The 72,089-nt window shown below is 39.8% G+C and overlaps 3 protein-coding genes across 3 annotated transcripts in view; 2 read left to right on the top strand and 1 right to left on the bottom strand.

The window, feature by feature from the left end:
• Positions 1-14,357: 14,357 nt before the first annotated feature.
• On the bottom strand, positions 14,358-16,792 carry LOC113099072 (oocyte zinc finger protein XlCOF6.1-like). Its single transcript, XM_026264150.1, has 2 exons — positions 16,421-16,792; positions 14,358-15,939 (listed from the first exon to the last, which is right to left on the bottom strand). Exons 1-2 carry the CDS (start codon positions 16,467-16,469, stop codon positions 14,690-14,692), a joined length of 1,299 nt encoding a protein of 432 aa, XP_026119935.1. The 5' UTR covers positions 16,470-16,792; the 3' UTR covers positions 14,358-14,689.
• Positions 16,793-33,322: 16,530 nt separating this feature from the next.
• LOC113099066 (uncharacterized) lies at positions 33,323-37,393 on the top strand. The gene is made up of 5 exons (XM_026264143.1): positions 33,323-33,816; positions 34,088-34,420; positions 34,887-35,207; positions 35,348-35,670; positions 36,510-37,393. Exons 1-4 carry the CDS (start codon positions 33,768-33,770, stop codon positions 35,497-35,499), a joined length of 855 nt encoding a protein of 284 aa, XP_026119928.1. The 5' UTR covers positions 33,323-33,767; the 3' UTR covers positions 35,500-35,670; positions 36,510-37,393.
• Positions 37,394-70,817: 33,424 nt separating this feature from the next.
• Positions 70,818-72,089, top strand: part of LOC113099068 (CD48 antigen-like) — a 1,820-nt gene continuing 548 nt past the window's right edge. The window contains exons 1-2 of the mRNA XM_026264148.1: positions 70,818-71,169; positions 71,482-71,805. Of these exons, the coding sequence (XP_026119933.1) occupies positions 71,121-71,169; positions 71,482-71,805 (373 nt within the window). The 5' untranslated portion in view covers positions 70,818-71,120. The remainder of the gene's footprint in view (positions 71,170-71,481; positions 71,806-72,089) is intronic.

The raw sequence follows: 72,089 nt of genomic DNA on the forward strand, positions 1-72,089 counted from the left end.
CTCGGCCACCGTAGCAGGTCCTGTTGGGGTATGGGTGTATTTGTTTTGGTGCTAAAGAATGGGGTCAGGGCAGATGCAGGCTGAAGCACAATAATAATATAACCATTACTTTGTACCCACCTTCTCACTACACGCTGTTCTGTTGTCAAACACACGACGATGGTGCTGCCACTGACATTTATGTTCTGTGTGTGTGTGTGTGTGTGTGTGTGTGCTATGACTCCTGACCCCGGGGTCATACTAGGAGCTGGTAGCTGCCTCAATTGTGCCTGTTGCGGTAACCATAGTGATCCTATACAGGTACATCACGGCACCCAAATCATCTCTGACTTTAGAAACTTCACACTGGACTTTGAATTATGTGCCTCTCCAGTCTTCCTCCAGACTCCAGACCTTGATTTCCAAATGAAATGCTGAATTTACTTTCATCTGAAAAGAGGACTGTGGACCACTGAGCAACAGTCCAGTTCTTTTTCTCCTTACCCCAGGTGAAATGCTTCCGACATTATTCTCTGGTTCAGGAGTGGCTTGGTTCTAGGAGTGTGACAGCTGTAACTCTTTTCCTGAAGACGTCTGAGTGTGGTGACTCTTGATATGCTGACTCCAGCTTCAGTCCACTCCTTGTGAAACTCTCCCAAGTTCTTGAATCGGCTTTTCCTGATAATTTTCCCAAGGTTTTGGTCATCCCTGTTGATTGTGCACCTTTTCCTACCACACTTTTTCCTTCCAGTCAACTTTCTAGGAATATATTTTGATACAGCACTCTGTGAACAGCCAGCCCTTTCAGCAATGACCTTCTGTGGCTTACCCTCCTTGTGGAGGATGTTGATGATCGTCTTCTGGACAACTGTCAAATCAGTAGTCTTTCCTATAATTGTGGTTGCATGTTCTAAACTAGCCCAGGAGGTACCCTGTATTTATACTCAAAATTAATCAAGTGAATCAAGCTCAAAATAGAATATAAAAATTTTTGAGATACTGATTTTTTTATTTTCTTAAGCTGTAAGTCATAACCATCAGAATTAAAACATAAAAAATATTGAAATATTTCAGTTTGTGTACAATGAATCTAGAATATAAGAAAGTTTGCTTTTTTGAATTAAGTTGCAAAAAATAAAGACCTTTTCTATGATATAAATTTTTTTTAGATGCAATTATACTGTCGTCTATGACTGTGCTGGTGATTTTCTGGACAGAAAAAAATTGACTGCTGGACAGCTTGGTCCCCCCAGTTAAAAAATCCTATCTGCGCCCCTGCGAGTAGTGGTCCAAGAACCGAGCCTTGGTCCAAGAACTGAACCTTGAGGGACCCCACAGATAAGGGGGGTGATAGATGATGTAGAGTCACCAAGTTTTACAGAAAAAAAATCGGTCAGATAAATATGATCTTAACCATGCACTGCAGGGCAGTATCTCGGATGCCTACACAGTGCTCTAGGTGAGAAATAAGAATGGTGTGATCAATTGTGTTGAAAGCAGCAGTACGGTCTAAAAGCATAAGAATAACTGAGTCTCCATGGTCTGTAGTAAATAAAAGATCATTAAAAAAAAAGTGCAGTCTCAGTACCATGAAAATCTTTAAAACTAGATTGAAAAGTTTCTAAAATACCATTTGTATCTAAATAGGATTGTTATTGTGCAAAAACAGTTTTTCTAAGATTTTAGAAATAAAAGGAAGCTTTGATATCGGTCTATAGTTAGGTAAAATGGTAGTGTCCAGATTTTGCTTTTTAATTAGAGGTACAACAGTTGCCTCCTTGCAATACGCTTGAACAATCCCTGAAGTCAAACTGCTGTTAAAATTTTTTTGGACATTTGGCTCTATAGTGGTCCAGACCTCCTTAAAAAGCCAAGCGGGGCAATGTCCGTAGGACATACTGAGGGATTAAGCTGTATAATTTATTTAGGCAAGAAAGCGACAAGGGCTCAAATTGGTCAAACACTGTTAAACAGGTCAGCATTTCAGAGGGGTCGGATACAGGTAGGGAAATATGAGCTCTAATGGAGCTCAATGATCTTTTCTAAAAAATAGTGTAAAAAATTCTCACAGACTTCAGAAGAAACTTCTTAACAAGAGGATTGGGGTGAATTTAAAATTGAATCAATACTTTTAAAAAGGACACTTGGTTTATTTAAATTTTGGACTATTTTTTCTTTTAGAAATCTTTTAGATACAAAGGGAACTGGGGACAAGACAACCTTTCAACATAAATCAGTCTAAAAGGGTACTTGAATTTTATTATTATTATTTTTACTTGGACCATATTCATAATCCACCATTCATGTAAAAATTCTAACCCATAAACTTCAATCATGTCGGCAACAAGCATGGGTGCTGTCTGAGAAAGTTTTGGTTTTATCATATTCAAACATTATTTTGTCTCCACCAGGTTTTGATTTCAGAACTGCTTTGACCATCTGTAACATGAAGAAATACATGTGAAATAAATACAGACATTTACACATATTTAAGCAGAAAAATATAAATTTTAACACTCCTTATGTGTTGTAATTCAAGCTCAGGAAAGAGGCTATTTTTGTGCAATTAACTTTATTCTTTGTTGAAATAAATACTGTAATTTTAATGTCTCACAAAATGTAGTTTGTGCACAGGGTTGTACTTTCAAAACACGGCAAAAAAAAAAAAAAAAAAAAAAAACGTAACCTGGTTGACTGGTGCATCTATAGATATAATAAAATATTAAGGACAGAAATAAATTGTGCTTGACAGCAAATGCAACAAGACCAGCAGCCTATAAGTGCTGTGGGGTGATATGATCAGAACCATGGTAAAGAGGTCATAGTTTTGCTTTATCTTAAAGCATGGATAATGACTAATCAGTATACAAGCAAGAGGTAAAAAAATTTTGATAACATTTACATAACTTATATTTTTTGTAAGTTTTTCAGTAGTAGTAGTTTTGGGGCAAACCAATTTCACAAGGTCAAATTAAACAGTTTTCATGCTTTAACTTCTTACCAAAACAGCCTTCAAACCTTCCTGGTGAAACTGGTGATAGTTCAGTTCCCTATCAATCTCAGTGACCTTAAGATACTTCTGAGCTCCTCTGCAAATCACCTTCACTAACACGTTTACTGAAATGTGGTAGCAGAACTCGATTAAACACAGCACAACAAGCATAATCATTCTCATCTCAACCATTGAATTTATTTACACACATGCCCTTTGCCATTTCTATATTTCAAAGCATTCACTCCACTTTTACATATTTGCCCTAAACAAACAAACAAACAAAAACCAATATATATATATATATATATATATATATATATATATATATGATCGTGATCGTGAAATTTGCTTAGTAGACACGTCTCGTGCACTTTAATGTGCTTTGAATGGAAAATTATGCTCCTTTAGAACTAGAATGTGACGCTATTAATGGAGGACAGGAGGCAAATGCAAGTTAATGAAGTTTATTGAATGGAGGTGTGATGAATGGATGCTGGAGATTGACGCAGGGACCTCGACGGCAGCACAGACAGATGAGTAGGTGATTTGAGTGCGTTGGTAGAGGTGGTGGTAGATCCGTGAAAGGTGGTGATAATCCGTGAATGGTGGTGATAATCCAGAAACGACCGAACAGGAAACAGAGCAAGGGCAGGAACACTGAAGGACGAACAGACATGAACTACGAGGACCTCAAACAACGATCTGACAAACAATAGACGAAAGACAGGGCATTAAGTAGGCTGTTGGAATGAGCTGCACCTACACCCACATGAAACAATTAACATGACGTAACATGAACATAGCAGGAGACGGTGCATTCATGAACTGTGACAGTACCCCTCCTCCTAAGGACGCCTCCTGGTGTCCCCAGAATCTCTTACCTGTCGATTGTAATCATCGATAAGGGAGTGATCCAGGATGTCCCTAGCAGGCACCCAACTTCTCTCCTCCGGTCCGTAACCCTCCCAGTCCACCAAGTACTGAAATCCGCATCCCCTCTGTCTAGAGTCCAGAATGCGATTGACCGAATAAGTGGTCTCCCCATCTACGAGTCGTGGCGGCGGGGAACCGGGGTAGGCGGATTAATGGGAGAATGAAATACGGGCTTTATTTTAGACACATGAAAGGCGGGATGAATTCTCCTGTACGCAGGAGGGAGTTTAAGGTGGACTGCAACCGGGCTAATGATCTTGGTGACAGTAAACGGGCCAATAAATTTGGGAGCCAATTTATTAGATACGGAGCGGAGAGGAATATTCTTAGTAGAAAACCACACTTTTTGACCCACAACGTATACGGGAGGCTGGTAGTGATTGGCTTTGGCCATAGTGCCCGCCCTCACTTGGAGTAGAGTCTCGCGGGCTCTAGTCCAAGTGCGGTGACACCTCTGGATGAAGGCGTGAACGGAGACCGTGGTATTGTGGGCGTACTCCACCATAGACAATTGTTGGCTCCAGGAGGAAGGATTCTTGGAGACCAAACATTGCAACACCCTTTCCAAATCTTGGTTGGCTCTCTCGGTTTGACCATTGCTCGGGGGATGAAACCCTGAGGACAGACTTACAGTCGCTCACAGTAATCTACAGAATTCTCGCCAAAATTTGGACACAAATTGGGGTCCCCTGTCAGAAACCACGTCTATCGGAAGGCCATGTAAATGAAAGATGTGATCTACAACGGTCAACGCTGTCTCCTTGGCTGAGGGTAATTTGGGCAAGGGAATAAAGTGGGTCGCCTTCGAGAACCGGTCCACCACGGTCAAAACTACTGTTGCCCTGGGAGGGCGGGAGGGTTTTAATAAAATCTAGAGTGATGTGGGACCAGGGTCTCGAAGGGACCGGCAGCGGTTGAAGTAACCCATCAGGGGGCCGATTGGAAGTCTGACCAGTGGCACAAACTGAGCAAGCCAAAACAAAACTGTGAATGTCGCGAGCCATAAGTGGCCACCAGAATCGTTGCTTGACCAAAAATTTATTACGGTTAACCCCTGGATGGCAAGCCACATTCGAGCAATGTCCCCAATGGATAACGTTGGACGTAATCCCTCCGGCACAAATAAGCGATTCGGTGGGCACCCGGGCGGAGGTGTTACCCCTTCCAAGGCCGTTTTGACCTTCGATTCGATCTCCCATGTGAGTGTGGAGACCACTAATGTCTCAGGAAAAATACACTCGGGAGTGGACGGGCGTTCGGAACGGTCAAAAATACGTGACAAAGAGTCGGGTTTAATATTTTTGGAACCCGGGCGGTACGAGATAGTAAAATCAAAACGTCCGAAAAAAAGTGCCACAGTCGTAGGGACGATGCGGAGGAAGAGAAGCAACACAAGACTTACTGAACACTTCCTTCAGGTGGAGGTACTCCGCGGGCACATTAGACAAATCTACCGCCTCCTCCTGTAACACAGACATAGACACAGACGGACAGGCAGACACTAAACAAGACTCATGACATCTTTTACGCCAGGTAAGAATGGAGTTAGAGGACCAGTCTATTTTGGGGTTATGGAGGAGGAGCCAAGGGTGACAGAGGACTATGGGTGCCAGGGGAGAGTCAAGTATGTGGAAGGAAATGGTTTCAGAGTGATTGCCTGATGTGATGAGGGTGATGTCTTCAGTGATGTGAGAAATAACCGTGATGTGGTGCGGAAGGGCTCTGAGGGGAATGTGGTGTCTGTGAGCCAGTGTGCTGTCCATGAAATTACCTTCTGCCCCTGAGTCCAGTAGTGCTTGACAGTCATGGGTTTGTGCTGACCATCTTAGTCTTAACAGAAGGAGCATAGATGATGATGAGGTCTTCTCGGCGGAGATCCCACCCGATAGTAGCCTCATACGTACTACCGGGCTTGGCCAATGTAAGCGTGATGTCCGGTTCCCCCACAGTAGAAGCACAGGCCAAGGGACCTCCGCCTCTCCATCTCCTCCCGGGAAAGCCGAGTTCGCCCTACCTGCATGGGCTCGTGATCGTAGGAGGGGCTGGCCACGTCCCCGTCGCTGAACCGCACGTCAGTCGGTGTCCTGGATGTGGTACTGGGTAAGCTCCGCCTCTCCATCCACGTCAGATGTGCGTCGACCCGCAAAGCCAGTTCAATGAGCCCATTCAGAGAAGTGGGGAGATCCAGGGTGTAGATCTCCTTCTGGACACGGTCAGCCAGCACATGCAGGAACATGTCCCACTGCGCCTCCTCGTTCCAATGGCACTCCACCGCCAGGGTTCGGAACTCGATGGAATAGTCCGAGACGGATCTCTCATGCTGACGTAGCTCCACAAGCCTCCTGGCCGCCTCCCTCCCGGCAACGGGCCGATCAAATACCCGTCTCATCTCGGCGGAGAGTGCCTGAAACGAGGCGCACCATGGGTCCTGGTTCTCCCACACCGCTGTTCCCCATAATGCCGCCCTCCCAGAGAGCAGGGTTAACACGAAGGCCACTTTGGCCCTCTCATTGGCGAAGGTTCTGGGTTGGAGGGAAAAGTGCATGTCACAGCAGGTTAAGAAAGCTCTACAAAAGTTGGGCTCACCCGAGTAAGTCTCCAGAATCGGGAGACGTGGTTGCGGCTGGGAGGAGGTCTCTGATGGTGCTGGGGGAACAGGCGGTGTGAGTGGTGCAGTGGGGGCTCATACTAGCTGGAACTGTTGGGTGAGCTCGGACACCTGCATCACCAAAGCCTGAACCTCGCGACCAGTGTTGTTAAGATTCCTCTCCTGGGAGTCCATCCTCCGAACACTGGCGCTGAGAAAATCTTCAAGGGCGGAAGGTTGATTACTCGCTGCCTCCATTGTTGGTCAGATCGTTCTGTGACGCTATTAATGGAGGACAGGAGGCAAATGCAAGTAAATGAAGTTCATTGAATGGAGGTGTGATGAATGGATGCTGGAGATTGACGCAGGGACCTCGACGGCAGCACAGACAGATGAGTAGGTGATTTTAGTGCATTGGTGGTAGATCCGTGAAAGGTGGTGATAATGCGTGAATGGTGGTGATAATCCAGAAACGACCGAACAGGAAACAGAGCAAGGGCAGGAACACTGAAGGACGAACAGACATCAACCACGAGGACCTCAAACAACGATCTGACAAACAAGAGACGAAAGACAGGGCATTAAGTAGGCTGTTGGAATGAGCTGCACCTGCCACACCCACATGAAAAAATTAACATGACGTAACATGTACACAGCAGGAGACGGTGCATTCATGAACCGTGACATAGAATCATTAATGGTGGAATATCCTGTGAAGTCCACTTCGTAGGGCACTTAACTTACGAGTGAATAGAACAAACCCCTGTATTCAAAATGTGCAGAGCTGGGGTCAAGTAGGGCTCGCTGCAGCCTGCGGTGGACATCCAACTCCGCCCACCCCCAAGTGTGACGTCAGAAGTCACGCCCATCCCCGACACAACCCCTCCCACGTCCGAGTGTGACATAAACGAAAGCCTTGGCCATATCAAATACGTCCCCTTCATGTGATTTCCCCATTTCCATAGCGGGGAAACCCGGAAGTATGTTAAAGCAATTTATGGAAGTTTAGGGGATCTAAATAAAATGATATTGTCCTTCGTATTACTAATTCACGTTTTCTTATTTTTGTAAAAGATGTCTAGGCTAAAATGGCACAACTTAAATGTATAACAGCCCTTAAAATGCTTGTTTATTAAAGTAGGCTAAATATTAATTAAAACTTTTAAACCTTACCTTGTTAATTTAATGAGATACATTCACATTTATTAAGGTCATTAAGGTAATGAAAAAGACATCCATTGTTTCATTGGGTATTTTTATATTTACTATTTTACAAAAACAAAATTAGTACAAAAAAAAAAAAATATATATATATATATATATATATATATATATATATATATATATATATATATATATATATATATATATATATAAGTTTTTGAACAGTAAGATTTTTTTTGAAGTCTCTTCTGCTCACCAAGCCAGCATTTATTTGATCCAAAATACAGCAAAAACAGTAATGTGAAATATTTTTACAACTTAAAAGAACTGCTTTCTATTTGAATGTATTTTAAAATTTAGTATATTCTGTGATATTCAGTGATCAAAGCTGAATTTTCAGTGTATTAACATAATAATAATAAAATGTTTTTTGAGCATCATATCACCATATTAGAATGATTTCTGAAGGATCATGTGACTGGAGTAAGTTACCTTTGAAATCACAGGAGTAAATTTAATTTTAATAGAAATATAGAAAATTGTTAATTTAAATAGCAAAAATGTTATACAAATATTTTAAAATTAGACAGATTTTGCTGTACTTCAGACTAAATAAATGCAGGCTTGATGAGCAAAAGAGATTTCTTTAAAAACAAAAAATCTTACTGTTCAAAAACTTTTGACTGGTTGTGTTTAACGAAAGGTATGCTATACTATTATAAAGTCTGAGCAGCTGAATGAACAGATAAACAGTTCTTGACATGCAGGACACACACACACACACACACACACACATAGACTACACAGAGAGATTCCTTGCTTGAATATATCCTCCCTCCAGGTAGTTTTTGATGGCATTCTGTTGATTTTTCCTGTCCATCTGGAGAAAGACAAGCCCTTTCACCTCCCCACAGAATAACAAACGATGACTCTGTACCACGCTGGACCAGTGTCCCTTAAAACTTCCACTCTATGTCCTCTTTGCGCTCCTGGTTAAAAATAGAGAATACATACGTGTTGGGGTTATGTGTCCACAAAGCATTATTTACCTTATCATTCTACATAAACATATTTATGATTTTAAACCACAAAAATCAATATCTAAAGAAATGCTCTCACCATACCTCCAGGCACCACTGCATGGCTTATGTGGTCCTTCAAGTAAATTGTGACGTAATTTTCTTTACTGGTGAAGCTGCAGCAGGGACCCCTTAACCCGGGAGCACTGCCCTGCATCAGGCTTGGACTGAAAATGTGTAGAATACTGTAAAACATGACAAACAAACATTGTGTGATCTTTCCATTAATATAGAAGAATACAAAGATAATCTGTGACATACACAGAGATATCCAGCAAGATATAATGAAATGATGTGTTTGCCCAACCAAGTTACTGTGCACGGGTACTGTGATCAGGGTATATCATTAAAGATGTCATATGTATGTGAGTGTTTTGTGTGTGTGTGTGTGTGCGTGCATGCGTGTGTGGTGGTGGGTGGGGCAGGTAAGTACATATGTGTGAGAGGGAAGTGTGTGTCTTTGAGTGGGTGAGATGAGTGTTATGTGTGGGGGGCAGGAAATAAAAAAATATTGCACATAGATTCATAATTGATTTTATGTTGTAAGACTTGTGCCTTCTATGTGTCTATCTGTCTCTCTATCTACGTATGTATGTATATATGTATGTATTTGTGTGTGTGTACACGTATGTATGCATGCATGCATGCCACGAATACATACATACATATATACATACATACATACATACATGTGTGGATAGATAGACCCCCCCCCAACCTAAAAGCACTCATCTCACCCTCCCCCCACACACACATATAAGTATATTTGTTGCTACCTAAGCAATGACATGCCTGTGTGAAGTTGAAATTAAAAAATACTTGTTGTTTATGCGCATGCACACAAATGACACACACATTCTTAAAGTTCTCAACATTTTAAGTGTTAGTAAAGACAAAAAAAAAGTATTTTTTTTACTTACCGACACGGCAAACAGCTTCTTTTTTAGCGGTTGGCAAACAATACATATTATCTTCTTATTGATGCTTCTTCCTGTTTCAAAATGAATGAGAATGTGACGTATTTTGACATGGGTGTGGTCTGTGACGTCACACTGGGATGTGGGCCGGGTTGGCGCTATTTAATGTTAGGTTACGGTAAAAATCAAGCTGTTCCAATTTACTATAGTGAAGATGGAACGATATATTACAAAATGTGTAACCATTTTTGCAACTACTAGTCATATGTCAACAGAATTTACATTAAATGTCACCCTAAATGTATATAGATGTTGTATATATTAGTGTTCCTGTAGCTCAAGTGGTAGAGCATTGCAAGCGCAAGTTTGGGGGTTCGAATTAGTGATGGGAAGTTCGGATCATTTTACCGACTCGGACTTTTGAGTCTAGTTCAGCAAAATGAACGAATCTTTTTTCGAGTCATTTCGTTCATTTCGTTAATTTTAGCAAAATGTTATTAAAATATTAAGTGCTACCTCCCCAACACATCTAGTACTTACGCAAACGTTGATCACACTACAAACAATACAAAACTAAAATGCTATGAGATAAAGAAAAAAATAATCATTCTTTACCTGGGTCTTCAGTCTGTGATTAGCTCATCTCACCTCTTATCTGACAAGAAGTCTTCGGGTTTAAGTCATTCCTTAATCACGTGACAGCCCCATACGCAAAACTAACGCAGTCTTGAGCCGGAAAGAGAATTGATTAGTTCATCTCATGAGTCTTTCGGGTCGAGTTTGACTCGTTCCTTAATAACGTGACAGCCCCATGCGCTATTTCTGACATTTCTGTCACTGTGTTTTTGTTACTGTTTGTTGAGGATCTGTGGTTTGTTATTATTTTATAAATAAATAAAACCCTGTTATAAATAAAATTTTGATTAATTTGTCTTCTTGACTGTCTATCGGTAAATAAACACTAGGCTATATAATAATATAATAATCCAAGCTTACAATAAAAAGTATTTATAGACTAGTTCGTTCATTTTTACTCCAATTTTGAGTTTGCTGGTATAATAATTGCTTTTCCTAGGCAGACTTGACATATTGGTGTAATATATGTATAAGAAGATTGCTCAAAAAAGGACATAATGACATACATTAAAAGCAAATAACATTTTGAATTTGAATTATTAATGTTAAAGACAAATGTTAAAGACATTAAGGTTATGATAACTTCAGCTTTAACAGTTTTAACCCAGCTCAGAGTGAGGAGTTTCAGATCCTGGTGCACTGCCAGTGCAGGGGCCATGTTTTGGGAAGACTTTGACGAGAGGGTAGCAAGCTTGAGGCCTTCTGCTACCTCTTCTAAGACCTCAGATGCTATGATGGCCAACCTTGCAGAGCCACTCTTACCCCACACATCAGACCCTCTGGCCTGGTGGAGGAGATGTTCACCAGTATACACAAGCCTTTCTGAAGTCACAAAGACAAGACTTTGCATTGTGGCCACATCCGTGCCATCTGAATTTTTTTTTCTAAAACTGGGCAGATTATCTCAGATAGAAGAACTCACAGACTCAGCCCATCCAAGGTCAGGGAGCTTGTTTTTTTTTTAATAATGTAAACATGCCTTAAAGCAAGTCCTAAAAATATAGCCACAGTGTGTTATTTATTTTAAAGCTTATTTATTTTTATTTATTTAGAAAAAGACTAGCTTGTTGTGCAATATTTTTGTTGTTGTGATTTTAAAAGGTAATTTGTTATTGTTATAAGGCTCCGTAGCTTTAGTATCTCTTAATTTTCATTTATTTTTTATTCAAATGGTTTAAAATTATTTTGGGAATAGCTTGTTGTGCAATATTTAGTTTTTCTTTTTTTTATATTGTACTTTTAAAGTTCATTTGTTAAGGTTATTAGACCCTGTGGCTTTATTATCTTTTAATTTTAATTTCATTTTTAATTATTTACATTTTTATTATTTTAATTTATTTTGGAATAGTTGTCCTCTTTGTTACAAAGCTTTTCTGTAATAAACAATAAACAACTATTCAAAAGTATGTACAGTGTTTTTAATGTTTATAAAGTGTCATATGTTACAAAAGTATGGTTTACACAGACAATCTGATTTAATAACTGCACAACTAAACAAAAACAAACAAACAGACAGAAAAAAAGATCAACATTTTAAGCATAACCAACTCTTTATTTCCACATTCAGTGTTATGGAAAAGTACCACCATGACAGAAATTAAAACCAACAATTTGAAACCAGAAATGCATCACGTTACCGTAAGAGTAAATAATACTAATAATAAATAAGTACTACGCACCCATTTTGTAAGGAAAGTTGTAAATGAACTAATTACTCTTGCCAATGTTGTCACATCACAGTACAAAAGAACGAAAAACCCGAAGAACCGAAAGATGAACTATTCAATTCTGCATTCTTTTACTGTCAGTGTCTATGGTTTTAGCGTATGGGTCTGTCACGTGATTAAGGAACGACTCGACCCGAAGACTCATGAGATGAACTAATCAATTCTCTTTCCGGCTCATATTGCATTGGGTTTAACGTATTGGGCTGTCACGTGATTGAGGAACGAGTCAAAAACCCGATAGACTCGAACTATGAACTAATCAATTCTCTTTCCGGCTCATGCTGCATTGGGTTTAACGTATTGGGCTGTCACGTGATTGAGGAACGAGTCAAAAACCCGATAGACCCGAACTATGAACTAATCAATTCTCTTTCCGGCTCAGACTGCATTGGGTAAGCGTATGGGGCTGTCACGTGATCAAGGAACGAGTCAAAAACCCGATAGACCCGAACTATGAACTAATCAATTCTCTTTCCGGGTCAAGACTGCATTGACTGACAGGTGAATTACTACTACTAGAACAGAACCCATAGAATAATGCGCATGCGCGACTGAACGAATCACTCCCCGAGACGACTCGTTCTTCCCGAGTCACATTAAAGATTCGTTCAAAATGAACGAATCGTTCAAGAACGACACATCACTAGTTCGAATCCCGGGGGAACACATGTTAGGAAAAATTTGTTAGCCTGAATGCAATGTTAGTCAAGCATCTGCTAAATGCATACATTTAATTTAATTTTAATATAGATATTTATCAAACTGATATGTTTAAATTATACAAAAATAAAGCTTACTTACCATGCTGCTCTGTATGAACGAATTGCAACTGACAAAAATGGCGGCTGTCCAGACAGGAATGTCGTTTAAAATGGGCGTGGCTTGGCTGGCAGTGTAAAGTGTTAATTAAAGCTGAGCAATACTAACTACCAATAACACTAACCTCTCTGTTCTTCAGAATCTTCACGTTACATTCTGTAAGGTTCTAGATCACTCATCGTTCTTTTATAAATTCTGTCTACTTCACTTGTAGACTGGTGTAAATGTTCCAGCATTTATTGGTTAACTGTTGAGTGGATAATCCATCTATAATGCAAGGTTAAAAAGGAATAATAAATTCAGAAATAAATGTACATATGTTTAAGCAACAATGTGGCATTTTTTTCTTTCACAGGATTGGATCTTACCAACGTGATCTGATGGGAACCAAGGAGCAGCAATAAAGGGATCTGCTGTGCCTGAGGAGGGAGCTCTGCTCAATTTGTGACTTCCTGTTGTTCCATTGTACATGTGCTATTGTGTGTTTGCTCAAAGTCCTTTTAGGCAAGTCGTGCCACTCAGCCGCCATCTTGGCAACGCCTCCGGGCAGCTATTTCAGACTAACAAGACCAGGCTCCTATCTAAATGAATGGGCAGAGAGTCAGAACTGCACTTTCACTGGTCACTGAGACATTAAAACTGCATGTATAGAAACAGCAGTGAAATATGATAAAAATCGCTGAAAATGTTTGATGATTTTGCCCCAAATTAAGGTTTAAAAATGCCTTTTTCCTCACAGGTTATACCTTTACTACTTTTGTATATTTTGTAAAGTATTGTAAATATTCTTTTCCACACATGGGCGATGTAGGGGTTGAGTGCCATTTTCTTTTGCTAATTTCTCCTGTTTTTCATTATATGGGGAGTTAGGGTAGCATATTGTATTTTTATTTAGTTTTTCTTTTGTTTTGGGAAATGTAGTCTTTTCTATTAGGAGCTGACTTGTTTTTTTTTTGTGGTTGTTTTGGCCTTTGCTCACTGCTGAAGTTGAGCTTTTACTCTGTAAATACATGTATAGGATCTTTGATTGTTGATTTTAGTTTATGTTGCGGCCTTACCCTATACAGGGCCGTAACAGTTAATATATAGGCACAGCAGTAATATCAGAATCAGAATATCTGTTTAAATATAATTTATTCATCATCTAACTAAAATATTTCCATTCTGTGTGTGTAAATCATAGACTGTATAAAAACATGTGTAAAAAACAACAACCTTTAAAGTCCGTTTGTAAAAACTTAACAAATGCACATACAAAAAATAAATAAAGAATGTTTAACAAGAATGTACAGTAAGTGTTGTCATTATGCTCAAATCCAATGTACCTGAAGTTTTGGTGAGTCCTGTTCAAGCATCATACAGATATATTACAGCGAGTTTATAAAAGTCAGTCACCACAGGACGCCATAGACGAGATTTAAAATCTAATGCATGTCAATGTTGCCTTATTGTGTTGTAGTTGGCTAAATCAGTAGTCTACAATAATTCTGTTTATACATAAGCCATCTGTTAAAAACAAAGTTTAAACATAAACTGCTTTATTAATCTTATGTTCGAAGATGTATGTGTAGGCTACAGTTACAGCAAGACATCAAAACTTTGTCTATTATCCTGCCATCATATTGCATTATATGGTAGTATGCATTTGGTAAATAGACTTGAGTTGAAAGAACAGGATGATATAAGCACATAAGAACAAGAAGGATGAAGAACAAAGTCATCTAATATTTACAATTATATAATTTATATATATCAGACACATGACTCACTTAAATATGCAATAGCCTCTTTTTGTTGATCTGAATCTTACACTTGTTCACTGGGAAAACTTTCATGGTTCTTTGTCCAGACACTCATTGCAACTGGTTGGGAAAGATTGATATGGAAGGAAGCTTTTTATCCATTGGACATTTTCCTCTGGAATGACTGTGTAGAGAAGCTAATTTACTAAAGCTCTTCCCACACGAAGCGCAGTGGTACGGCTTCTCTCCAGTGTGGCTCCTCTCATGTATTTTCAGAGACGCTAACCAACTGAATCTCCTGTCACAGTGTGAACAAGTGTAAGGTTTTTCTCCAGTGTGAGTCCTCTGGTGCAGTTTCAATTCAGCGTTTGTGATATAGGTCTTCCCGCATTCAAAGCACACATAATCTTTCACGCCGCTGTGTCTTTTCTGGTGTAATTTTAAAGCACCCAGCTGAGTAAAACCCCTAAGACACAGTGAACACTTGTAAGGTTTCTCCTTTAAATGAACTTTCCTGTGGGCCTTCAGGCATACCGCCTTAACAAACGTTTTATCGCACTGATCGCAGTTATACCGTCTTTCTCCAGAATGAGAAAGGAGATGTAATCTAAGAGTGTTTGGATGTGTGAAACTCTTCCCGCACTGCTCACATGAGAAAGGTTTCTCTCCAGTGTGGATCCTCTCGTGTATTTTCCGATGTCCCGTTTGACTGAATGTCTTGTCGCAGTGTGAACACTTGTAAGGTTTTTCTCCAGTGTGAGTTTTCTGGTGCTGTTTCAGTTCAGCATCTCTAACGAAGGATTTCCCACAATCGAAGCACATATGATTCTTCACACCACTGTGCCTTATCTGGTGCGTATTTAAAGCGCCCATCTGACTAAAACTCTTTCCACACAGAGAACACACATAAGGCTTCTCCTGTGTATGAACTTTCAGGTGCCTCTTTAGGGATGCTACCCTAATAAACGTTTTACCACACTGGTCACAGTAGTAAGGCCTCTCCCCAGAATGAGAACGCAGGTGTAATTTAAAACTGTCGGCATGTGTGAAACACTTCCCGCACTGATCACACGTGTAAGGTTTTTCTCCAGTGTGGATTTTCATGTGATATTTAAAACCCCCTCTCTGTGCGAAACACTTCCCGCATTGGTCACATGTGTACGGTTTCTCTCCCGTGTGGATTCTCATGTGATGTTTCAGACTCTGTTTGTATAAGAAACGCTTGCCACACTGAGAGCAGGTGAACGTTTTTTGGCCTTTTCTTTTTGATGAGTGGCCCGAGGACTTTGTTATGGATTTGATTTTGTGTTTCTCCTCCACTTCAGGGATTTCATCAATGTCCTTGATTTTTCCCTTTAGGTCTAAAATGTAAAAGATTTGATTTTCAGAAAATTATAAAATGAGAAAATCATAAAAGATCATTTTGAAGGGAAAAAAATGCGTGAACACTGATATGACAGCATTTTGATGCTTTATTCTGTACACTGATATTCAAATTATTATTATTTTTAAACACCTCAGGGACAAAGTGCAGGGTTTTTTTTAGTAAAAAATTATTAAATATGTTTCAGCAATAACATTTAATAAATCAAGACTCAAAACTATCTAATGTTTAGTAATGATTGCAAAATGTGTGTAATATCTAGTCCAGCTTCCTGATAATGATAATCAATGATTCCCGAATCTTATTTCACTGACCATTTGTTAACAACTAAAGAAAATAAGCCATCATTCTTGTAAAGTGTCCTTTAACATTTATTTCACAGCTCTTACACCTTTTGTACCTACAACCACTAAATCTGATGAACTGCTTTAATGAAGAACCAAGAAATAAACACCAACCTCTTTGTTCTTCAGTATCTTCTTGTTTTATTCGACAGGGTTCATTCATGTTCTCTCTTCTTTCTTAAGCTCTGCCTTCTTCACTTTTAGGCTGATGTGATTTTTCCAGCATTTATTAATGAATTGTTTTTAGGAGAAGCTTCACAAGAGGGGTTATTCTTCTGTGGTAGGAAAAATGAAACATAAATAAATTAGGCTAATACATCCGTAGTTAAATTGATTCACACATTCACAAGGCTTCATTTAACATATGTAGGCTACATTGTAGCCGGCTAAATTTCTATTTTCGCCAGCAAACGGCTGGAAAAGTGCACATATACCGCTGTAGAGTGATGTTACGTTCAATACAAAACCCCGAAGCTTCATAATAAAGCGCTGTATCGGAGCTTGATTCGTTTTGCCTGAAGCACGTGATCTATGACGCCAAAGCTTCGTTCACCGCTGCGTTCGTCTGGTCTGAAAACCACGTGATTCATACATCTGAATCAAAATAAACGAATATGAATTTAATATATGAATTTATTTCATTTATATTATTTATTTTAGTGCCAGTACACTGAAACAACAATTGGTGTTTGCGCCTGTCAGTTATATTGTGCACAAAGGCACATAAGGAATAACAGATGACTTGCCATTGAATTATTAGAAAATGAATGAACACACTGAAGTCTGAAGATAATGTGGCTACAATGGACAACTCAGTTTACGTTAAACCCCGTCTCCTTGATGTGATTTGCTGTCTCAAACATTTTCATATGGAATAGCAAACTTCTGAGGAGCAATTACAAAATGTATTTGGGGAATTTAAACATTTTGCAAGCAAAAGAAAAAAACATGGAAATATAGTTTTTTTTTTTTTTTTTACAATAAAATTGGAGAGTAGCCTAAATGTTGTTGATGAAATGAGTAACACATTTATTCCATCATTAGTTGGTGAAAAAAATATATAAACATGAAGTAAATAAGAAAACAAATAGATATCCCCCTCTTTTTATCGACATACAATTTACCCCAACATCACAAGAGAAGAGAAAAGCTTCAAGATAGTGTAATCTTATTTTTGGATTTGGTAAATTTGTAATTATTGGTCACATAACAAGATGTTCTAAGCAGAACATTTGATGAGGATCCAGCATCACGCTTGAACGTCTTGGACTGCAACTTACCATGATTGAAGTTTTTTTTTTTTTTTTTTTTTTTTTTTTTATCATGGAGTTGAGAAGGTAATTAAATGAAACTCTCTGTACATGGAATGCAGTAACACGGTTTCTCTCAAGTGTGGATCCCATCATGTTTATTTAACATGATAGGAGTGGTGTTGGATAAGACACGCTTTTGGTGTGAGAAACCCAGGTTCGAATCCACTGTGAGACACCAATGTGTCCCTGAGCAAGACACTTAACCCCTAGTTGCTCGAGAGGCGTGCAACTTCTGACATATATAGCAATTGCTTTGGATAAAACCGTCAGCTAAATTAATAAATGTAAATGTATTTAGAGATGGTGCATGACTGAATCTTGTGTCTCACTGTGAACACTTGTAAGGCTTGTCTCCAGTGTAAGTTCTCTGGTGCAGTTTCAGTTCAGCATCTGTAGTAAAAGTCTTCCTACAATCAAAGGCAAAGCACATATGATTAGAAAAATACCAGGATAAGTGCTGACTGAATTTTCAAAGTAGGGCATACTATACTTTTATAGGGTTAGTTCACCCCCCCCCCCCCCCCCAAAAAAAAAAAAAAATATATATATATATATATAAAATATATATAAAAATTATATATATATATATGAATCATTAATTACTCACCCTCATGTCGGTTCAAACCCGTAAGACTGTTCATCTTCGGAACACAAATTAAGATATTTTGATGAATTCTGAGACCTCTCTCCTCCTCCCATATAGACAGCAATGTAATTACCATGATCAAGGTCCTGAAACTTAGCAAGAAGGTCGATAAAATAATCCATGTTGAATCCGGTGTTTAACCGTAATTTAACAAAGCTACAGGAATATTTTTTTTTACGCAAAGGAAAACAAAAATAACAACTTTATTAAACAATTCATCTTATCAGAGTATCCACTGAACAGCGTGTGGTATTCTTATTGCTTTCCACCAGGAGAGATATTGACCACATTTAAAATCTAGTGCACGTGCTCTAAGCTATGGCCTTCTAAGTCCAGTTTCATACAAAGTTAGCTCTAAACCTAATCAATTATAGCGACCAGAACAAGCGAATCAATGTATCTTAGAGCTGGGCGTAGCCATCATTTCAGAAGTGAGGGGGACAGAAATGATCATATAGCCTATATATATATATATATATATATATATATATATATATATATATATATATTATTTTTCTGAACTGTCTATTGATCAAAGAAACCTGGAAAAAAATTATACTCAGATTTCAAAATTTTTCAACATCATCATAATAATAAATGTTTTTTGAGCAGCAAATCAGAATATCAGAATGATTTCTGAAGGATCTTGTGACAGGAGTAATGATGCTAAAAATGTAGCTTTGAAAAAATAACCTACATTTTAAAATGTATTCAAATATAAAACAGTTATTTTAAATACTAAAAATATTTCAAAATTGTACTGTTTTGCTGTACTTTGGATCAAATAGATGCAGGCTTGGTAAAAAGAAAAGACTTCTTTAAAAAAAAAACAAGAACAGGTTTACTACAAAACCTATTAGGCAACGTTACTTTTTATCTAATTTCTAACTTTTAATTGGCTTAGAAATTATATAACTGCTGGACAATAATCAATAATAATGACTTGTTAATGTTTATGCTACAAATTTTTTTTTATCACATAATAAGGCAGGAAAGTTTCTATACTGTAATAAATGCTATGCAAATTAGAAATGCATTATATACTTTATTTATTACCTGGAGATGACTTGAAAAACACAAATAAACCAAATATTGATACAGTAGTATTTTTTATGCGTTCCTGTTTCCAAACGTTTCTGTTTTCTGTGAAAAATGTTTTTCATGCAGCAATATCTTTTTTCCATTTCCTGGTTCGACTTTCTGCGCGAGAGCGCCTCCGCCCTCCGGGATCGAGGATGAATAAAACACACACTGCAGAAGTGTTGAGCGCTCCGTGATGTTCATCTCGTCTAATTACGCCCCTGTCAGGAAAATGGACCTCGATGGCCAGAGTTTAGAGTCCCCGATCTAGTGGATGTTTATATCCGCAAATAAATACTGTAAATACAAACAGCAGATATTAACCCTTGTGGGTTGTTGGGGATGTTTTCGTCCACTAGGGGGTAAAGTTGAGTCTTATTTTGGCCACAACTTTCTCTGTGTTTGAGCTAATGGAATGATTTTTGGTGACAAATCTTATTTTGACACATATTTTGGGAAAACTCAACGGTACACTGTGGGCAAATTCACTACCCTTTTGGGATGTTCGTGGATGAAAACATCCACTAAATTAAACTACTGTAAAAATGTATCAGATAAATATTTTTTTCAATTTTTTTTTTTTGCATAAATCTATTAATCAACCTCAGTCCTGATCAAAACTACCAATTTTTTTTTTTTTTTTTTAAATCCAAGATTTTAACTTTTTAATTACCAAGTTCATAAATGATGTCAATGATTTGGGAAAAAAAACACACACAAAATTACATATTTTCAATATAAAAAGTGATTGTGGACTGGATATTTTTTTACCTTTTATAACAGTCTTGGGCATGTCAAAGATTAGTAACAACATTGGCTTTGATGCATTTTTAGTTTTTGTGCAGCATTAGATTTAAATTTTTTCTCCCTAATTAGTTGTTGGTGGCTGTTTTTGCTCCATTGACTTCCATTATAACGACATTTTTTGATTGCAAAGCCATGACACCATATAATCATGCATTCTTGATTGTTTGTGGTTTTCCCTTTTGGGAAGAGGTAAAATTTTTAATTTTTACAGTTGATCACTAGGTGGGACCATTAACCCTTTAGATAGGCCTGTGCAAAAAAAGGCTTGGTTTCTGGCTTGTATATGGAGTTATATGGAGTATAACAGCAAATTATAGTGTTTGTGTGTGTGAGAGATTCTTGATTGTTGGTGGTTTTCCCTGTTGGGAAGAGGTAACATTTGTTATTTTTTACAGTTGATCACTAGGTGGGACCATTAACCCTTTAGATAGGCCTGTGCAAAAAAAAAAAAAGCTTAGTTTCTCACACACACACACATACACACTCAATATAATATGCTGTTATACTCCATATAGCTTCATATACAAGCCAGAAACTAAGCCTTTTTTTTGCACAGGCCTATCTAAAGGGTTAATGGTCCCACCTAGTGATCAACTGTAAAATTAACTAATTTTACCTCTTCCCAAAAGGGAAAACCACAAACAATCAAGAATGCATGATTACATGGTGTCATGGCTTTGCAATCAAAAAAATGTTGTTATAATGGAAGTCAATGGGGCAAAAACAGCCACCAACAACAAATTAGGGAGAAAAAAATTAAATCTAATGCTGCACAAAAACTAAAAATGCATTATCATCATTAATCGGTAGCCGAAAATGTTTTTTTTTTTTGTGTGTGTGAGAGATGCATTATGTGCTGTGACACACTGCTCTGTTCACAATGAGTCACAATGAGAGGCACTGTGGTCATTGTTCACGTGTGGTACAGGTGGGTCATGCTGTGGGAACACTATGAGGGTGAAGAGCTGCAGATGAACCCTCTTGTGATGCTAATCTGAAGTAGTTCTTATGGGAACTTGGCCTTGAGTTCTAGAGTAAGAACAAAATGTCAACTGAGACGCGACACGAGATGAACAAATCTTGAGTTCCTGTTATGTGCAGGGAATGTGTGTAGTGTTGTTTTGTAAAACACAGTTTAATTGACAGTGACAGGAAGACTTTGAACATTAACCTCACCTGAGCTACTGTTATGTTCAACATGAATAGATTTCTGTGTCTTTGTTGTTCAGGAAACAGTGGCCAACCAGAACCCAAAGTGTTAGAAAATCTCAGGATTGTGCGAACGAGTGGGTATAGACATGAAATGAGATGAGCTTCACGTTTTGTCAGAAGGTTAACCATACATGTTAAAAAAAAAAAAAAAAACACACAAAAAAATATTTTATTTAAAAACACAAATGGACTCTGTCATTTATAATATGCATATAATAAAAATATTACTTTGATCAGTTACTTTGATCAGGTTAGGGAGTAAAATAGGTTATCTGTAAAATCAGAACGGATAGGGTTTTTTTTTTTTTAGCTGAGAGGAAATTGACAGGAAGGAGATGTAGTTTAAAGGTACAAACCACTAAGCTGAATGAGAAATGTTTCCGCACAAGGACAAAGAGGTCACAGTCTTCATCCTGTTTGTGTTTTTGAAAGAGATATTTTTTTTCTGATGCGCATATAGCTATTGTGAAGACATCTAAAAGTCTAAAGTTAATTGTTGCTGAACCCTTAGGGGCGGTGCAATTTAGTATTATTATTATTATTATTATTATTATTATTATTATTATGCAATTAAGGAATGTGACAATGTTAACGTGCCAAATACAGAATCCCATGGACCAAACATATAACATAAAGGTATGAAACATAGGCTAAGTAAAGAAGATGACAGTATATACATGTGCCAAATATAGACTCGCTTTAACAAACAAACATACACTGTATACTGATAACCAACATTACAAGTCCATTCTGATTAGCTCCTGTATTTGCATTCATGTGTCTGTGAGCATGTGTGTGCATGTGTGTGTGTGTGCGTGTGTGCGTGTGTGTGTGTGTGTGTATGTGCGTGTGTGTGCGTGTGTGTGCGTATGTGTGCGTGTGTGTGTGTGTGTGTGCGTGCGCGTGTGTGTGCGCATGCGTTCGTGTGTCATTGTGTCTACAGTTGGAGGAGGAAGCATACAAATGAAATAGAATCTTAAAAGTTTAATGACAGATATTAGTATAACTTTAAAAATGAAGAAAAAAACAACAAATGTTATTAGCAACAATATTAATAATTACCATAATAATTATTATTTAATTAAAACTGGGAAAGGGTGGTGGACACTGAAGAGGGCAAGTAATAATAATAATATTAAGTTATAAATGAATAAATATTAAATAGTTTTATTGGGGTTACCTCTGATCCTGCAGTGGCTACAACACACCATAACTGAATCCCCATCCCATGTCACACCACAGCAGGAGTGTTAGGGAAAGATGCTGCGGGGCAACAGGGTGCAAAGTCCCCCCAACCCCAATCTGTCATGATCCTGGTCTTTTCCCTTCTCTCTGTCTCCCTCTTGTGATCACTTACTCACTCTTTCACGCACACTTTCCCACTCCTCCGCTCATTATCACTTTCAGCTGTCTCCCCTTTCATTCCCTCACCTGTCCCTTTTTGCCCTTGATTGTCTCTGCTTCTTATTCTCCTCCTAGCCCTGTCTCATTGTCGGATTATTCGATGACCTATCGTGAGATACACCTGTTCCCTAGTCCTGTCCTGTCTAGTCCGTGGATGGTTTCTTGTCATTTGTTTCTGCTGTGAGTAGTTTTGTCATTGGACTGTGTATTATCCAGCTGTGCCTGTTTGCAGAGTACCTGTGCTGCACCTGCCCCTGGCCTTTCACATCGCCGGCGACCTCCTCTGTTTTTTGACTGGGTGTTGACATCCCGGGGTCCCTGCCTCAGCCCCCGTGAAGATTTGTGTTTTCTCTGAGATCCTGTCGTCGGGCCATTTCTGTTTTGGGCTGAAGGAAGTCCGTGATTTTTGTTCTCTTTGTTCTGAGAGAGACTATTTTTCTTTATTAAAGACTGTCAATTGCACCTCTCCCTGGTCTTCCATCGTTCTTACCTCGTAACAGAATAATCCGACCAGAAGATGGACCAGGCGAGTGGTAACCCCCTCCAGAGTGCGGTGGAGCTCCAGGGTGCTCTGCTGGGGAAACATGAGGAGGAGTTATCCACCACGAGACGATCCGTTGAATCTCTGACCGCCCAGCTCTCGGGTCTAACTCAGCAGTTCCTCCACTACCGTCATGAGACCACTGCAGCAGCCGGACAGCGCGACTCTTCTGAGCCACGCATAAACAACCCTCCGTGCTATTCTGGTGAGCCTTTACAATGCCGAGCCTTTCTCACCCAATGCGAGGTTGTTTTTTCTCTCCAGCCGTCCACCTACGCCAGGGATCGATCTAAGGTGGCTTATGTGATTTCTCTTCTAAATGGACGGGCTCGAGAGTGGGCGGCGGCGAACTGGGAGGCAGAGGTCGACTGTGTCTTTAAGTTTTCTCTGTTCAAGGAGGAGATGATCCGAGTATTCGACCGGTCTGCACATGGTGGTGAAGCGTCCCGTCTCCTATCCACCTTGCGCCAGGGGAGGAGGTCAGTCACAGACTTTTCAATTGAGTTTCGTACTCTGGCCACAACTAGTGGATGGAACGGCCCGGCACTAATCTCCCGCTTTCTCGAGGGCCTCAACTCAGAGATTAAGGACGAGGTCGTTGTCCGAGAGGTTCCTGACAATTTCGACTCCCTAGTCGAGCTGGCTCTTCGCATTGAAAGACGTTTCGAGATGCGACGGAGGGCTCGCGGATTGGAGGCTTCTTTACTCCCCTCTTCCTCAGTTACTCGTCCGCCACTGCCCTCTGCTGCTGATCCTGAGCCGATGCAGCTAGGGGGGCTTCGCATAACTGCACGGGAACGCCAGCGCAGGATTATGGATCGTCTATGTATGTACTGCGCTGCCGCTGATCATTTTGTCTCCAGGTGCCCAGTAAAAGCCAGCGCTCGTCAGTAGGCGGAGGGTTGCTGGCGAGCGCTACATCATGGGTCTCTCCATCTAAGTCCTGCACTTCCCTTCCCGTTCACCTCCGCTGGCGGGGATCGTCTGTTTCCTGCTCAGCATTACTAGATTCGGGGGCGGAGGGGAACTTCATTGACGAGACTTGGGCTTTAAGACAAGGTATTCCCCTTTTAGATTTGCAAGACTCCACCCCCCTGTTTGCCCTAGATGGTAGTCCTCTTCCTAGGGTACAGAGAAGGACTTCACCATTGACTCTTACTGTTTCAGGAAATCATAGAGAGACTATTTCTTTTTTTATTTTTCATTCCCCTTTCTCTCCCGTGGTTTTAGGCCACCCGTGGTTAGTTCTTCATAACCCCCAGATTAACTGGGCAGAAGGCACTATTCTGTCTTGGAAATTGTCCTGTCATGTCAATTGTCTGTCTTCTGCTGTGCCCCCTGTCTTGCCCGTAACTGTTTTTCAGGAGGAGCCAGGTGATTTGTCTGGGGTTCCGGAGGAGTATCACGATTTGCGGGAGGTCTTCAGTCGTTCCCGGGCCGCTTCTCTCCCCCCTCATCGCCCGTATGACTGCAGCATAGATCTTCTCCCAGGTACTACGCCCCCCCGTGGTAGACTATACTCATTATCCGCCCCCGAGAGGGAGGCGCTCGAGAAATACCTTTCTGAATCACTGAATGCGGGTACCATCGTTCCTTCCTCGTCTCCAGCGGGAGCCGGTTTCTTCTTTGTTAAGAAGAAAGATGGCTCCCTGCGCCCCTGCATAGACTATCGGGGTTTAAATGATATCACTGTCAAGAATCGTTATCCATTGCCCCTGATGTCCTCCGCCTTCGAGATCTTGCAGGGAGCTAAGATATTCACTAAGCTCGACTTACGTAACGCCTATCACTTAGTACGTATTAAGGAGGGGGATGAATGGAAGACCGCGTTTAATACGCCCCTCGGACACTTTGAATACCGGGTTCTTCCCTTCGGGTTGGTCAACGCTCCCGCGGTCTTTCAAGCCTTAGTCAATGATGTCCTACGAGACATGCTCAATGTTTTTGTATTCGTCTACCTTGATGACATTCTGATTTTTTCGCCGTCTCTCCAGGTGCACGTCCAGCATGTTCGTCGTGTTCTTCAGCGCCTATTAGAGAATCGACTTTACGTTAAGGCCGAGAAGTGTTCTTTCCACGCCCCCTCAGTTACGTTTCTGGGCTCGATCATCTCGGCAGAAGGGATTAGTATGGACCCTGCTAAGGTCCAGGCTGTTACCGACTGGCCTGTGCCCGATTCCCGTCTCGCACTACAACGTTTTCTCGGGTTTGCTAATTTTTATCGTCGTTTTATACGTAACTTTAGTCAAGTAGCCGCACCCCTTACTGCTCTGACCTCAGTCAAGTCCCAGTTTAGATGGTCCGCTTCTGCGCAGGCTGCGTTCGACACGCTTAGATCGCTTTTTACTACCGCACCTATCCTTCTCACCCCTGACTTCTCTAAACAATTCATAGTCGAGGTCGATGCCTCGGAAGTAGGGATCGGGGCGGTGCTATCCCAGCGCTCCTCCGCTGACGACAAGATACACCCCTGCGCCTTTTTCTCCCACCGTCTTTCTCCTGCTGAGCGCAATTACGACGTAGGCAACCGCGAACTGCTCGCCATCCGTCTAGCATTGGGCGAATGGCGACAGTGGCTAGAAGGAGCTCCCGTCCCTTTTATCGTCTGGACAGATCACCGTAACCTAGAATATATCCGCAAGGCCAAGAGACTAAATGCTCGTCAGGCCCGCTGGGCGTTATTCTTTACCCGTTTTGATTTCACTATCTCGTACCGTCCGGGTACCAAGAACGTCAAACCTGATGCACTATCCCGTCTTTTTGACTCCTCTGCTTCTTCTGAGCCTGAGGAGATTATTCCCCCGGGTCATGTTGTTGGCACGGCCGTCTGGGGAATAGAGAAGCTGGTTAAGCGCTCCCTCTCTCGTGTCATAGTTCCGCGCAACTGCCCTAAGGGGCTGCTTTTCGTCCCTGTGTCAGCGCGTCGGGCAGTCCTTCAATGGGGACACACCTCTAAATTGACAGCCCATCCCGGCGTCCGGGGCACCATCGCTTTTATCCGTCAGCGCTTTTGGTGGCCGTCTTTAGAACGGGACACGCGACGATTTATTGCCTCCTGCGATACGTGCGCCCAGACTAAGACTGACAGTTCCCCTCCGGCCGGTCTACTTCGTCCGTTACCGGTTCCGACTCGACCGTGGTCTCACTTAGCACTCGACTTTATCACCGGTCTTCCTCTCTCTGGGGGGAACACCGTTATTCTTACCGTGGTAGATCGTTTTTCTAAGTCGGCCCATTTTATTCCCCTCGCTAAACTCCCTTCTGCCAAGGAGACCGCCCAGATCATGGTGGACCATGTTTTTAAGCTACATGGGTTACCCACTGATATTGTGTCTGATAGAGGCCCCCAATTTTCTTCTCAATTTTGGAAAGAATTTTGTCGTCTGATTGGGGCATCCGTTAGCCTCTCGTCCGGGTTTCATCCCCAGACGAACGGCCAAGCAGAGCGGACTAATCAAATCGTCGCCCGCATGCTCCGCAGTCTCACCCATCAGAATCCCGCGTCATGGTCACAGCAACTCTCTTGGGCCGAATACGCCCATAATTCACTCCCCTCCTCTGCTACGGGACTTTCACCCTTTCATTGCTGTCTCGGTTATCAACCTCCGATATTCGCGTCTCAAGACTCTGAGTCTAATGTTCCGTCCGTGCAAGCTTTTATTGGCCGATGCAAACGCACCTGGAGGAGAGTGCGATCTGCTCTCTGTCGAGCTAGAAGACGCATGACCGTTACGGCCAATAGGCGCAGAGTTAAGAGCCCTCGCTACGTTTGCGGCCAGAGAGTGTGGTTGTCCACTTCAAATTTACCTCTCCGGTCCGAATCACGCAAATTGTCTCCCCGCTTTATTGGACCATTTCGCATTGTAAGAATCATTAACCCTGTCGCAGTTAAACTTCACCTCCCGCCTAATCTACGTCGAGTCCACCCCGTGTTTCACGTCTCTTGCATTAAACCAGTCATCCGTCCCCCTTCTCGCCCGGTGCGCGTCCCTTGTCTTGTCGATGATACCCCCGTCTACAGGGTTCGCCGCATCCTCGACATGCGCCGTCGGGGACGCGGTCGACAATATCTGGTCGACTGGGAGGGGTATGGTCCTGAGGAGAGAAGTTGGGTTCCCTCCCGGGACGTCCTGGATCCTTCACTCATCGATGATTTCCTCCGGACCCGCCAGTTGTCCCCAGGAGCGCCAGGAGGCGCTCGTTGAGAGAGGGGGTACTGTCATGATCCTGGTCTTTTCCCTTCTCTCTGTCTCCCTCTTGTGATCACTTACTCACTCTTTCACGCACACTTTCCCACTCCTCCGCTCATTATCACTTTCAGCTGTCTCCCCTTTCATTCCCTCACCTGTCCCTTTTTGCCCTTGATTGTCTCTGCTTCTTATTCTCCTCCTAGCCCTGTCTCATTGTCGGATTATTCGATGACCTATCGTGAGATACACCTGTTCCCTAGTCCTGTCCTGTCTAGTCCGTGGATGGTTTCTTGTCATTTGTTTCTGCTGTGAGTAGTTTTGTCATTGGACTGTGTATTATCCAGCTGTGCCTGTTTGCAGAGTACCTGTGCTGCACCTGCCCCTGGCCTTTCACATCGCCGGCGACCTCCTCTGTTTTTTGACTGGGTGTTGACATCCCGGGGTCCCTGCCTCAGCCCCCGTGAAGATTTGTGTTTTCTCTGAGATCCTGTCGTCGGGCCATTTCTGTTTTGGGCTGAAGGAAGTCCGTGATTTTTGTTCTCTTTGTTCTGAGAGAGACTATTTTTCTTTATTAAAGACTGTCAATTGCACCTCTCCCTGGTCTTCCATCGTTCTTACCTCGTAACACAATCCCTGGCCACTACCTACATGCCCCATTTACCTTATATGTCTGTTTATTTATTTATAGTTTTATATTGTATATGTCTCAGTTAGTTTTTGATGCTGAATAACATCTGACAAACAATACAGAGGAGTTGAAGGCTGCTATCAAAGAAACCTGGGCTTCAGTATTGTCTCAGCAGAGCCACAGGCTGATCGCCTCCATCCCACTCCGCATTGAAGCAATGATTTGTGCAAAACGAATCCCAATCCCATAATTAAACCTACTTTGGAGATCTTGAACATTTCTGTTTTGTAAATCTTTTCTTGATTGATCTTTGAGAAAAAGTAAGATACTGATTTTTTTTTTCCTAAGCTGTAAGTCGTAACCATCAGAATAAAATAAAAATAAAATAAAATGGAAAACAGAAAATAGAACAGACTTTAATTTAGTTAATCAGAGCAGGGATAGTCAGCAGGGATTTTTTTTGTTTGCTTGTTTGTTTTGCTGAGAGGAGAATGGCAGGAAGGAGTAAAATTGGGCGAGGAGCTGCAGACCACAAGCTGAACAAAATGAACACAATCGTGCAAAAAAATCTGCACTTCACAGTTTCTGTTCAAAGTCTTCATCCTGTTTGTGTGAGTGAAAGAGCTGAACTTCCTCTAATGTTCATATAGATACTGTAAAGACAATCCACGCTTAGTTTACTGTCCATCTTGAGCTCCTCACTGAAGTAAAAGGAGGGGGACACCTCTGAGGGGCGGAGTTTATCAAGACGAAGTAAACCTAATCTGCAAGTATGGAAGCTGAAATCAAAATGTAGAGTTTATGCGTTTTTAAAATGGATGGATGTACCACAACCTTCAGGATATATTTTAATTGACGTACAGTAACAGTCCAACGCACATCGTAATCTCAACTCTTAATCTTCATGGGCTTTTCTTTTTGTATCCTATCTTGAAAATTTGAAGCAAAAAGGATTCTAATATAAAAGTGATAATATTGATAGCACCGTTAACTGTATTCCTCGAAATGCGCAAACTCGCTCTACTAAATCTTTATTGATATATTTTATTGATCGGATATTTTGGGAACTGTGAATATGATTCATAAATATTTTTTTCTCTGCCTATGGATTTGGTTATCACATGGTAAGTGATATGTTTTATTATTATTATTATTATTATTATTATTATTATTATTATTAAATAGTGGTTAATTCCCAAAAGTTGCCGTTTTTATATTTCCACACAATAACATTATTTCGGTATTTGAATATGTTTTACATCTGGAAAACAACCGACTCACAATAAAACAATATTGTTGTGTGTTTCAGTTGTTATTGGTGATACAGATGAAGTGAAGTCAGTGTCAGTGACTGAAGGAGATTCTGTCTCTCTAAACACTGATGTCTCTGAAGTACAGAGAAATGATCATATACTGTGGATATTTAACATTAACAATTCATACACTCGTATTGCTGAAATCTACAGACAGATCATCTATATAGATGATAATACTCTGATATTTGGAGACAGACTCCAGATGGACAGTCGGACTGGATCTCTGACCATCAGAAACATCAGAACTGAACACTCTGGACTTTATAAAATACAGATCGTCAAAGCTGCTGGGATCACATACAAGAGTTTTTCTGTTGCTGTCTATGGTGAGTAATATTTTACATGTTTAATAATATAAAAAAATGAAAGTGATGTTAAATTTTCAGAAGAATTGTTATTCAAGATGAATATATCTTTATCTAATAAGGTATAAGAGGGTGTGCTGTATTCAAAATATTATCAAAGCTAATCACATTGTAGACAGCCACAGTGCCTTATTGCTTAAAACATAAATTTATAAAAATGTTAAAGGAATAGTTCACTCAAAAATGAACATTTGCTGGAAATCTACTTTCTCTCAGACTGTTTAAGATGTGGTTTGTTTTTCATTGGAAGAGATGTTAACAAATGAAGCATTACATTGCTTTCTCACAAGTTGATTCTCTGCAGTAAATGGGTGCCGTCAGAACGAGATTCCAAACACAGAATACAACATCTTCAAATTTGTGCCCATTTATATTAAGCAACATTTGTATTTCTATTTATCTCTTATATTTCCAGCTCCTCTTCCCTCTCCTGTCATCAGCAGAGACACTTCAAACTGTTCTTCATCATCGTCATCATCTTCATCATCTTCATCATCATCTTCATCTAAACGTTCATCAGTGTCTAATTGTTCACTGTTGTGTTCAGTGTTGAATGTGAGTGCTGTGACTCTCTCCTGGTACAAAGGAAACAGTTTATTGTCCAGCATCAGTGTGTCTGATCTCAGCATCAGTCTCTCTCTACCTCTGGAGGTGGAATATCAGGAGAACAACATCTACAGCTGTGTGATCAACAATCCCATCACAAACCAGACCACACATCTCAACATCACTCAACTCTGTCAGCCATGTGAAGGTACGTCTATGGTGATATTAGTGATTATAATTAGTGATTAAATTCTTCAAAGTTTCCAAGACATGTTAAGTGAGTTTAGAGCTATGGTAACAATATCTTGACTGGTAATTACTATTGAAATACTTGTATAGCCTACCTAAACAGATTTGCAACAGTCTCTTACTTTTTTTAACTTTGCTGTAATAAAACAAATTTCATCCTGTGTATCCGTGTAGTATTTAGACTTCATATTAAACAGACATCACCTACAGGAGGGGCTATAGACAGCATTTAAAGCATAATACATATATATATATATATATATATATATATATATATATATATATATTATATATATATATATATATATATATACAGTACAGACCAAAAGTTTGGACACACCTTCTCTTTCTTTATTTTCATGACTATGAAAATTGTAGAGTCACACTGAAGGCATCAAGGGCTATTTGACCAAGAAGGAGAGTGATGGGGTGCTGCGCCAGATGACCTGGCCTCCACAGTCACCGGACCTGAACCCAATCCAGATGGTTTAGGGGTGAGCTGGACCGCAGACAGAAGACAAAAGGGCAAACAAGTGCTAAGCATCTCTCCGGGAACTCCTTCAAGACTGTTGGAAGACCATTTCAGGTGACTACCTCTTGAAGCTCATCAAGAGAATGCCAAGAGTGTGCAAAGCAGTAATCAAAGCAAAAGGTGACTACTTTGAAGAACCATCTTCAAAGGTGGTCATCTGGCGCAGCACCCCATCATTATATATATATATATATATATATATATATATATGTAAAATCGGCCTCTTCTGCAATTATCAAACACATTCACACTACTGCATACTTAGAATAACAGAATAACAGTTAAATCCCTGCTGACTGAGACAAGCCCAGTATGAACATCCCCTAATGGTCTCGGGTTTCCTTCACTGCCTTCACAAATAGTTTTCATGCTGCAGTTTAACTTTATGTAGAGCAGATGTTGGGTGTAGTTGCTGGAGAATAACAGTCCCCTGATGTTAATTCCAGATGTCATGCAGGGTGACCACTGTCCCACCTTGCAGCTGCTTGTTGCTGAGAAGCAAAACAAACATCAGATGTGTTTCCGCTCTTCTGCAGTGAAGGTCGATGCATTGCTCTGAGCTGTTATTTGTACTGTAGAAAATCCAAACAAAGCCTGGACGTTTTTCCAGGAAGGAGGAGGTTTTGAGTGATATATAGTTTGTTGTATTTCAGAAATCAATGGGAAATTAAATTTTGCATAATTTGACTACTTTGTTGTGTTGCAGAAAATTAAAAAAACGAAAGGGTATAAAACAATAAATGTAAATGCATATTTAAAAATAATAATAATCATAATCTGTCTTTTACGACAAAGTGTTTCTTATTTCTGTTCACATTTGTGTTCTGCATCCAAGCAGAACTGCACAAGCATCTTTTTTTTTGTTGCACTTAACAAATGCCAGCTGCACTGTGACCCATTACCTGCTCTGCTCAAGATGAGACGCGCTGTGGTCTTCGGTCAGATGTGGTACGGGTGTCTATTATTGGAGATATGAGATGCAGAAGGGGTGCAGAACGTGCTCTGGAAACACTGTGGGCGAAAGGCTACATATGAAACCAAGGCCTCTAAAACAGCACTGAAGACAAAAAAAAAAAAAAAAGGCAAATGTGTCATAGCAATACTTTAAAACAACATACTTAATCAGAGATGTCTAAATTAAAATATAATAAGATGTTCTGATGAACTTTTACCAGAAGCTGCCAATAGATGCTGTAAAAACAAATAGTGGTCTATTGAACAGAAATTCATTTGACAAAAATGCTTGACTGAATTAGTTGCTCAGAGGAAATATAAGTATGCATTGAGGAAGATGGCTGACCTTGACCTCGGGTCATGAGTAACAATGAGTTAATTGTGAATGAATGTAGAAAACTGTTGTTCTATAATTCCCATGAGACACGATTCAAGTATGCAGATTCCCTTGTGCAAATCATTTGGCAGTAAAACACTGAACCTTGAGGATGGTGTTCAAAAATGTAATTTAATATGCCATTTAAATATCTTTTGTTAAACACAGAAATAGTGCATGAATGTTATTCACACAAATGTACATTTATCATAAACACTTCTTTCAGCATAAGACAGGAAATAGTGGCCAGCCAAAACCAAAGTGTCACAACATCTCTAGATAGTGTGAACTGAGTATAGAAATGAAACTGCATTAACTATTCAGTATCTAATGTTATGTCATTTTTGTGCCCTGACTGACATCTTTACTGATGTTAATTGACTCTTGTGCTTAAGACTGAATCCTGTGCTGTTGTAAACCATATATTTTTGTCACAAAAAATGTTCTTGGTGTTTTCAGTCTAAATCACCCGTTAACAGAACAGACTCTTTGATTTACTCAGCAGCTTTGAGGTTTCGTACTCATTAGAGCAGACTAAAAAGAGGCTTTTATTTCATTTAGTTAATCAGAGCAGCAGGGATTTATTTGTTATTTTTTGCTGAGAGGAAAATGGCAGGAAGAAGTAAACTGGGAGAGGATCTGCAAACCACAAGCTGAGCAAAATAAATACTTTTGTGCAAAAAAAAATCTGCACCTCAACACAGTTTCTGCTCAAAGTCTTCATCCTGTTTGTGTGAGTGAAAGAGCTGAACTTCCTCTAATGTTCATATAGCTACTGTAAAGACGATCCACGCATAGTTTACTGTCAATCTTGAGCTCCTCACTGAAGTAAAAGAAGGGGGACCCGAGGGGTGGAGTTTATCCAGACGAAGTATGCTAACCCAAATCTGGAAGTATGGAAACTGAAATCAAAATTTTGCGTTTTGGATTCTGTTGGCTACTTTTTTCTTCACTTAAAAATATCGTGCGTTTTTAAAATGGATGGATGTACCACAACCTTCAGGATATATTTTAATCGACGTACAGTAAGATTCCAACGCACATCGTAATCACAACTCTTAATCTTCATGGGCTTTTCTTTTTGTATCTCATCTTGAAAATTTCAAGCGAAAACGATACTAATATAAATGTTATAATAGGCTATTGAGAGCACCGTTAACTGTATTCCTCGAAATTATCGTTTTTGTTTTAAACGTATTAGGTTTCTTTTAATAGGCCTATTCGACTTCGAAAAAAGCGGACGAGCAAACTCGCTCTAATAAATCATGAGTTTATTGATCGGATATTTTGGGAACTGTGAATATGATTCATAAAACTTTTTTCCTCTTCCTATGGATTTGGTTCTCACATGGTAAGTGATACGTTTTTTATTAAATAGTGTTTCATTCCCAAAAGTTGCCGTTTTTGTATTTTCAAACAATATATATTTCGGTATTTTGAATAGCCTAACATCTGGAAAACATCCTAAAGACATAAACAACCGACTCAAGTCTGAGTTGATGAACAAGTCCTTTTCAATGGGCTTGTTGTTTTTTGTTATGTATATATATATATATATATATATATATATATATTTTAACTGGAGAAATATATGAATAAAACAATATTGTTGTGTGTTTCAGTTGTTATTGGTGATACAGATGAAGTGAAGTCAGTGTCAGTGACTGAAGGAGATTCTGTCTCTCTTAACTCTGGTGTCTCTGAAGTACAGAGAGATGATCAAATACTGTGGATATTTAACATTAACAATTCAGACATTCGTATTGCTGAAATCCATAAGCAGGTCATTGATATGTTTAACAGTAAAGAGATATTTGGAGACAGACTCCAGTTGGACATTCGGACTGGATCTCTGACCATCAGAAACATCAGAACTGAACACTCTGGACTTTATAAACTACAGATCATCAAAGCTGCTGGGATCACATACAAGAGTTTTTCTGTTGCTGTCTATGGTGAGTAATATTGCATGTTTAATAATATAAAAAAATAAAAGTGATGTTAAATTATCAGAAGAATTGTTCTTTAAGACTAATAACCCTTTAAGGTAAAAGAGGGTGTGCTGTATTCAAAATATTATCAAGACTAATCACATTATAAACAGCCACAGTGCGTTATTGCTTAAAACATATATTTATAAAAAATGTTAAAGAAATAGTTCACTCAAAAATGGACATTTCCTGGAAATCTAGTTTCTCTCAGACTGTTTAAGATGTGGTTTGTTTTTCATTGGAAGAGATAACAAATTAAAACAAATTTTAACAAATTAAAAAACATTACGTTGCTATCTCACAAGTTGATTCTCTGCAGTAAATGGGTGCCGTCAGAACGAGATTCCAAACACAGAATACAACTTCTTCAATTTTTTCCCCATTTAAATTAAGTAACATTTGTATTTCCATTTATTCTCAATATTTCCAGCTCGTCTGCCTGTTCCTGTCATCACCAGAGACACTTCAAACTGTTCTTCATCATCATCATCATCATCATCTAAACGTTCATCAGTGTCTAATTGTTCACTGCTGTGTTCAGCTGTGAATGTGAGTGCTGTGACTCTCTCCTGGTACAAAGGAAACAGTTTATTGTCCAGCATCAGTGTGTCTGATCTCAGCATCAGTCTCTCTCTACCTCTGGAGGTGGAATATCAGGAGAACAACATCTACAGCTGTGTGATCAACAATCCCATCACAAACCAGACTCAACACAACATCAACATCACTCAACTCTGTCAGCCATGTGAAGGTACGTCTGTAGTGATATTAGTGATTATAATTAGTGATTAAATATATTCTTCAAGCTTTCCAAGACATGTTAAGTTAGATTGAGAGCTATGGTAATAATGTCTTGACTGATAATTATTATTGTTCTGTTGTTCATTACAGAGCTCATGCAGCAGTCACAGATGGTGGTAATATCAGTTATAGTGATAGCTCTGATCGTGGTTGTAGCTGTGGGGGTGATATACTTTTACAACAAGAATCGCAAAGAAGCATGCCCAGAAGGCAAGTATTACTCTTTTCATCACATATTATGAGGATTCTGAGACAAAATCAAGATTTTAAAAGATGTGCCACAAAATCTGTTTTTAAACACCATTTAAGACTTATTTGAAAAATGTAACATTATCATTAAAACAGTCCAGACTTGTGAGGAAGAAGTACTTTATGCCGAAACAAGATTCTGTGCGCGTAGTGCTCACAGTACGGTAAGACACAGTATTGCAGTGTGCACTGAATCTGTCTGCAGAAACCACAAGCGCTGAGAGAAACACATGCGCTTACACATGTGAAGACGAAGCAGAAAATGTGCCATTCTGTGCTGATGTCAGTGTTGTACTTATTTGTCTGTGCAATATGTTGCCTTTCAAGCAATTTTAGCTCAATTCCTGCTCATGCTTGTTTTTTTCTGCTTAGGCCTCAGTTGTACATGATAGCATCCCCACTTTGCAATATCAACTTGAGAAAGCACATTATACCAGAAAATGTTCTCATTTCTCAGAGCTAGTACAGTTTAGAAAGGATTGAGGCTGACATTTTTCTGAATACTATGATTATTCCTCTGTAAAGCCACAGGCATCTGTAACACGCACAAACAGTGATGCACAGTCATCAAATCACAAAAGCATTCATTATAAACCCTGATTATTCAATGGCAGCTGAATTAAATGAAGGAAAGCAGTGATTTCCTTTCAGCTCTACAAGAAATTAAACAATGAACAGTGTTTTTAAAAAATGTTAAATAACCACAATGTCCTTTAAAATCCAAAAGCAAAGCTCTTACTTGCCAGTATTTAAAAAAGTTAAAACAATCAAATAAAACACCAGGCTTTTGCTCTCATGTCCTTTGCTTGTAATTGTCTTTGTGTTCAACCGTTGTCCTTGAGCCGATTTATAGTGTTTATAGTCAAGAAGTATTACAAGAACATCACCAGACTGTTGATATAGATGTATACACACAAACATTACTTATATACATGTACACATAACACAATTTTGTTGTTGTTTTAGTTTTAATTCCTAACGTTTGTGTTTTGTTTTCTTTCAGAAACCTGATGAAGAACACCACATCATATACTCGAGTGTTAATGTAAAATGAAAGGATCAGTGTATTTGCCTCTTGGTGACTAATATGTTGCGTGCATGAAAAACTCATTTTCAAGTATATCAGGTTCAATGATCTCAAAGTGCATCTTTAAGTGCAGATTTCAGAGAGTGACAAATGCTTCACAGTTCCGAATGGAAGTGATTAAAGACTAGTGTTTCAGTTTCATCAGTATTTTATCACTATTTCAAGATCGATTAACATCCTGTTTATGTATTATTCATTTCTCTGGAATATTTGACATTGACTGGTCAGTTGGCATTCAGCAAGAAAATATTTCTGCATAACCTCTGCTCGTCTGAGTGACTCCGTATAACTTACGACTCATCCCTAAAATCTCATACTATTTAATGGTTTATACCTAATGTTACTTAGGAACTTCAGTGTTCGACGCCAGTTTAATCTAACTTTGGCCTTCCAGCATGCTGTTACTTGATCTGCATTCAGCTGTTTACCTGTTAGACAAGACATGTTCTTACAAGTTCAGCTCTGTTACAGGAATCTTTCTCTTATATTCTGTTAAACATTCCCAGACACTGAAGTCTTAACAAAACATCTTGTTGTTGTTTTTTTTATTTTTTTTATCAGCTCTATTATATATATATATATATATATAATTGGTTTGCTAAATATATATTTGTGCACTATTTTGTAAACCTTTTCTACATTATTTTTGTACCTTTTAGATTCTTGGATCATAACTTTGTATTGAAAGATTTTTTTTGTATTATTGAACATGCACTTGTAAGCAGATGAAAGTCGGATTCATATGAAATATGAATTCATAAGTTTTTCTACACATTCCAATTAAAATATTTTGAACCTTCTGCGTTGTTGTTGTGCCATCAGCAAATCAAAATTGTAAAGATTTTTCTTTCCTGCTTCTCCAGAATGATTATTCAGATGACATTTACAGCATTGGCTCACATGTTGTGCACAGGAGTCCCCTGGACGTCACATCTAGTTTGACTGCTTCTGCCTTTGAGATGAATGGGAATTTAAACAGTTGACTGTCTTCAGTTATTATATAGACATCCTTTTTCACAGATTAGATCCTGAAAGTCTGGCTCCCATTTTATTCCAACCCTAACTGAAAAGCCATAACTTGTCTGCCGTTACTTGCTCAGCTCGTCAGACAGGACATGTCTGTGCAACTAATACTGGAAATGTTCCACTGTATTTTACATGTTAGCTCTGAGCTCATCAGAAAAAGTTGTATTTCTACAGCACTTTTTTAGTATAGAAAAAGAAAATGTGTACTCAATACTGTTTTCTGTAATGTGTGCCCAACTGATCTTGACATACTAATGCTGATCTAGTCTCACAGGTAAAGTAGTAATGCAATGCAAACAAATCTTTTTCTACATTCATGTATTAAACTAAAACAGCACTGACCATGTGTTTATGTCATTAAATTAGTGTTGCCCCAATAAAAAATTATTTTGCCATGACAAAAAGTATCTAAAAAAGTCAAGTCAAGTCTGCTTTATTGTCAATTCTTCAACATGTACAGTACATAGATACAGAGTATTGAAATTGCATTTCTCTCAGACCCTTTGTGCAACCAGATAACATTAACAGTAAAACATTAAATACAGATAATAAAATATAAAGTACAACTATACAAATATGTCATGTAAAAAAGAAGACAAGTAAAGCAGCACAAGGCACATGGCAGGTAGAGTGCAAACCAGTGTCGTAAACAGTGCAGATAAAATTATTGTAGTGCAAAAGACCTTATTTAGTCTGGTTTCAATGCTGAATGAGGTAGTGAGCAGACCGATGCTGTACAAAGTGTCTGTTGTGGATCCCAGAGTGTTTGAGGGAGCTGGTGGTGGTGGTGGTGCATGGGGAAAAAGAGGGGAGGGGGCAAGGTCAAGGGAAGTTCAGGTCACTGACAGCCTGATGAATAAAGCTGTCATTCAGTCTTCAAAGCTTCAAAGGATGTGTTGCAGGCGCCATACCACACAGTGATGCAGCTAGTCAGGATGGTGCCTCTGTAGAAGGTGTACATGATGGGGGCGGGACTCTGGCTCTTTTCAGTTTGCAGAGGAAGTTGAAACGCTGCTGTGCTTTCTTGGCCAATGCTGAGGTGTTGTCGGTCCAGGAGAGATCCTCTGTGTTGTGCACATCCAGGAACCCTCTCCACAGTCGCACCATTGATGGTCAGAGGAGCATGCTGAGTGTGCACTCTCCTGAATTCAACAACAATCTCCTTCTACTTTTCAATGTTCAGAGAGAGATTTTTGTCACTGCAACATTGGCCAGGCGGCTCACCTCGCTCCTGTAGTTTGTCTCATCTCTGTTGCTAATGAGACCCACCACAGTCATGTCATCCGCAAAATTAATAAAGAGGTTGGAGTTGTGCGACGGTGTGCAGTTGTGGGTCAGCAGAGTGAAGAGGCGGGGGCTCAGCACACATCCTTGGGGGACCCCAGTGTTCAGTGTGATCGTGCTGGATGTGTTGCTGCCAATTGTTGAGCCTCAGTTGTACCAGTTTGTGGATGAGCTGTTGAGGGATGATTCTGTTGAATGCTGAACTGAAGTCTATGAACAGCATTCTGACGTATGAGTATTTTTTGTCTAGATGTTTGAGTGCTGAGTGGAGGGCAGTGGCGATGGCGCAATCGGTTTGAGCGGTCGGACTGAAATGCAAACTGGAAGGGATCCAGGGAGGGGGGGAGGGCAGACTTGATGTGATGCATGACTAGCCGTTCGAAACATTTCATGAGAATGGGAGTATAGTGCAACTGGATGGAAGTCATGGAAGCAGGGTGGAGACAGCTTCTTCAGGACTGGAATGATGGTGGTATCTTTAAAGAATGTGGGGGCAACAGCCTGACATAGTGAAATGTTGAAAATGTCTGTGAAGACCTGAGTGAGTTCTGTCTTCAAAAGTCGTTCACTAATGTATTTAGCCCAACAATTTTTGGAATGTTCTAAAGAAAGACGTCATTGTAGACTTACACATTAATTATTTGACTAATTCTTAAAACAAACCATGTCTCTGCTTGTCAAGTCTGGAGTTGTTAAATGTGGTGACTTCAAGTCAGTGACACTAGAGGGAGCCAAAACGTTAAACAATGTGCATCTTTCATAAATAGTATGTGACAATAGAAGTCCAAAAGCCACAATCCATGTTGCTTTTAAGTAGAATTCAGAACAACAACTACAAATAGAAAGAACTACAAGAATTTTTAGTTCTGACTTTCATAATTTATTTCATGATTTAAAACCTGTAAATCAACTGCTATTTCATGGTCCACAACATGAGAAAAAGCAATTTACATGAACAACTATGTGGCACCATTGTGCAGCAGCAAGCATTTCTACCTCAAGAAACCTCAAAGTTGATCTGTAGATAAATTTGTGCAAATGTATAGGTCCCCATTTCTATATTTCGCTTGGGGCCCTCAAATCACTAAATCCACCCCTGCGTAAATGTTACCATATTTTAAATTCAAAAGAGCCATAATTGAGAAATAAATGTAGTTTGCATCACTGGATATTACTGTCAGTTAACATTTGTCTTTCCTTCAACATTAAAGCTGAATGTTGCCAGTAACGTCAGTCACAGCAAAACTGTTCCATGTTTTTCAGCAAAATTTACTGTTTGTTATTTATTTGATATCGACACATTTGCTGGTAGTAATGCCATAAATGAGTTCTATCTGTTGCAACATTTCTTACTGCCTTCTGTTAAAAAATATTTTTTTACCAAGGTAAATCTGCATATAATTAGAATAAAAATTAAAATATTGTTTAATGTAAAATATGTTAAAGATTAGCAAACAGGTTGTTGATTTATTTGTTACCTCACAAAAGCTATTTATTCGGTGTAGAGAAGCCTCTTTCACTGACATCCATTCTGAAATACGGACTCTGGTCTCCTGCTGTCATGATCCGGTCTATAAACTTCTGGCCCCACGTTACAGAATACTCTGCCACACAAACATAAAGCAGCTTTACAGAGGAACATTGGCCAGGTATGGACACTGCACATATATTATTAGCTCTTAAACAAGGTCCCAATGCTGGCGAAATGAAAGCTTTAGCCTAAGTTCTGCCAGGAAGGCTCAATCACTTCGTCACTAATTAGCTTCATCATTATCCAATCACGTCTTTATACTTTGGTATAAAAGATCGTACTTACACATGTTTGAGTTCGCAGATGCCGACGTGATAACAACCTACACCCTCCCCACAACCACCAGGATGGTCCTGTCCTTACCTTCCAGGGGGGTCGGCTGCGCCCCTGCCTTCGTCTTCAGGCAGGAAATGCAAGTCCGCTACCCTCGAATTACGAACCATGGACGGGGCCTTCCGCCAAAGAAATTTATAATTTTGCTTGCTGAATTGTCAATAAATGTATGCTTCGTACGTTTTAACTCCCGAGTCTTTCTGGTAGAACTATATTCAGGAGTCTCTAGCCATTGCCTATTACTCTGATTTACTGGACTGTTTGTTGATAGAGTTTTTTTTTTCATTAATCAGCCACTGAGGTCTAAGCTCAGAGGCGAGGGTCCGTGTTCACCACTTTGCCAGTTTATGGACTATGCTTTGTTGTGTGTTGGCTCTTCATTCACTGTGGGCATCGCAGAGGAAGAACATGACACCTCACTCACTCATGTAATGGCAGCCGCACTAGAGCACAAAATGGTGGCAACTGCTGAGCCTGATTGCAAGATGACCAACCCGGCACCACAGCACAAAATGGCCGCCAATCTAGAGTCCGCTCCTTGCAAGCATGGCCCAGAACCCGCTCATCGCATGCACCCTCTGGGAGGTTGGGTCGTGGTACTTCCTCCAGAAATGGCAGTCAGAGCTGATCTTCCTGAGTCCAGTCAAATAATAGTCAATCTTCCTGAAGCAAGTCAAGTCGCCGTTGACCTTCCAGTGTCAAGTCAAGTCACCGTTGATCTTCACAAGTCAAGTCACCATTGATCTCCATGAGTCAAGTCAAGTCTCCGTTGATCTTCCAGAGTCTCTTCACGTTTCAGCTGGACTTCCAGAGTCTCTTCACCTCTCAGCTGAACTCCCAGAGTCTCATCATATCACAGCTGATCATCCAGAGACTTGTCTCATCCTGTCTGTTGCATCCAGATATTTAAGGTCAGTCCTTCGGTATCCCAGTCTGGCTTCCAGTGTGAGGGATACACCACTGGTATCTGCATGCACAACTGTTATCCTCAAACCTACTTACTCTAGCTATTCTGCTCCTGAACTAACTCTCCTGTCTGAAGCTCTTCCCATCATGGGGATTGCTTTAGGATGCGTTTGGGCTGCGTTCATCACCACAGCACTGCCTGAGGTGGCAACGTCCACTGTGATGTCTCCAGAGGTGTGTGACGACTGGGTGAAGGAAGGACTGGAAACAATAGCGAGTTAACAATTTAATTAAAGTAAATAAACAAACAGGAATACAAAGACAATGCTGGGAAGACGACAATCCAAGATGGCTGTGAGGTGGTGGGGAAGAAGGCAGCAGGAGAGGATGGCACAGGAACTGCGGGGAATAGAGCCGAAGGTAAGTCTTGATGCTGAGTGAAAGTGCGGAGAGTGGATGAGGTTCCGGGGGAAACATGGACATCCAACGCAAACAACACAGAAGCAAAAAGACAGAGGTAACGACATTAAACAATGTTCTCACAAACACAAGACGTGAGACAAGCCAATATATAGAGTGTGTAATGAGTGACAGCTGCTGCTGATGACAATTAACGGAGATGCCCACAAACTAATCAGTGCAGACGCGAAACACACAGACTTCACCACACAAGTGCAAAACCCAGGGATCACGGTTTACCAACCGTGACAAGGTGGCGGTACATGCTGCAGAACCTTCTGAAGTGGCGGTGCTTGCTTCAGCTCCTTGTATGGTGGTGGCGCTCAGCAATGTTCTCTCAGCCTGTTGTTTGCTGTCAAGGAGACTGTTACTACTGTGGAACTTCCAGAGGTTGCAGGAACTGCTGCAGAACCTTCGGAGGTGTCAGTATCCATCTATGAACTCTCATGTCATGATCCGGTCTATAAACAGGTCACCCGCTCTTCATATGGACTTTCACACTACACTGACTGTTACACATCACCCTGGACTACATTTCCCATGCTCCATTGCTCTAATCACAAGCTCACCTGAAACCAATCACACACAGCTGCTATCAATAAAATACACTATATAAATCAGTCTCACACCACCATTTGGCGCCGAGTATTGTTTAGCCTAGCTACCTTAACAAGCACGTCCTAGTTTCCTGTTTCCCAGGCTTGTTGTTTCCCTCGATCGTGTTTCTGTTTTTTGGATTTTTCTCTATTGTCTTGCCATTTGGACTCTGTTTGCCCCTGGCTGGACTATTACTTGTGTACTTGGATTACACCTCTTGTCAAGCCCTTTGGATATTGTCTGTCGATCGACGACCCACGCATGGAATACTCTTGTGTCTTGACCTCAACATACCTGTTTGCCATTGTTTGACCCTGCTTGTGTTTGACTATTTTTCTAAATAAAAGCTTGCACATGGATCCGCACCCCTCATGTCTCCCATGTTACCCCTTTCCTGCACACTGAAAAAAGTGTTAGCATTAGCCATTGCAGTTCTTTGGCTAAAGGTTTCAGATTTGCCTTCCAGTTGTTTTGAATTCACTCTCTGCTTTAGTCAACAAAGAATAAAAAGTGTACAGCAAAGCAGTGCAACAATAAGTGCAGAATTCTGCTGTGCACTACATTCTCTAACTGCTACAGAATGATTGACATGCTGGTTTAAACGTGCGCTTGCCGACTAAGCTTCCCTATTTTAGCAAAGTCAAACCATGACCCATCATGGACCTGATTCAGCTGCCATGAGTGACTGATCAGCATGACGCATCAGCTAGCAGGGTTAAATTTAAACGCTTCTCCTCCTCGATGGTGATTGGTGAGAAAAAATTATCACAAAATATAAAATTTTCCAATCAGCAGATGTTATGTGTGAGTGTGTGCATTATAAAGAGACATAAATTAAGTTCCATTTTGTAATGGTTATGTGATTGACCTGTGTTTCTCTATCTTGATTGTGGTTCAAACTCCGGTGGTTTAACATAGGCTACAGGATGTGGGGGGACGGGGACTTTAAACCCACACAGAGGAAGTAGATCATAAGTGATAGAGCTGATGTGGGAAATTACAACTGTTTGCAGCTAATAGTCTGAATGATTTATTTGATGTATAAAGCTACATACAACTTCTTTTTAGTTTGTTTTTAATGTAATTATCATGCAAGGGTGCAGCCTCTGAATTGGGACACAGCTGTTGTACTATGAATGGGAGAAAGAAACGCCAACAGCCAATTGATTAAGCCATCACGTCACAGCAGCTGCCTCTATCTGGTTTGCATAAAAACAAAAAAGTGCCCTGAGATGTGTGCTTAGAAAAGCACACACGCACATTGACTGGACCAACCTGAAATACAAGCTTTATAATGCTATTTCAGCATAAGAAATACTTTTTTTCCCAGCCGATTTCAAATATATGTGATTTATGTGGTCAAAACTAACCAGAGCAAAATGAACTGAAAGCATTTTATTTGAGAAATTGTGGTTCAGCAGGACTTGCATCACAAGATGCACATATACAAACCTGACCACAATAGAAGACCATTTCCAGATAAGTGTTTATTAGTATAGACTATAGACTGTATAGAGATCAAAATCTCATTCTCATTCTCATACTCTTGTGTGAGAGAAAGAAGCCAGGGCATCTTTATGATTTTACATTCTGTGTCTTTAAAACAGTATCAGTGTGCAAAGAGCTTTAAAACCACAAAGTCTTGTAAGCCAAACATATGCAGTTGCTGCAACATTACCACTATAGAATTAACTATAGCCATTGGAAATGGCATTAAGCTGACATGTTTGTCACAAAAATGTTTTGCACTGAAGAAGTTGTGCACAAGGGCCCTTTTTGAAATGCAGAATGAACATGAGATGCTTTGTGCCTTTACTAACAGCTCAGTTTTAGATTCAAAATGAAACCTCTGGTCAGAACTATTTAGGTATTTTTGTTGTTGTTGAATGCAGAAGCAGGTGTTTTGGCATACACCTATTATTGGACACACAAGAGTGCACTCAAGTGTTAGTGTGTATAAGGTGTATTTGTGACCACAGCGACTGCTTTCTCAAGCTCTTGTGAAACTCCCTTACCACTCTTTGTGCTTCACTGAAAACAAATGTAGCTTCAGAGAACTGGAATACATACTTTACAGCTACAGGTAAAAGATCAGCTTGAAATGAAAGCAGTGTTTAGTGACATTTACGAAGGAATCTTTCTCTTTTATGTTTCTCTTCAGCTTCACTGCCATCATTCTAGAAGGTCTGCATTATTCTAGGGTTTGAATAACACCCATCTGATCAGTACTGGAGTAACTGGAACTGGAATTTCTATTGTGTTGAATGTAGCTTGTCATTAAGATTTGGAGTTCGGGAAAAGCATCATGCTTCAAAACTAACAAAATAAATTGCAAGAATCTTTTTGACCTGATTGTGCCATTAGTTTAAGTTTAAGAGACCCAGAAAAAAGATTACAAACAGATTTCATTGTTTGGCCACAGATAGCATTTTCACAAATAAATATGGAAATAATTGAAATAAAAGTAATAAGAAGCATTTTAAGTGTAATAAAATTTGGTTTCCTGTCATGTTGCTTAGGTTAAAACTGAGCTGATGTCTTAAAAAGTATGCTACATTAATAAAAATTATAATTCATGTTCTCCACAGTTAGGATTTTTTAAAGTATTACAAATATATTTAACCTTAAGCATCTGATGAGAAAGTTGGCAAGGAGGTTGAGTTTTAGCTGAAAAGGAAACGGTGGCCAACCAGAAACCAAAGTGTCAACAGAAAAAACTCTTCTAGAGGAGAACTGAGAGCAACAAGTCTGTAACAGCTTCTCGTGGTTTAGGGGTCATGCGTTAGTGCTGTGTGAACTAGCATACTACCATTTTCCTCTGTTCACAAAGTATCTATTTACACTGGGTGAATGTCGGTGTGCTTACCTGAAAGCTTCCTGAAGTTATGTTAACTCTGGTTTGCATTGCAAATTGCATGTTGGGTCACTCAGACTCTCACAGACACAGGTGCATTGTTATATCCCATCCTAGAAAAAGATAAAAAGAACGTAACATGAGATGTTCACTATTAAATGTGGTCCAACTCCAGCTGGAAGATCATTATTTTAATGCCATGGCTTCATGGGGACCAAAGGCAAAAACTCACCAACAAAAGAAGTCATCAAATATAAGTAACTTCATTAAATGAAAAAAAAAAAAAGTATACCTATTACCTATTAAATATCAAAACTGAAACAAATCACAAACTAATTCAAAAATATATGTCATCCCTGTGCACTGTATCTAACAATGGCTTTAGCAATTCTGAACAATAAAAGGACACATCTGTATCAAACGTGTTAGATACATTACAGTTTGGATCTGTCAATGTGAGGAGAATCCACGGAGCTCTTCTCTCCAAGAGGATCAATGAACACTAAAATGAACACCCTGTCTAAAGACCTTTTAAAGGTTTGTGTTACACCATCCACCAATGCTCTTCAATCTGGCAACCAATCCTGGAGGGATCTCACACATAGCTGTCATTTTCAGAAGAAAACTATCCACTGCTGAAAAGCTGCATATCTTGCATAAATGTGTTTATGTGTGTAGCCACCAGGAGGAGCGCTTCCCAGGGAAAAAAAAAAAAAAAAAAAAACTTGGCCCCTCTCCTAAGGTTTTTTCTTTATCATCATGTGCATAAACATCTCAAAATTCCACTTGCGCAAACATTTTAAGCACTGTTCTTGGATCTGGGCCAATTCGTAAGGTAAGTTATGCTAGAAACATAAATGGAATTGACGGATAAATGATTCAACTCAGCAACAGAGATGAAAACAAAAGACAGTTAGAATTATGGATGAACTCGACACTGATGTGTTTAATGCGGAAGTTTTGATAGTTAATCATTATTGTTATTACTACTTCTTTTATTATTATTTGGAAAAACTATTTTACAAAATGACAAATAAATATTAAAACTATTAAAATAACATAAAAACTATTTTTTTTTTAAGATTAGGGATTAAGAGAGGGATTCGCACTAAACTTAAAAAGGTTTATTTTTAGATAAAGAGAGAGAGAGAGAGAGAGAGAGAGAGAGAGAGAGAGAGAGGGAGGGGTTGTGTTCGTGCACTTTGTAGCGTAATGCGTGACTTTTCTTTTTCAGAACCGAATATTCAAGCCTAATGGAACAATCCTCATATAGCCAAATGTGATTATTTCTCTCTTGTTAACGTTTTTTTTTAATTATTATTATTATTTTTAATTCTTGGATGTTGTTACTGAAGAGGTGATGGAACACTCTAGCTACATCTTTTTGTGAGCAGAGGACCAGGTCGATGAAGTAGTTTTTCACACGCACTTAGTTTTCGCGTCATGTTTAAACAGTTGTTGGGTGTTTATGAAGAGCTTACGAAAAATGATTCACAGCGCATCTTTCTTCTGTCTGTGTCTTGTGCTATCGACTGGTATGTTATAACTTACTTTTGAGGATCGCACATTAAGAATCATTAAGACCTTTTTTGTTTTTTTTTTGTATTACAAACTTCTCTGAAATGTTATATGCAAATAAGGCATTATCTAATTAAATATGAACTCAATTGCATACATTTTTACAACGAAAATCTAAATATTGAATAATGCAAGGTTCAGAATTCTTTCCGAGGAAAAGGAATAAAAAAAAAAAAAAAAAAAAAAAAAAAATAATAATAATAATAATAATAATAATAATAATAATAAACATCCGGAATATAAAACTGTAAAATCTGGTGCATGTAACTTTTTTCTTTCTTTCTTTGCCTGAAGTGTCTTGCCTTAAAAGCAATAATATTTGTCCTGCTGGATATCTTCCTCGTTATTATTCTGTTTGAACTTAAACAGGTTTTTCATTTGCTTTATGAACTGTTTTTCTCCAGGTGTGTTTGGTGAAACAGATGAAGTGAAGTCAGTGTCAGTGACTGAAGGAGATTCTGTCTCTCTAAACACTGATGTTAAAGTACAGAGAGATGATCAAATACTGTGGATGTTTGGACCTAAAGAGACGAGAATAGCTGAAATCATTAAAAGAGACCAAATAAACTTTATTTTTGTCAGTAATGATGAGAGATTCAGAGACAAACTCCAGATGGACAATCAGACTGGATCTCTGACCATCAGAAACATCAGAACTGAACACTCTGGACTTTATAAACTACTGATCCTCAGCAACAGAGGAAACTCAGACAAGAGATTTAATGTTTCTGTCTATGGTGAGTAACTGGTATCATGTCCATGATGATCCAGACTGATGATTGTCACAATTAAAACATTTTTTCTCCTGATTCATCTGTGATTTATGAGCATTTAATGACAAACCAAAGTGTGAGTGAAACTTATTTTCTACACCCTGTTTTGCAAGACACTTCCATTATAATAGCTATTGTTTTATATTTCCTGATGGGAATACTTATTAATAGAAGTATTTATATATTAGGTATAATAATTTATAATTTAGTTACAATAATAGTTAGAAAAGCAATAAAGCAACATTTAGAAAGAGAAATGAAATCATTATAGTTTAGATGGATCAATTGGTGTAAGAATTAAAAGTCAATTTAGTATGCAAACATAACTGTCACATCACCAATGTCTGTTACATTTTGAAAGCATCAAAAGTCAAAGTAAAAACAAACAAAGAGCAAAGGCAGAGTTTTAATGTTTTTTTTATGCGTAATGTTTTTGTTTCAGCTCCTCTGCCTGTTCCTGACATCATCAGAGACTCTTTACAATGTTCTTCATCATCAGGTTCATCAGGTCAGAATTGTTCACTGCTGTGTTCAGCTGTGAATGTGAGTGCTGTGACTCTCTCCTGGTACAAAGGAAACAGTTTATTGTCCAGCATCAGTGTGTCTGATCTCAGCATCAGTCTCTCTCTACCTCTGGAGGTGGAATATCAGGAGAACAACATCTACAGCTGTGTGATCAACAATCCCATCACAAACCAGACTCAACACAACATCAACATCACTCAACTCTGTCAGCCATGTGCAGGTTTCACATGATCTCTTTTCCTCTAATTTTGTTAAAGAAATAAAACAGTTAGTTGACCCATCCCATGTTTCTTGGCAGCTATACACTTTTACTCTCATGTGACAATGTATTTTAGAACCACCCATAATTATATGCCAGATTGTGAAAAGGAAAAACACATGGGGGGAATGGAAGGCACCCACTTACTTTAAAAACTGTTTTTGGCTTTTTTCAAAGTACAATTTTAGCATAACAGATGTAATGTTTGGTACATCAAAGCAAAGTATCCAGGTCTAAAAATAGCTGACACATATAGGTGATTTAGCTATAAAACCATGCATATCAACGGGTAAGATTATTATCATTTTTTACAAAATGGCAGCTATGGGCAAAGTGAGCTGTTGTGGGGTAAATTCTATCAGCATTTTAATTTACCCCGCCATAAGCCACTTTAGTTAAGTCACATCTCTGAATTATAAACCGGTGTTTTAATGTGATATTAGTGATTTGAAAGGATAGATACTTTCATTGTACTTCTGCGTCATTTTCTCTTATCTTGAAGAACACATAAGTAAAAAAATAATAATAATATTATCCCACTCTTCCCTATAAGTATTAGACATTTAATTTAAGATTTTACAACATTCATCTATATTATATACAAATAAACAACTCATTTAGAACATTTATTTTTTTTAACTATTTCCTACTATTAATATGGTTTTAATAAAATATGATGTGTTATAAATTAAAAGACAAGTGATTATAATGGGAAATATACTCAATTACAAGAATTGAAGTGTGACAAACTGTTAAATATTCTATATGATGATTCACCTGCTTGCTTGCTTTGTATTCATGTTTGCAATGTTGAACTTAGCAACCTCCACGCACTCTTTCTCTCTGTCAACAACAGCAAAAATGTGTGTTATTTATGTTAGATCTGATCGGCTACAATAATTTGATTAGACATTCTAATAAGAACGTGGATATTTTGTTGTAATCACTTTTAATCACTTTAACGACATAAATATTAATTCAACTAGAATAACAAAATATCAAATGACTAATTGAGCGAATCATCCACTGACTAATGTGGATTGTGATGCATCTGTTAATGAACGAGCTTCGGGAACTGTGTCTCTACGCCAGAGAGCGGTACACAGGTTGTGAGTGATGTGGAGCAGGAACAGACAACTTTGAGATGGGTTGAGCATGGGGGGTGGTAAGAGGGGCACCTCTGCAAACGAGGGCAAAGGGGCAGTGGCTCTAGCCACCGGGCCACCCCCCTGCACCTGTTAATGTTATCTACATACTGACAGTTCATTGTTAGAAGATACTATCATATACAAGTATTTGTCTAGCCCAGGGGTAGGAAAGTTCGGTCCTGGAGAGCCGCAGTCCTGCGGAATTCAGCTCCAACCCTGAAAAAAACCTTCACCTGCCTGTAGCCTTAGTAATCCTGAAGACATTGATGAGCTTGTTCAGGTGTGTCTGATTAGGGTTGAATCTGAACTCTGCAGGACTGCGGCTCCCTAGGACCGAACTACCTACCCCTGGTCTAGTCAGTCATGGTGTGACATTTGTCTGAAATGAATGCCAGTTAGTGGGTAAAAAAAAAACCGGCATGCATTTTGTCCCACCCTAAATCCTGTTTATGTAAAAAAAAAAAATATATATATATATATATATATATATATATATATATATATATATATATATATATATATTAGTGGTGGGTGGGCCGTTATCGCCGTTAACGTGCTGCGTTAATGCGAGACTCTTATCGGGCGATAAAAAAAATATCACCGTTAATCTATTCTCAAAGTTGGGTTGGGAGCTGGGTCTATACTAAGCAAGCTATGATCACTTTCACCTTGATATTTTATATAACCGACTGGCTGAGGCCAGCCTAACGGACAGCGACACTGAACCGAGCTCTCTTCTGCGAAGTTCTCCTCAAAGTCCCTCCTGCACCGGAACGAACAAATACAAATCGCAGTTTGAAACAAACAACAAGATGTGAAAGAGCCCGATTCAGTACTCGCGGTGTCCTGGTGTTCAGGGCTCACGCAGAGAAAGGCGTCTCTAGACGCTAAAAATAAAAGTTTTCAAGTGTTTTGATCAAAACACTTGTACATCGAATTTGCTTATTTTTGCTCTAGTGCCGACAAATACATACGAAATATGTCAAAATATCCACCTTGGAAATTATGCTCGAAAAAACAGTCAGTTATTCTTAAGTGAAAGTAAACAGTTGAGGAAAAAAATGGGATGTGTATTATATTGGATGCGTTCATCGTCTCTTAAAGTGACCGCGCCTAATTTAGCGACTGGCTGCTGTAATGTTAATCCAAGAAAATGAAAGAAAATCAATCACTGCTCTTGACTACTTTGTAGTTTTAACAGTCAAACCAAAAATTATTCAGACACCAGAAATATTTTTTGATATAGCAAAACTGTAATAATGTGAGAAATGTTGAAGGTGTCTGAATAAATGTAGGTTTCATTGTATATTTCATTTTTATATTGAAGACTATCCAGTGCTTTTTTACATTTAATTATTTAGTTTCTGTACCTTGACACCTACAAACATGAAAAAAACTTTAACATTGTGTAAATAGCACAAATAAATAAAAATAAACGAACATACAAATTAGACAATTTCAAACAGGGCCCACTGGTACAACCTTCACCGGGTCCCCGCTTGTGCAATGTGGAATTAGTTTACAGCTTTTTCAAGCAGTTTGTGATGCATTTTGGAAACAGGAGATGTACATTTCTAATGCACCACCTAGCTTGATAAACCCCTTCTCAAAGACTTACTGTTTGTCAATTTTATTTGGGTAACACACATATTCTGAATGCCGTCGGCAGAATTCAAATGAGCCATTTTAATCTAGATTAATTTCAAGATCACAGTGATATTAATCTAGATTTAAAAAATTAATCTATGCCCACCTCTAATATATATATATATATATATATATATATATATATATATATATATTATAAAGTTAATCAAATAATTTCTTTACTGATTGTAAATACTGCAGATATGTTGGGAGTGATAAATTAAATAAAATACTTTGCTTGAATACATTCTTAGGTAAAATGTAGTAATAATTTAATAGATTCCATCACAATAATTATTTATTTTAAAAGTTTAAATTATTAAGATTACACTATTGGCTCTTTTCTGTGCATTACAGAACGAGGAGAGAGTTCACGTCTCAAGTCAATAGTTGTTACAGCACTGCTGCTGCTGCTGTTAGCTGTAGTTGGAGGTTTGATCTACTGCTACAGGAAGCATAAACTATCGAGAAAAGAAGGCAAGTATTGACATGCAATATATACAATTGAAATATATATATTAAATGTAGTTAGGTTTATTGAATGTGTGGTTATTATTAAAACAGATACGGCTCATGAGGAAGAGATACTTTATTCTGATACTACATTCTCTGCAGATCGAGTTAAGCGTACGGTAAGATTTATCCTATTTCTGTGTGAACTCTGACTTTTGTGTGTGTGTAAACACCTCAGCTTCTTTAAAAACCTGAAGTCTGTTGTGTATGTGTCTGAGAATATGTTATCACACTGCTGTGTTTCTCTCTGATGTGATGACGCTGAAAGCTTTTCTTCACTCATTCTGCTCATCTGTGGAAATAAAGGCCATTGTTTGTCTTTCACTTTTATAATTCAGTGTGTTTGAACTTGATTTTAATTTTGATTATTTTGATGTTTCCTTGCAGGATGTCGTTGCAGCAGATCAAATATTATATTCATCTGTTAAGATATGAAAGACTGATCAAGGTCAGACATCTTGTAGACGTCTCAATTCTCTACTTGCACCATGAGGAGGTGAAGATCGAGGAGTGAAGAGGCGTCCTGAGGAGTCATGAGCAAGGACACACAGATGTATCATATGAGGAAGTCTTTTTTTAAAAAACATACGTCACTTACTTTAACAGGTTAATCTTGCTTTATTAATATTTATTCTGAATGCCTTAAATAATGAAATTCAAAAACATAAGGGTAGCTGATGATGCTTTGATTCCTCCATCCTTGCTTCCTTTCCTTGTATCTTTTCCTCATATCTTGGTGGAGCTAAGACGCGAGGAAATGTAGCGAGGAAAGGAAATGAGGATGCAGAAATAAGAAATGAGAAGCACCACTGATAACACCGGTGTTTCCCTTACATGTTTCATTACATTTCATTTAGGAGCAGCTAAAGTTAAAGTGTCAGATTAGTGAGGTAGTTTTTGTAAATATGTATATTTTCATTTCACTCCACATTTCACAGTATTATTTTGTATGATTTTATATATTTTGTAACGCTTTAGGAGTGGGTGTCATATATATTTTTTTCTTTTCCATCAGCAGTTTTGACTTTATAATTGAGTGTCAAGTTAATAATGATGTAAAAGATCATATTTGAGCAGCCAGAGCATTCGGATTCAGACACATCTGTTTTTGTAAAAAAAAAAAAAAAAGATTGTTTGAAAAAAGATTTCTTTTTTCTTTTTTTTTTCTATCATTTGGTGATTTTGTTGTTTGTTGGTGTACGTATTGCTGTTTGTTTCTTTTGGCTGTTGTTCACTCCTGAAACTGTGCTTCCACTGATTGAGAAGCATCATTGTTCTGTGTTCCTGTTTACATTGCGTCTCCACCCTCGTCCTATTTATAAAAAGCACTTAAAAAGATTATCAGTGTCTTACATTGGTGATTATTAAAGTATCTCCTTAAAGTCTTCCTTCAAGACTGGTTCTCTGGAAGTCTGGACCAGCAGCTTTCCAGGTTTATACTGTATGTGATCTCCCTCTCTCTGTTATCAGTGAATGAGCAGCACGCTTGCTCCATCAAAATGAAGTACAGAGTTGTTTTCCAGAACCTTCATCTGCTCTGTTCTTCAGTGTTGAGAGAAGCTTCCAGCCTTCACAATCAGCTGAAACCATCACAACTTTTAAGAACACCACAAAAATCTATAACAATGATGGAAACACATAATGACATCAGTGTGACCTTAAATGCCTTTCAGACAAAACAACTCTTTGTGATTGTAATGTAGACTAATGGGTGTTGTCTCATAACAATGTAGCATTCAAAACATTATCTGAGAAACTTTTAAAGAATGTGCCATGAGAAGGTAGTTTTCGTCTTTCTTGAAGGTGTTGAAATATGTTGTGAGCTCCAACAGTTTGTGAGATTCACAATAAGACTCGATTCTAATACATATAATATATTTAAATAATAATATATCATTTGTGTCACTGTGTACACAGCATAGGTTAGCACTTGAGAGTCTGTAAGTATTTTTTTTTTTTTTGGATCAAGTTGTGTTGTTTTAATGAGAGGCTTAATAACAGCCAGTTTGAAGGTTTTTGGGAAATATCCTAACGACAATGACAAGTTAATAATATTCAGGAGAGGATCTATGACGAAAGCACCTCTTTTAGTAGTTTAGATGGAAGGAAGGGAAGGAAGTTAAATGCTGCCCTCTACAGCACACAGAGTGCAACTCTCCCAGATTGACACCAGTGTGTGCAGTTATATGTATATTGATATTAGATCTTTTGTGAAAGGTATCCACTTTAAAAAAAATTCCCAACTCTTACCATCTGTGCTGAGCCACATAAAGGACTAATAAATTCACAGTGGAGAGAACAACACAGATAAACTATTAAAGTAATTTTTTTTGGAAAAGAAAGGACATTTCAGGCCCCACCATAGCACAGAACAGTACTTGTTGAGTGGCTGCATCTCATTGCTAGTTTTACTTGATCTTTGCCACATTCAAGATCCTAGATCATGACATACTCATAGATTGATTACAAAACTATATGGGTATTCAAGGACATGCTTTAAGATTGTTTAGATCCTACCTGTCCGATCGCTACCACTATGTTTATTTAAATGGAGAGTCATCTCATTTATAACCAGTAAAATATGGAGTGCCATATGGAGTTTCCCCTTGGTAATATTATTAGAATTTATGGGATTAGTTTCCACTGTTATGCTGATGATACTCAACTATATATATCTCAATGAGACCAGATGAAATTCATACATTATCTAAGCTACACGAGTGTGTTAAAAATGTAAAAGACTGGATGACAAATAATTTTGTCCTACTAAATTCGGATAAGACAGAGATATTACTTATTGGACCAAAGAAAAAAAAAAACGTACACAGATTCTCGTAGATTACAATTTTGAACTAGATGGGTGTACTGTTACTTCCTCTACAGTCAAAAATCTGGGTGATATATTAGACAGCAACTTGTCTTTTGAAAATCATATTTACATTGTTACAAACACAGCATTCCATCTTAGAAACATTGCCAAGCTATGAAACATGTTATCTGTTTCTGATGCAGAAAAGCTCTACCAGAAAGACTAGGAGAAGATATTGTAACAATTCATCCATTTATTTATGACCCAGCAAGCTATGGTTGTATTTGGCGTAGGCCCCATCCGTAAATAGCTGTCCGAGGGTACGGATTCAGTATTTCCTGCCTGAAGATGAAGGCAGGGGCGCAGCCGACCCCCGTGAGGTTTTAGGAGGGACCATCCTGGTGGTGGTGGGGTGGTTGGAGGGGAAGAACATCCTGCGGTGGTAAGGGAGATGGAGAGAAGAAGCTTGTTATTGGTGAGGGAGGAGCCCATCTTGGTGGTGGAGGGGTGGGGGGTGGTGAGTGAAGCGTTTAGCATCTGCAAACTCAGACAAGTGTAAGCACAGGTTCTTTTATACTTCTATTATTAGAACGTGATTGGACAATTGAGAAGGTAATAGGTGACGCTAACAGTCTTCCTGGCAGAACTTATGCTAAAGCTTTCATTTCTACCAGAAAGACTCGGAGAAGATATTGTAACAATTCATCCATTTATTTATGACCCAGCAAGCTATATGGTTGTATTTGGCGAAGGCCCCATCTGTAAATAGCTGTTCGAGGGTACGGATTCAGTATTTCCTGCCTGAAGATGAAGGCAGGGGCGCAGCCGACCCCCAAAAACTAGTGGAAGAATAATTCCATTGGAATGGAGCCTACCCCCAGAAATGGAAAATTAATATACTTGCCGGCTGTCTATCTTGATGTACCTAAAATAAAAAGAAGAAATAAAATAGTTACAAGCATGATAGACATGAAAACTTCAATACTCGTGGTTTGACAGTTTATAATAGGGTTACATTTATTAAATTTAAAATAAAATGTAAAATATATATATATATATATATATTTTTTTTTATAACATGTGATAAGCCACGCTAAGCCACACATAGATGAGGCCATGCTGAGCCACACATAGACAAGGCCGCGCTGAGCCACACATAGACTAGGCCACGCTGAGCCACACATAGACTAGGCCACGCTGAGCCACACATGACTAGGCCACGCTGAGCCACACATGACTAGGCCACGCTGAGCCACACATAGACTAGGCCACGCTGAGCCACACATGACTAGGCCACGCTGAGCCACACATGACTAGGCCACGCTGAGCCACACATAGACTAGGCCACGCTGAGCCACACATGACTAGGCCGCGCTGAGCCACACATGACTAGGCCGCGCTGAGCCACACATAGACTAGGCCACGCTGAGCCACACATGACTAGGCCACGCTGAGCCACACATGACTAGGCCACGCTGAGCCACACATGACTAGGCCACGCTGAGCCACACATAGACTAGGCCACGCTGAGCCACACATGACTGGGCCACGCTGAGCCACACATGACTAGGCCACGCTGAGCCACACATGACTAGGCCACGCTGAGCCACACATGACTAGGCCGCGCTGAGCCACACATAGACTAGGCCACGCTGAGCCACACATGACTAGGCCACGCTGAGCCACACATGACTAGGCCACGCTGAGCCACACATAGACAAGGCCGCGCTGAACCACACATAGACTAGGCCACGCTGAGCCACACATAGACTAGGCCACGCTGAGCCACACATAGACTAGGCCACGCTGAGCCACACATAGACTAGGCCACGCTGAGCCACACATAGACTAGGCCACGCTGAGCCACACATAGACTAGGCCACGCTGAGCCATGCTGAGCCACACATAGACTAGGCCACGCTGAGCCATGCTGAGCCACACATAGACAAGGCCACGCTGAGCCACACATGACTAGGCCGCGCTGAGCCACACATGACTAGGCCGCGCTGAGCCACACATAGACAAGGCCACGCTGAGCCACACATGACTAGGCCGCGCTGAGCCACACATAGACTAGGCCACGCTGAGCCACACATAGACTAGGCCACGCTGAGCCACACATAGACTAGGCCACGCTGAGCCACACATAGACTAGGCCGCGCTGAGCCACACATGACTAGGCCGCGCTGAGCCACACATAGACAAGGCCACGCTGAGCCACACATGACTAGGCCGCGCTGAGCCACACATAGACTAGGCCACGCTGAGCCACACATGACTAGGCCGCGCTGAGCCACACATAGACAAGGCCACGCTGAGCCACACATGACTAGGCCGCGCTGAGCCACACATAGACAAGGCCACGCTGAGCCACACATGACTAGGCCGCGCTGAGCCACACATAGACTAGGCCACGCTGAGCCACACATGACTAGGCCGCGCTGAGCCACACATAGACAAGGCCACGCTGAGCCACACATGACTAGGCCCCGCTGAGCCACACATAGACGAGGTGATGCAGAACAACGCAACTAATTCATGGCACGAATTATGAAAACTGTACTATTGACAGATAGATAGAGCATGGCACCACCACCAGTAGTTGCATAGGAATTTACCTGAATTATTATTGCAGCGCTTGCTGAGCTTCGAGGATGGTCTTAAGGTCAGGTCTTATGTAAGACTCGAATGCGGAGGAAGACCATCTTCCCAGGATCTTAATAGCTGCTGTAGGAACGCCGAGTTCGGCTGCTGTAGTAGCTGCTCCAATCCTAAATGAGTGTCCAGTATACAGGGAAGGGGATAGGCTACAGTTTTTAAGGACTGAATCTAGATGAGATCTGAACCAGGTTTTAGAAAGAGGAGCTCCGTTAGAGAGTAAGAATAGGGTGAATGATCTGAGGATCTAGGGCGAATTTTAAGGAATCTAATCATATATGAGAAGGGGCAGAAATAATTGCTTATTTTGGATATTGTTATGGAAACACCAGAACCAGAAGAGTCATTTTTAGAGTGTTTAAGAAAAAGTGTAAAGAAGTTAGGAGAGAAGTGTAAGTCAGAGATACAAAGACCACGGACAGGATCAAAACGTTTAGATGCTGAAGTGAATTCGCCTGGGAGCATAAATCCATAGAAAGCAGTTAAGAACACTGCTTCTAGCAGAATATTAGAGTATATGGATAAAAAGCCATTGCGTAGGGAAAGGATTAATCTTTGCAAGAGAGGCAGAGAGAAAGGCAACCTTTTGTCGGGGGGATTCGTAGAGGATTTAGCGAAGCCTTTGAGCAGTAATCGAACTGAAGAATCAGTGAAGAGACTTGGAAAATCGGGATTAAAATATTTAGCATAAAATTGCAGGGTGTTGGTTCTGTATTGGCTGAAGGGCAAAGCCGTCTGAACGTCTGAAAACGAAAACGGGAGAGTGCGTCAGCAATAATGTTGCAGTGCCCTGGTATATGAGCAGCTTTAATAATAAAATTGAAAGTGACTGATTGCCAGATTAAACGTCTCAAAAAAGGCATGATCGTTTGGCACGATGACCTGCCTTTATTGATTATGGCAACAGTGGCTTCGTTATCCCAAAACAGCAAAATGCGTTTCCTTGACCACGCTGAACCCCAGATTACACTAGCAACAACTAGAGGATAAATCTCGTAGAGCGCAGAAGACACAGAACCTGATTCTTTCTTAGGAAGGAAGTTTGGCCACTTCTCTGCGAACCATTGCCCTCGAAAAAACCCACCGAAGCCAATAGATAGGGCAGCATCGGTAAATAAATGTAGGTCTGTGGAGGATTCAAAGGCGTCATTGTAAAAGAAGGAAATACCATTCCAATCATTAAGCAACTGAGTCGAAAATTTTATATCGGAGAGACATCCATCATCTAACTGGATCGGATCGCTTAATTTTTGGACGGAATGAGCCATAGTTAACAGCCGAGAGATAATTGTTCTGCCTTGTGGTATGATGCTCATAGCGAAATTGAGGTGACCGAGCAGAGAGAGCATGTCTCGTTTCGTGACGCAGCGTAGAGAGGAAAAAGATTCCAGATACGACCTGATCCTTAGGAGTTTCTCTTGTGGCAAGGAAGCTTGCATTTTGACTGTGTCAAGAGAAATGCCTAAGAATTTTTACGAAGTAGAAGGGCCTAATGTTTTTTCGGCAGAGAGTGGAACGCCGACGTCGCTAAATATTTGTTTAAGAATGTTAAGGATGGAAGATTGTGAAGATGGAAAGTCGACTAGCAAAAAATAATCTAGTAAATGCAAAATGAAAGGAAACTTACAGACGTTCAGTAGAATCCAACACAGAGCTTCTGAGAGACTGTTGAAAATATGCGGGCTACTTCTACAACCAAAAGTGAGCCTCACAGCGGTAAAATTCCTTCTCGGGGTAGGTTTGACACAGAATGTCTCTGTAAATACTGAATGCAATGACGAATTTGCCAAACGAGAGATTTCGTTGTAAACAGGGATTGGAAGTTTTAAGAAGTACTGCCACGTCACCACAGTCAACCATTTTCCTGTCAGCAGCAGGCGAAGGAAGCAGTAAGGTAGCAAGATTGATGTACTTACCTTGGATGATATTGTTTCTTAAATGGTTAGACACTGTTGCGGCGGCTGGTAGGACAAAACGCCAACTGAATGCTTGTGCTGGAGTTGCTGTGGAGAGGTTGAAGTTTGAGGAAGCAGGTGAAGCGGAGACATTTTGAAAAGGCGTCTGGATAGTGAGCTGAGAAGGTGGCGAGGAAGCTGAAGTCGATGGCATGCTCTGATCGTTACTAAATCCAGAAGGAGGAGGACGAGACTGTGGAATAGCTGAGGAGTGTATTGCCGGATCTGCACTTGAGTGGGAACTGGTAAAAGAATGTTCGAGGTTAGTCGTTTTTGATTGTAGTTCTTTGACTGTTTTAGAGAGATTTTGAACAGCAGAGATGAGATGGAAATTCGTATCAGTGGATTCGATGAATTGAGGTGGAGATGGTGCTCTGGCAGGTTGTGATGTTCTTTTTGCGGGAATGGGTGAAGATGATTTAGCCGTTCTTTTCCTTCCGGTCTGTTTTGTCTGTGTTGTCAATGTTGATGCTTTTGGAGTCGTTTGGGTAGGAACAGGGGGATAGCCCAGCGTGTTATGAGCGAGAGAAAGTAGATCTTCTCTTGAGAGACCTTGGCTTATTGGTATGCCGGCGTTTTCGAGAGCTTTGGATATATTTTCCCAAGACCACTGAGCCCATGGTGAAGTGCGGCACTGTAAACGCGAACTTCGACGAGCGGTAACAGGAGATGGCAGGACGATTTCATTGTCAGAATCGGAATAATCGCAAATATATTGCGAATATTGAAACATTTTTTGGTCGGCAACTGAACGCGAGCAACTGAGTGAAGCGTTGAGCATCTGCAAACTAAGACAAATGTAAGCACAGGTTATTTTATACTTCTATTATTAGAACGTGATTGGACAATTGAGAAGGTAATAGGTGACGCTAACAGTCTTCCTGGCAGAACTTATGCTAAAGCTTTCATTTCATGCATACATGACCTCTAGACTGGACTATTGTAATGCACTTCTAGCTGGTTGTCCTCCATCTTCAATAAACAAGCTACAGGTAGTCCAAAATGCATCAGCTAGAGTCCTTACAAGGTCAAGAAAACATGATTATATTACCCCAATTTTACAGTCTCTGCACTAGATACCTATCTGTCACGCTGTCTGGTCTCTGTTTCCCTGGGTGTCCACTAGTTGTCTCACTTTCCCTTAGACACCTCACCGTAGGCACTACAATTCCCACTAGCCTTGTCTCTTCATCACAGTAATTGCACTCCTGTTAATTGCACCAGGTGCCTTCACTTATTAGTCATTTGCCTCCCTATATTAACCAGACTTTTCCTGTTGTCTGCATGGAGTCCTTTCCTTCCGTACCCAGTCTTCTCATCTTCCGAATTCCTCACATTCCGAGTTCCTGTTCCTGTTTCCGTTCCTGTTCCCTTCCTGTTCCTTCTTTGTTTGTTTATTTGGATTGTATTCTGGTTTTGCCCCTGGCTTGTTGGTTTACGATTTGGATTACCCTAAATAAACCATACTGCAATTGGAAAAGAAAAAGAAAAAGAAGCCACTCTAGGCCAGTCATTCTCATCTTAGAAAGCTCTGGTAGAGGCAGTAGCAGAGGAGGCTCATGGGGTGGCTGACCTGAAGAAGCCCTTGTCTGCAGAGGACTATCGGCAAGCAGAGTTGATGGTTTTCCATAGAAGTCAATCAGAGTGGCCCATATTGATAGGATAGCATCTTGCAGTTGATGGAGATTTGTGGGATGCACATCCAGTTCACGAATGTGACGTCTTGATCAGTGTGATTTTAGTCTAATAGAATCCTTTTTCATTAACTAAAATTTATCCATGGCTCTAAATTTAGTTAAATGTATCGTTCATTCCAAATTTGTTGTTGTTCCTGTTGTTGTGAAAATATGTATTGTTTTGTTTCCCCTTGTTTTGTTTCATGGTGCTGGCCACCTCATATAAATTCAGTGTATGTTTTGTCTAGTGAGGTTGTTCCTTATAGAACCGTGGTAAAGATGGTGTGGAATGTTGTCCTCTGTCAGTTTGAGAGAATCATGCCCAATTATGTCCTTTGTGAATCTCCTGTGATGTAATCTACATGGAATACATTTTTTTTTATTTTTTCCTCTCTAATGAGGTCTGGTCACATTTTATATTGCGTAAGCAAGAATTAATAAACTAAAGTGTGCCAAGAAACAGCCCCCAAACCATTACACCACCACCACCAGCCTGCACAGTGGTAACAAGGCATGATGGATCCATGTTCTCATTCTGTTTACGCCAAATTCTGACTCTACCATCTGAATGTCCATCACCAATGTGCATATCTTCATAAATAGTATGTGACAATAGAATAAGTCCCAAATCCACAATCCATTTTGCTTTTAACGAGGATTTGGTTTGGAACTACAAGCACTTATACTTCTGACTCATCTAACTTTTTTAGAAAATGTATTTATTTTTGTGAAAACCTGTGTCTCCACTGTAAATCAATTGCTATTTTGTGGTCTACAACATGAGAAAAAAGCCATGTACATGAAAAACTATGTGGCATCATTGTGCAGCAGCAACAACCCATACAGAGGAAGTAGATCATAAGTTATGGGGCTAATGTAGGAAATTACAACAGCTTGCAGGACAGACTATATATGCAACTATTAAAATAAGAGCTAATTAATTATCTGAATGATTTATTTGATTGAATTATAAAGCTACATAGAATGTAAAGCCACATACAATCTCTTTTTAGTTTGTTTTAAATGTAATTATCATGAAAAGGGAATCATCAACATGTGGTTCGAAGGATGCAGCCTCTGAATTGGGACACAGCTATTGTGAAAGTGAAGATAAAAAGTGAAAGTCATGACATTTGCCAAGTATGGTAACCTATACTCAGAATTGGTACTCTGCATTTAACCCATCCAAGTGCACACACACAGCAGTGAGAAGTGAACACACCGTGAACACACACCTGGAGCAGTGGGCAGCTATAGATCCAGCACCCAGGGAGCAACTGGGGGTTCAGTGCCTTGCTCAAGGGCACTTCAGCCATGGGTATCAAGAGTGGAAGAAAGGGCTATTCATTCACCCCACTTTGGAAAGCACACACGAACATTGCCTGGACCAACCAGAAACTCAAGTTATGTGTTATAATATGTGGCCAAAATTAACATAGAGTGCTCAACTAGAGCAAAATAAACTGAAAGCATTTTATATGAGAAATTCGTATCACAAGATGCACATATACAAATCTGACCACAATTGAAGACCACTTCCAGAGAAGTGTTTTTTTAGTATAGACTATAGACTGTCTAAAGATCAAAATCTCATTCTGCATAATTTATTGTAAGTCAAACATATGCAGTTACTGCAACATTACAACTGCAGCATTAAATGTAGCCATTGGAAATGGCATTAAAGCTGATATGTTTCTTGCAAAAATGTTTTGCAATGAAAAAGTTGTGTGAACAGGCCCTTTTTGAAATACAGAATGAACATGAGATGCTTTGTGCATTTACTAGCAGCTCAGTTTTAGATTCAAAATGGTACCTGTGGTCAGAACTATTTAGGTCAGTTCGGGGTATCAAGCATTTTTGTTATTGTTGAATGCAGCTACTGGTGTTTTGGCGTATACCTATTATTGGACACACAAGAGTGCACTCAAGTGTTAGTGTGTATAAGGTGTATTTGTGACCACAGCGACTGCTTTCAAAAGTTCTTGCGAAACTCCCTTACCACTCTTTGTGCTTCACAGAAAACAAATGTAGCTTCAGAGAACTGGAATACATACTTTAAATACAGCTACAGGTAAAAGATCAGCTTGAAATGAAAGCATTGTTTAGTGACATTTACGAAGGAATGTTTCTCTTTTATGTTTCTCTTCAGCTTCACTGCCATCATTCTAGACAGTCTTCATTCTAGGTTTTGAATAACACCCAACATATCAGTAAACTGTAACATTTTTATTGTGTTGAATGTAGCTTGTCATTAAGATTTGGAGTTTGGGGGAAAGCATCATGCTTCAAAACTAAAGAAAGTAAATAGCAAGAAACTTTTTGACTTTATGGTGGCATTAGTTTAAGTTCGAGAGACCCAGAAAACAGATTACAAACAGATTTCATTGTTCGGCCACAAATTGCATTTCCACAAATTAAATATGGAAATGATTGAAATAAAAGTAATAAGAAGCATTGTAAGTGTAATAAATTTAGTTTCCTGTCGTTTCATGTTGCTTAAGTTAAAACTGAGCTGATGCCTTAAAAAGGATGTTACAGTAATAAGCATATTATAATTCATATTCTCCACAGTTAGGATTTTTCAGACTATTATAAATATGTTTAACCTTAACCATCCGATGAAAAAGTTGTCACGGAGGTTGAGTTTTTGTCACAGTTATAAACTTCTGTTCTTACTGAGTTTCCTTATTTGGTCATGTTCCTTTTCTTATTACGTCGAGCAGCCATATCACCCTGGAGCCCAAGACTGGTTGCCCACTGAAGCTAAGCAGGGCTGAGCCTGGTCAGTACCTGGATGGGAGACCTCCTGAGAAAACTAGGTTGCTGCTGGAAGAGGTGCTAGTGAGGCCAGCAGGGGGTGCTCACCCTGTGGTCTGTGTGGGTCCTAGCGCCCCAGTGTAGTGATGGGGACACTATACTGTCAACAAGCACCGTCCTTCGGATGAGACGTTAAACCGAGGTCCTGACTCTCTGTGGTCATTAAAAATCCCAGGATGTCTTTCGGAAAGAGTAGAGGTGTGACCTCGGCATCCTGGCTAAATTCGCCCATTGGCCTCTGACCGTCATGGCTTTCTAACAATCCCCATGTCTACTGATTGGCTTCATCGCTCTGTCTTCTCTCCACCGGTAAGCTGGTGTGTGGTGGGCGTTCTGGCGCAATATGGCTGCCGTCGCATCATCCAGGTGGATGCTGCACACTGGTGATGGATGAGGAGATACCCCCTGTCTATGTAAAGCGCTTTGAGTGTCTAGAAAAGCGCTATATAAATGTAAAGAATTATTATTATTATTAATTATTTGTTTAGTTAATTAATTAGCCCCACACCTGTTTCTGTTTCCCGCTGATTACGTTCCCAGTATTTAAAAATCTCTGTTTTAAATTTTTGCTTGGTCCGCTATAGATGTTGAACATTTGTGTTTGGTTGTGCCCTTTTTTCTCCTGTGGATCATTAAAAAGAACTATTTTTGATATCGCCTTCGTTGTGAGATTGCTTTACACACCAACACGTGTGACAGTTTTAGCTGAATAGGAAATGGTGGCCAACTAGAAACCAAAATGTCAACAGAAAAAAAAAAACTTCTAGAGGTGAACTGAGAGGAACAAGTCTGTTACACCTTCTCAGTGGTTTAATGGTCATGCATTAGAGCTGTGTGAACTAGCATACTACCATTTTCCTCTGTTCACACTGTATCTTTGAACATGGGGTTGAATGTCGGTGTGCTTACCTGAAAGCTTCCTGAAGTTATGCAAACTCTGTGGTTTGCATTGCAAATTGCATGTTGGGTCACTCAGACTCTCACAGACACAGGTGCATTGTTATATCCCATCCTAGAAAAAAAGAAAAAGAACGTAATATAAAAGATCATTATTTTTATCAAGTTGCCATGGCTTCATGGGGACCAAAGGTAAAAACTAACCAACAATAGAAGTCATCAAATATAAGTAACTTGATTAAATGAAACAAAAATACAAAGTACCTTTCCTATCTACCTGACAAAGACAAAAACAAAAACAAAAATAAAAGAAAATCACAAACTAATTCAAAAATATATGTCAGGTCATCCCTGTACACTGTATCTAATAATGCCTTTAGCAATTCTGAACATTAACAGGACACATCTGTATCAAACGTGTTAGATACACTACAGTTTGGATCTGTCAATGTGAGGAGAATCCACGGAGCTCTTCTCTCCAAGAGGATCAATGAACACTAAAATGAACACCCTGTCTAAAGACCTTTTAAAGGTTTGTGTTACAAACCCGATTCCAAATAAGTTGGGACACTTTACAAATTGTGAGTAAAAAAAAGAATGGAATAATTTACAAATCTCATAAACTTATATTTTATTCACAATAGAATATAGATAACATATCAAATGTTGAAAGTGAGACATTTTGAAATGTCATGCCAAATATTGGCTCATTTTGGATTTCATGAGAGCTACACATTCCAAAAAAGTTTGGACAGGTAGCAATAAGAGGCCGGAAAAGTTAAATGTACATATAAGGAACAGCTGGAAGACCAATTTGCAACTTATCAATTGGCAACATGATTGGGTATAAAAAGAGACTCTCAGAGTGGCAGTGTCTCTCAGAAGTCAAGATGGGCAGAGGATCACCATTTCCCCCAATGCTGTGGCAAAAAATAGTGGAGCAATTTCAGTAAGGAGTTTCGCAGAGAAACATTGCAAAGAGTTATTATCATCTACAGTTCATAAAATCATCCAAAGATTCAGAGAATCTGGAACAATCTCTGTGCGTAATGGTCAAGGCTGAAAAACCATACTGGATGCCCTTGATCTTCGGCCCTTAGATGGCACTGCATCACATACAGGAATGCCCCTGTAATGGAAATCACAACATGGGCTCAGGAATACTTCCAGAAAACATTGTCGGTGAACACAATCCACCGTGCCATTCGCCATTGCTGGCTAAAACTCTATAGGTCAAAAAAGAGGCCATATCTAAACATGATCCAGAAGCGCAGGCATTTTCTCTGGGCCAAGGCTCATTTAAAATGGACTGTGGCAAAGTGGAAAATTGTTCCGTGGTCAGATGAATCAAAATTTGAAGTTCTTTTTGGAAAACTGGGACACCATGTCATCCCGACTAGAGAGGACAAGGACAACCCAAGTTGTTATCAGCACTCAGTTCAGAAGCCTGCATCTCTGATGATATGGGGTTGCATGAGTCCGTGTGGCATGGGCAGTTTACACATCTGGAAAGGCACCATCAATTCTGAAATGTATATCCAAGTTCTAGAACAACATATGCTCCCATCAAGACATCTTCTTTTTCAGGAAAGACCTTGCATTTTCCAACATGACAATGCCGGACACATAATGATGTTTTATTAACAAGGTTTGGGAGGAGCGCGTCAGGTACTTAGCCTAACCAACACCGGTGGACCACAATCAAGTAATCAATACAACAGTATAAGTACCGCTGACTTACCTCTATCCATTGACGGTTTACCAGCACTGGGTTTGCACCTTTTGCCATTATGTGTCAGACTCAGCTTCTCCCACAAAACGATGAGATCTATACTGGGGATTTTTCCAGGTGCTGTCTGTAAGCACTGGGTCACAGTGGCAGGCTTCCAACCTTTTTACTGCGGCTCTTTTGGCCGCAGTGTTGTATGCAGCCAGTCAACAAGCCCTTGCGCTAGCGGTACCAGGTACTTGCTTCTTTGTGTGGTTAAGAGGAAAATGCCTGATGTGTCAAATACTTATTTTCCCCAAACAAAATCCTTTAAAATTGCTTTATTTAGCTTTATTTATTTATACTGTTCCACTGAACAAACTTAACATAATGTATTGCAAACATTATAATATACATGCACATTATATCAAAAGCCTTCAAAGGGCACCAACGAAAATAGTTTCTACATGTCACTGTACACTGTCTAGTCCTCGTTTGGCTAAACATTTAATTCAAATGTACACAATCTTTAATATTTGGACAATTCTTTATGACAGGCATGCTACAGCAAACATAAATCCTTGAATGTGGACATCAAATGTTGCCATTTTTTATTACGTTCAGATATTTCACTGAAATAACCTGTTCAGCTTTCCCCCATAGGTGGCATGTAACAAAGAAGGGTTTATGATCAGCAATTTTTAAGCCCCACCTTCTATGTTTCTCATTAGCCCAATGGAGTGGCTAATCTGAAAATTCTGGGATAAGAAACTCCTAATCGTTCTGTCAGCTCCATATAATTTGATGTTTTCAAGAATACTCATCTAGATTGCTCTTGATGAATTCTCTCTCCCAAACGTAGAACAATGATCATGCAATCAATTTGGAGAAAAAAAAGTATTGGGTCTTGGCACTTGGCTGGCAAAAGTTAACATCACCTCAGCTATCAAGCTATGCCCATGCATCCAGATTCATGGCACTTATTTGGGGTACACTGACAAAGGAAATTATATTTTGTTGTATGCTTAACTTCGAATGCAAGCCGAACCAAGATTTGATGATGTTATTGGAAGCATTTTATTGGATTTGCTAAACACCTACGCAAAGTAATCCTCATAGCAAGAGTGCTCCCAGCGGAGTAAATGTTTCTCTTTCAATTTCCAGGCAAGGCTCACCTATCTGATACAGAGAGTATTAAATTCCTGTCAGATGCCACGAGAGCCTCCCGGTCGAGCAACCTTGCCTTTTCTGACAAACTAACAGCATTGATTACCCGTCCGTGCGTGAGTATTGAACTCTCATCAAAGGCCGCAAGAGGCCTCCCGGTCAAACATTCTTGGCCTTCCGTCCTACTACCGGCGTACCCATCTGGTGCCACAAACATCGCGCTCCCGCCGAATGCCGGCGAGAGCCTCTCCAGCTACACAACCTTACCTTTTCTTTTTTACGGCAAGCAAGGCTTACCCATTCGATGCAGTATGCTCCCATCGTACGTCGGCGAGATCCTCCCAGCTAAACAACCTTAACTTCCCCTCTTATGATTGGAGAGACTAACCCATCTGGAGCCGCGAGTATTGAGCTCCCTCCGGGTACTCAACATTACCTTGTCCGTCTTACACCCTGAGAGGTTTACCCATTTGATGACAGGAGTTTGAGCTCCCATCCGAGGTAGGTGAGAGCCTTCCGGCTAGACAACCTTATCAATCTTTCTGCCATAGAGGCTTACCCATTTGATCCCAGGAATTTGAGCTCCCATCGGATGTAGGTGAGAGCCTCCCAGCTAGACAACCTTACCTTTTCCGTCTTTCTGCCAGTAAGGCTTACCCGTTTGATGACTGGAGTTGGAGCTCCCATCGGATGTAGGTGAGAGCCTCCCGGCTAGACAACCTTACTTTTTCCATCCTTCGGCTAGTGAGGCTTACCTGTTCGATGCGTGTGCTCCCATCGGACGCCAGCGATAGCCTCCTGGCCAGACCTTTCCATTTTTGTTATGCCGTGAGTAGCGAGCCCCCATAAGACATTGGCAAGAGCCTCATGGCCACATAAACTTACCTTTTCCATCCTACGGCCTGCGAAGCTTACCCATATGATACAGTGAGCAAGAAATCCCTGTTGGATGCTGGTGAGAGCCTCCTGGCCACACAACCTTACCTTTTCCATTTCTACGTTCAATGAGGCTTACCCATTCGATGCGTGTGCTCCCTTCGGAGTTTGACGCCATGAGTCTCGACCTCCCGCCAAATGCTGCCTAAAACCCTCTCAGCTACCCTCACATCTTTTAACCCCGCTTGGCGAGGCTTACATGTCTGATGTGCGTGCTCCCTTCAGACATCGGCGAGAGTTCTCCTTTTCTCTCTCCCCATCAGGTTTTCCTTTTCTCTCTCCCCATTCGTCGAGGATTCCCCGTCTGATGTGTGTGCTCCCTTCAGACGTCGGCGAGAGTTCTCTTGGTCAGGTATCTATACTTGCCACCTGCAAGCAAGTCTCATCCATGCGATGCCGTGAGTAGCAATCTCCTGTTGGTTGTCACAAGAGCCCTCCTTGTTGGTCATCCCAAATCCTTTTTATCTGCCAAAATGAGAGGACCCAGGCGTCTATTGTCCTGAGTTTTAATCTCCAGTCGGAGGCTTCATGGGCCCTCTCGGTCAGCCATTTGCCCTTCGCCCACTGAATAGCAGGGGTTTGTCAGCCTGTAGGGCCTGTACACTGACACCGTGAGCTATTCCAGTCGAGGCTACTCGGGCACTCCCGGTCAGCTATACAACCATGCTGCTCCTTCTCATCGGCCGGTAGAGCTCACCCGTTCCAACGCTGTGAACTCCCGTTGAGCATTGGCTTGAGCCCTACTGACCGGGCGCCCCAAACCACATAGTCCAGTACCTGCAGCCGGTAGGGCCTATCCTTCCAACTCTTAAGTCGCTCCCACCGGAGTATGCAGGAAAAATAAAAATTATCCCCCGCCAGTACAATTTTTGGGGGGCATTCTTAATCTGGCGGCTGTCCTTCATACAATTGCTTTTTGGGGGTACTCTAGGTTTGGGCCATTCCCGAGCTCAGAGCCCTTCCCCAGACAACGTGCCAAATACGCATTCCATACCTATTCCATAGCTAATCATATGTAAACTTGCACTTGTGAAATTATGATTTATTAACAAGTTTCGTGAGGAGCGCGTCAGATATTTAGCCTAATCAACACCGGTGGGCCACAGTCTAGTAATAAATACCACAGTATAAATACCGCTGACTTACCTCTATCCATCGATGGTTTATCAACATCCCTCCTCCACCACATTTCCTCACTTCGAGTTAATTTTACAACTAGACGGGGAAGGGGGGGGTACTCTAGGTTTGGGCCATTCCCGAGATCTGAGCCCTTCCCCGGACAGCACGCCAAATACGCATATGTAAGCATGAACTCGTGAACTGCACCAATTACAACATCATGGCTGCGTAAAAGAAGGATCCGGGTACTGAAATGGCCAGCCTGCAGTCCAGATCTTTCACCCATAGAAAACATTTGGCGCATTATAAAGAGGAAGATGTGACAAATAAGACCTAAGACAGTTGAGCAACTAGAAGCCTGTATTAGACAAGAATGGGACAACATTCCTATTCCTAAACTTGAGCAACTTGTTTCCTCAGTCACCAGACGTTTGCAGACTGTTATAAAAGAAGAGGGGATGCCACACAGTGCTAAACATGGCCTTGTCCCAAATTTTTAGATGTGTTGATGCCATGAAATTTTAAATAAACTTATTTTCCCTTAAAATTAAACATTTCCCAGTTTAAACATTTGATTTGTCATCTATGTTGTATTCTGAATAAAATATTGAAATTTGAAACTTCCACATCACTGCATTTTGTTTTTATTCACAATTTGTACAGTGTGCCAACTTTTTTGGAATCGGGTTTGTAAATGGAATTGACGGGCTCTTAATAAATTATTCAACTCGGCAGCACAGATGCAAACAAAAGACAATCAAAATTATGGATGAACTCAATATAAGCACTGAAGTATTTAATGCAGAAGAATTAATAGTGAATTATTATTGTCATTACTACTATTTTTATTATTACTTGGCAAAATTATTTTTTAAAAATTACATATTTAAACTATTAATATAAAAAAACTAATATTTTTTTAAAGAATACGGATTAAGAGAGGGATTCGCACTAAACTTAAAGAAGTTCATTTGTAGTATGAGAACTTAGCGCTGCTTGTTCTAGTAGAGACGAAGATTACTATACTCATACTGCAGATCAGGGGTGGATAAAGAGTGAGAGGGAGAGAGGGAGGGGTTGTCTAAGTGTATCGTAATGTGTGACTTTATTTTTCAGAACTGAACATTCAAACCTGGAATAATCTTCATATAGCCAATTTGATTATTTCTCTCGTTAACGTTTATTTTTTATTTTTTTATTCTTGGATGTTGTTACTGAAGAGGTGATGGAACACTCTAGCTACATCTTTTTGTGAGCAGAGGACCAGGTCGATGAAGTTGTTTTTCACACGCACTTAGTTTTTGTGTCATGTTTAGACAGTTGTTGGGTGTTTATGAAGAGGTTACGAAAAAATGCTTAACAGCACATCTTTCTTCTGTCTGTGTCTTGTGCTATCGACTGGTATGTTATAACTTTCTCAATTTATTGCAAATTAAGAATCATTAGAAACATTTTTTTATATATATGAACTCAATAGCATGCATTCTACAACAGAAAATCTGAATATTGGATAATGAATTCTTGAATTCTTGATAAAAAAAAAAAAAGGAATAAATAATAGCCTAATAAACCTTCGGAATAAAAATAACAACTTTTTTTTTTTTTTTGGTCTGAAGTGGCTTGCCTTAAGAGTAATAACGTCTGTCCTGCTGGATCTTCCTCACTAATATTCTGTTTGATCTTTCATTTGCTTTATAAACTGTTTTTCTCCAGGTGTGTTTGGTGATACAGATGAAGTGAAGTCAGTGTCAGTGACTGAAGGAGATTCTGTCTCTCTAAACACTGATGTTAGAGTACAGAGAGACGATATGGTACTGTGGATGTTTGGACCTAAAGAGAGTCGAATAGCTGATATCCACAGACATAATATTTATATAGATGCCACTTATACAATATTTGAGAAAAGACTCCAGATGGACAATCAAACTGGATCTCTGACCATCAGAAACATCAGATCTGAACACACTGGACTTTATAAACTACTGATCCTCAGGAACAGAGGAAACTCATACAAGAGATTCAGTGTTTCTGTCTATGGTGAGTAACTAGTTTCCTGCCAATGATGATCCAGACTGTGTTAATTCTCAAAAAAAAAAAAAATTCTCCTGATTCATCTGTGGTTTAAAGCATTCAATGACAAACCAAAGTGTGAGTGAAACGTATTTTCTACACCCCGTTTTACAAGACACTTCCCTTATAATAGCTATTGTTTTACATTTACATTTTACATACTTATGAATAGAAGGTACAATGATAGTTGGACAACTTGTAAAGCCACGTTTAGAAAGAGAATTGAAACATTATAGTTTAGATGGATAAAT

This window comes from Carassius auratus, unplaced genomic scaffold, assembly GCF_003368295.1.
Source record: "Carassius auratus strain Wakin unplaced genomic scaffold, ASM336829v1 scaf_tig00216852, whole genome shotgun sequence".
Classification (NCBI taxonomy): domain Eukaryota; kingdom Metazoa; phylum Chordata; class Actinopteri; order Cypriniformes; family Cyprinidae; genus Carassius; species Carassius auratus.

What these genes read in the sequence shown, in the direction of transcription:
- LOC113099066 (XM_026264143.1), top strand. Translation starts at nt 33,768, where the DNA reads ATGATTCATAAAACTTTTTTCCTCTTCCTATGGATTTGGTTCTCACAT. An exon ending in ATGGATTTGGTTCTCACATG is followed by an intron (nt 33,817 to 34,087) that starts GTAAGTGATACG and finishes TGTGTGTTTCAG; the next exon opens with TTGTTATTGGTGATACAGAT. An exon ending in TTTTTCTGTTGCTGTCTATG is followed by an intron (nt 34,421 to 34,886) that starts GTGAGTAATATT and finishes CAATATTTCCAG; the next exon opens with CTCGTCTGCCTGTTCCTGTC.
- LOC113099072 (XM_026264150.1), bottom strand. Translation starts at nt 16,469, where the DNA reads ATGAATGAACCCTGTCGAATAAAACAAGAAGATACTGAAGAACAAAGA. An exon ending in AGATACTGAAGAACAAAGAG is followed by an intron (nt 15,940 to 16,420) that starts GTTGGTGTTTAT and finishes TTTACATTTTAG; the next exon opens with ACCTAAAGGGAAAAATCAAG.